This window comes from Carlito syrichta, unplaced genomic scaffold (assembly GCF_000164805.1).
Source record: "Carlito syrichta isolate Samal-C Ts95f unplaced genomic scaffold, Tarsius_syrichta-2.0.1 Scaffold82277, whole genome shotgun sequence".
Taxonomy (NCBI): Eukaryota; Metazoa; Chordata; class Mammalia; order Primates; family Tarsiidae; genus Carlito; species Carlito syrichta.
This window is the reverse complement of record NW_007026373.1, coordinates 677,071-746,733: the sequence shown is the minus strand read 5'-3', so window position 1 is coordinate 746,733 and position 69,663 is coordinate 677,071. Positions and strand designations below refer to the sequence as shown.

Genomic DNA, 69,663 nt, shown 5'->3' with positions numbered 1-69,663 from the left:
GCCTGGGCAGGCGAGACCCCATCTCTACAATAAAATCAAAAAATTAGCTGGGCGTGGTAGCGCGCGCAGGTAATTCCGGCTACTCGGAAGGCTGAGGCGGAAGGATCGCCGGAGCCCAGCAGGTCGAGGCTGCGGTGGCCGGGAGCAGCCACTGCACTCCACTCTGGGCGACCGAGTGAGACTCCAACTCCAAAAAAAAAAAAAAAGAAGCTTTTGGAACTGACACGGGTACCTGGGAGGCGGCAGAGAGAGGACTGGCTGGAGGACAGGCCAGTGAGATTGCCACTGCCTCACCCAAGTGTTGTCTTGGGATAATCACTGCCTACCCCTTCCCTTTAGAAATCATCAGCACAGCCAGGCCACATGATCAGTCTACCAGGAACACAAAAAGTCCTAATTAGGAGAAAAATAAAGTGCAGCTAGAGATTATCCCCCAGAGAGACCGCATCTTCCCGGTGCTGCTGCTTCCTATGAATTAAGGGCAAATCCCTAACTGGAGGATGAATCTCACCTAGAAAGGTTGTATTAGACCAGAGGGATCAAGAGGGATTCTGTGGATCCTGGGGTTCTGTGAGCTGGGGCTTACTAGCTCCTCTCTCCTTAAATTCAGTGAGAGGGACATAGACCAGAGCCTGGTCCTCAGCCCTTCCCTTAAAATGCTACCACTCAGAGTAGTTGATATCCCAGGGGAACAGGAGCTCACAAACCAAACTAATTAGCCACCTGAGGAGCACAACCACAGTAAAAGGAGGACAACAAACATCTACCATCTGAAGCAAAATGATCAAAATAGACCAACCAAGAAGATGCATGGTAAGTAAACTTAGAAAAATAAGGGATTAAAAAATATGAAGCAAGAACAAGCAATCATTTTTCACTTTAATTAAGGATAGTTAACATACAATAAAGTGTACACACTTAAAACATTCAACTTGATGTGTTTCGACATAAGTATACACCTGTCAAACTATCGCTATAATCAAGATAATGAACATCTCTGTCACCCCCAAATGTTCCTCATGCCCTTCTGTCTTAGTCTGTTCAGGCTATTTAACAGAATACCATAGACTGGGTGGCTTATAAACAACAGATATTTATTTCTCACGGTTGTGGAGGCTAAAAGTCCTTGATCACGGTGTCTGGTGAGGATCAGCTTCTTCACAGATGCTGTCTTCTAATTGTAACCTCAGTGGCAGAAGGGGCAAATGAGCTGTCTGGGTTCTTTTATAAAGGGCACTAATTCCACTCATGAGCTTTCTGCCCTCATGACTTAATTACCTCCCCAAGGCCCCCACCTCCTATTACTATCACCCTGAAGGTTAAGATTTCAATATATGGATTTTGGGGGACACAAACATTCAGACCATAGCACCTTTGTAATCATCCTGTCCTTTACCTCCATGCCAGATAACCACCGAATTTTTGTCACTAGAGGTTATTTTTATATATAGAATTGTGTATAAATATAATCATATAATATATATTCTTTATGTCTGATTTATTTCACTCAGCATAATAATTTTGAGGCTTGCCCATGTTATTGTACATATTGATAATTTTTCCTTTTTACTGCCAAGTAGTATTTCATTATATATACATACCTCAATTTGTTTATCCACTTATCTGTTAATAAACATTTGGGGGTGTTTCCAGTTTGGAGTTATTATAAATAAAACTGCTGTAGGTGTCTATGTACAAATATTTGTGTGGATGTATGTTTCTGGTTTTTTTTTTTTTAGGTAAAAAAAGCTAAGAATGAAATGACTGGGTCACATGGTAAGTACTTGTTAAACTTTAAGAAACTACCATATGTTTTTCCAAAGTGGTTGTACAAATTTGCATTCCCACCAACAGTGTACGAGATCTCCAGTTGAGTCACATCCTCGCTAGTACTTGGTGTGGTTAGTCTTTTTAAATTTTAGCCATTCTGTTGGGTGTATGGTAGGATCTCATGGGTTTTATTTGTGTTTCCCTGATAACTAGTGATGTTAAGCCTTTTCTTGTGTTCTTAGTCCTTCATATAACTTCTTTTGTGATATATCTGTTCAAGTGTTTGGCAACCTCCCCACCTCCTTTCTTATTTGAGTCAGGGTCACCCAGGCTGAAGTGCAGTGTCATGATCATGGCTCATTGCAGCCTCAGCCTCCTGGACTCAAGTGATCATTCTGCTTCAGCCTCCTAAGTAGCAGGGACTACAGGCACATGCTACCATACCTGGTTAATTCTTTTGATTTTTTGTAGAGATGAGGTATCACTATGTTGCCCAGGTTGGGCTCAAATGCCTGCCCTCAAGCAATCCTCCTTCCTCAGGCTCCTAAAATGCTGGGATTACAGGCATGAGCCACCATGCCCAGGCTTAGGTCTCTTTTTAAATCGAGCTGTCTTTATTTTTGACTTGTACAAATTTTGTTTTTTGAGTGGAGTCTCACTCTGTTGCCCAGACTGGAGTGCAGTGCAGTGGCCGCTCCCGGCCACTGCAGCCTCGACCTGCTGGGCTCTGGTGATCCTTCCGTCTCAGCCTTCCGAGTAGCCGGAATTACAGGCGCGCACTACCACGCCCGGCTGATTTTTTTGATTTATTGTAGAGATGAGGTCTCACCAAGTTGCTCAGGCGGGTCTCGAACCCGCAGGCTCAGACAATCCACTCACTTCAGCCTCCCAAAGCACGGGATTACAGGCTGAGCCACCGAGCCCATCTTATAAAAATTTTTTATATATTCTGAATACAAGTCTTTTGCCTGACATATGTGTTTTAAATATTTTTTCCCAGTCTGTGGATTGCCTTTTTATTTTTGTAATGGTTTCTTTCGAAAGACAAAAGATTTAATTTTGATACACACAAATTTAGCAATTTTCAAAAATAAAATGCGTGCATATATTGGTTAATTTTTTAAAATTCTAAATAACTTATGGGTAAAAAAATGGCATTCTCAAAGACCCTTAAAATTAAATGAGAATGAATATACTACATGTACAACTTTTATTTTATTTTCATTTTAGATTCAAGGGGTACACATGCGTATCTGTTACATGGACATATTGTGTCGTGGTGGGGATTCAGTCTCAGATGGCCCATTCCCCAGAGAGTGAACATTGTGTCCTGTAGGTAGTTTCTGAACCCTAACCTCCCTTCCTCCTATGCCCTTATCGGAGTCCCCAGTGTCTATTATTTCCATCCTTGTGACCATTTAGCGCCCACATTTGAGTGATAACATGCGGTGTTTGGTTTTCTGTTTACTTAAGATGATGATCTCCAGTTCCACCCATGTTGTGCAAAGGACACAACTTCACTCTTTTTTTATGGCTGTTAACTTTTTTCTTTTATGGTTTATGCTTTTTGTATTCTAGTTTTTAAATATTTGCCGACCCTGAGATTGCAAAGATTTTCTTCAATATCTCTTCTAGGAGTTTTATTGTTTTAAATTTTACACTTAGGTCTACAATTCATTTCTAGTTAGTTTTTGTGTGTGGTGTGAAGAAGTAAGAATTGATGTTCATCTTTTTCCAATTGAATATCCAGTGATTACAACACCATTTGTTAAAAAGACTTTCCTTTCCCTATGATTTGGCAACTTTGTCTGAAATCAGTTGATCAAGGAAAAAGGGAGAAGGGGAAGTTACGGCTTAAGGGGTACAAGGTTTCCTTTGGAGGTGATGAAGATTATTTGGAACTAAATAGAGGTGATGGTTGCAAAACACTGTGAATGTACCAGGTATTACTGAATCATATACTTTAAAATTGTTAATTTCATGTTATGTGAATTTTACCTCGATTAAAAAAAAAATCAACTGATCATGTATGTGTGGGTCTACACTGGATTACTTAGTCTACTGATCTTTCTATCTTTTTGCCAATACCAAGCTGTCTTTTTTACAGTGGCTTTATAGTATGTTTTGAATTCAAGTAGCGTAAATTCTTCAACTTTGTTCACTATTTCAAAAAGTGTGTTAGCAGCAAAATAAACATCAAGAAGAACCCTCAAAAATACACAAATACATGGAAATTAAACAACTTGCTCCTGAATGAATTTTGGGTAAACAATGATATCAAGGCAGAAATAAGACAATTTTTAGAAACAAATGAAAATGAAGACATGACATGCCAAAACCTCTGGGATGCCACAAAGCAGCACAGAAAGGAAAGTTTACAGCATTAAACAACCACAACAAGAAAATAGAAAGATCTCAAATAAGCAACCTAATGTCTCATCTAACAGAACTGGAAAAACAAGAACAAACCAAACAGAAGAAAGAAATAACCAAAGTCAGCACAAAAAAAAAATGTTATGAAGACCATTAAAAACCATACAAAGAATCAATGAATCAAAAAGCTAGTTCTTTGAAAGGATGAACAAAATTAACAAACCCCTGACCAGACTAACAAAAGAGAGAGAGAGAGAGAGAGAAAGAGAGAGAGACTCCAAATAAATACCATCAGAAACAAAAAAGGCAATGTTACAACTAGTTCTAAGGAAATACAAAAGATTATCAGAGATTATTATAAACATTTGTACATGTGTAAATTAGAAAATGTAGAGAAAAATAGATAAATTCCTGGAAGCACACAACCTCCCAAGATTGAAACAGGAAGAAACTGAAACCCTGATCAAACCAATAACAAACCATGACAAGCCGGACTCGGTGGCTCAGCCTGTAATTCCGCGCTTTGGGAGGCTGAGGTGAGTGGATTGCCTGAGCCTGCGGGTTCGAGACCCCCCTGGTGCAACTTGGCGAGACCTCATCTTTATAATAAATCAAAAATTAGCCAGGCGTGGTAGCACACGCCTGTAATTCCAGCTACTTGGAAGGCTGAGGCAGAGGGATCGCCAGAGAGCGACCACTACACTCCAGTGTGGGTGACAGAGTGAGACTCCAACTCAAAGCAAAACAAAACAAACAAACAAACAAAAAAACCCATGACATTGGATCACTAAAAAAAAAGCCCTGGACCAGACAGATTCACAGCCGAATTCTACCAGATGTACAAGGAAAAGTTGATACCAATTCTACTGAAAGTATTTCAAGTAATCAAAAAGGAAGAACTCCTCTCTAACTCTTTCTGCAAAGTCAATATCATCCTGATACCAAAAAATGGCAAACACACAACAATGAAAGAAAACTACAGGCCAATATCCTTGATGAACATAGTTGCAAAAATCTTCAAGCAAATACTAGCAAACCACATCTATCAGCACATCAAAAAGATAATTCATCATGATCAGGTGGACTTTATTTATAGGATGTAAGGCTGGTTCAACATATGCAAATTAATAAGTGTAATCCACCACATAAACAGAAGTAAAAACAAGAACCACGAGTTTATCTCAATAGATACCGAAAAAAAATTTTTATAAAAATCCAACATCCCTTTATGATAAAAACCCTCAATTATCTAGACATCGAAGGAAAATTCCTCAAAAAAATAATAAGAGCCATTTATGGCAAACCCACAACCAACATCATACTTAATAATGGACAGAAGTTGGAAGTATTTCCCCTAAGAACTGAAACAAAACAAGGATGTCCACTTTTACCATTCCTGTTTAACATAATACTGGAAGTCCTAGCCAGAGCAATCAGGCAAGAGAAAGAAATAAAAGGTATGCAAATAGGAAAGAAGTTAAATTATCTCTCTTCACAGATGACAGAATCCTATATCTAGAAAACCCTAAAGATTCCATCAAAAGACTCCTAGCACTGATAAACAACTTCAGTAAAATCTTGGGATACAAAATCAACACTCAAAAAACAGTTGCATTGCTATAGACTAATAATATTCAAGCTGAAAATCAAATCAAGAATACAATCCCATTCATAATAGCTACAAAAAATATCTTGAAATACATCTAACCAAAAAGGTGAAAGATCTCTACAATAACTACAAAACACTGCTGAAAGAAATCAAAGATGATACAGACAAATAGAAAAACACTGCATGTTCATGGACTGCAAGAATCAATATCATTAAAATGTCCACACTGCCTACAGCAATCTATAGATTCAACTCAATTGCTATCAAGCTACCAGTATTATTTTTCATAGATTAAAAAATAATAATTAAATTCATCTGGAAGCAAAAAAGAGCATGAATAGCCAAAGCAATTCTAAGCAAAAAGAACAAAGCCTAAGGAATCACATTGCCAGACTTTCAACTTCACTATAAGGCTTCAATAACCAAAACAGCATGGTACTGGGACAAAAATAGATACATAGACCAATGGAATACAATAGAGAATCCAGAAATAAAACTGCTGACCTACAACTGACTCATCTTTGACAGAGTTGACAAAAACAAACACTGGGAAAGGATACCCTATTTAACAAATGGTGCTGGGAAAACTGGCTAACCATATGCAGAAGAATGAAGAATGAAGCTGGACCCCTACTTCTCACAATATATTAAAATTACCTCAAGACAGATTAATGACTTAAACATAAAACCTCAAACTGTAAAAATCCTAGAAGAAAGTCTAGGAAACACTCTCCTGGACATTGACCTAAGCAACAAATTCATGAAAAACCAGAATTGATAAGTGGGACCTAATTGGACAAAAGAGCTTCTGCACAGTAAAAGACACCACCAACAGAGCAAATAGACAATCTAAAAAATGGGAGAAAACACTTGCAAACCATGGACCTGACAAAGGCCTAACATCCAGCATCCATAAGGAACTCAAATAAATAGACAGAAAAAAAAAAACCAAAAACAAATAACTCCATTAAAAAGTGGGCAAGGGCCAGGCTCGGTGGCTCAGTTTGTAATCCCAGCACTTTGGGAGGCTGAGGTGAGTGGATTGCCTGAGCCCGCAGGTTCAAGACCAGCCCAGGCAACTTTGCAAGACCTTGTTTCTACAATAAATAAAAAATTAGCTGAGTATGGTAGTGCATGCCTGTAGTTCCGGCTACTTGGAAGGTTGAGGCAGAAGGATCGCCAGGGGTTGATGCTGGGGTGGCCGTGAGCATGCCACTGCACTCCACTCTGGGTGACAGAGTGAGACTCCAACTCAAAAAAAAAAAGTGGGCAGAGTACATGAACAGACACTTCTCACTTGTAGGAGGACATACAAGTGTATGTGTTCTAGTTTTAAAATATTTACCGACCCTAAGGTTGCAAAGATTTTCTTCAATATCTCAAGTGTCCAACAAACATATTTTTTAAATGCCCAACATTACTAATTATCAGAGAAATGCAAGTCAAAGCCACAATAAGATACCATCTCACACCAGTCAGAATGACTATTATTAAAAAGTCAAAAACAATAGATGTTGGCAAGGTTGTAGAGAAAAGGGAAAGCTCATACACTGGTGGGAATGTAAGCTAGTTCAGTTCCTGGGGAAAGCAGTTTGGAGATTTCTCAAAGACCTAAAAATAGACTTTCCATTCAACCCAACAATCCCACTACTGGGTATATGCCCAAAGAAGTATAAATCAGTCTGCCAAAATGACATCTGCACTTGTATGTTTACTGCAGAACTATTCACAATAGCAAAATAAGGGAACCAACTTAGGTGCCCGTCGTGGTGAACTGAATAAAAAAAATGTGGTACATATACACCATGGAATTTGATACAGTCATAAAAAAGAATATAATTATGTTTTTTGTAGCAACATGCATGCAGCTGGAAGCCATCATTCTAGATAGATTATCACAGAAACAGAAAACTGAATACCACATGTTCTCACTTATAAGTAGAAGCAAAACAGGGCATATACACAGGCATAAGGATGTGATCAACAGACACTGGGAACTCCTAAAGTGAGGAGAGAGGAAGTGGGTAAGGTAGAAAAACCATCAATTGGGTACCATGCTCATAACCTGAATGACGGGCTCAAAAGATGTCCAAACTCACCATCACGCAGTATATCTATGTAACAAACCTGCACATGTGTACTCCCTGAATCTAAAACAAAATTTTAAAAACGTTTCAAATGTGTTGATTACTCTAGGCAATTTGTATAGCCATTTACATTTTAGAGTTACCTTGTTAATTTCTGCACAAAATAAAGCCTGCTGGAAACATGATTGGATTTATGCTATATATAGAGATACACTGGAGTAAATTTCCATCTTATCTAGAGATACATTTGGAGTGAATTTCTATCTTACCTATATCAAGGTTTTCAATTCATATTCACAGTATGTATATTTCTCCATTTATTTAGCTCTTCCTTAATTTTTCTCAGAAGTGTGTTATTGATAGTTTTCAATATAGTCTTTGATGTCTTTTGTTAGATTTATTCCTATGTATTTTATAGGGTTTGATGCTAATATAAATGAGACTTTAATTTTTTTTATTTTCTGAATATTTGCTGGTAGTACATAAAAATATAATTGATTTTTAAAAACATTAATCTTGGCTGGGCATGGTGGCTCCAAGCCTGTAATCCCAGCACTTTGGGAGGCCAAGGTGAGAGGAATGCCTGAGCCCACAGGTTCAAGACATGGTGAGACCTCGTCTCTACAATAAGTCAAAAAAATTAGCCAGGCGTGGTAGCACACACCTGTGGTTCCAGCTACTTGAAAGGCTGAGGCAGAAGGATAACAGGAGCCTAGCAGGTCAACGCTGGGGTGGCCGTGAGTGTGCCACTCTACTCCAGCCTGGGTGACGAAGTGAGAATCCAACTCAAAAAACAAAAAAATTAATCTTGCATTTTGTGACCTTGAAAAATTCCCTTATTAGTTCTAGAAATTATTTGTAGATTTCCTGGAATTTTCTACGTAATCATATTATCTGAAAGTAAGGACAATTTTACTTCTTCCTTTCTGATATTTATGCCTTCTATTTATTTTTCTTGTTTAATTGCAATGACTATGACTTCCAGTAAAATGTTAAACGAAAGTGGACATCCCTACCATGATCCCAACTTCAAGGGAAATAATTTAATCCTTCACCACTAATCATGACATTAAGTGTAAGTTTTCCATGGATGCCCTTTAACAGATTAAGGAGAGTCACTACTATTCTTAGTTTGCAGAGAGTTCTTATTATGAATGAGTGTTGAATTGTGTCAAAAATTTTTTCTGCATCTATTGAAATGATTATATGGTTTTTCTCATTTATTCTGTCAACATGATACATTAGATTGATTGATTATCACATATGAAAACAAGCTTGCATTTTTGGGATAACCCCCACTTGGTTATAATGTAGTACCTTTCTTACATACTGTTGGATTCAGTTTGCTAATAACTTGTGATGAACTTTCACATCTGTGTTCATGAGGGATATTGGTCTGGGGGCTGCTTCTTGTCTCTGTCAGATATTAAGATTATGTTGGTTTCATATGTTAGGCAGTAGTTCGTCTCTTCTATTTTCTGAAAAATGGAGACTTTAGTAATGAAAATATAATACCTGAAATAAGAACAAAATAAATAGCAGGCGGAATATAGCAGAATAAAATAGTGAAGTGGAAATATGATTGAGGAACTCACCCACAGAAAATAGAAAAGAAAATGCTAACATATTGAGGTGCCAAATCCAGATACCATATTTCATCTAAGATGTCAACAACTGTAAGACTCATCACTATTTTATGAGAAATAAAAAGTAGGCAAATAAATTACTGTCCTTAAATTCCACGATAATGCCTTCTTAGCACCTAGGATTTGCATTTTACACTTATCAAGAGTGTTCTTTTAGATTCAGTTGTATGCAACTTATATAATCCATAACTCTTGGGCACACATGAGAAAAAATATAAGTAAACCACATTGGTGAAGATATTCCTAACTTTTTTGCACATTTAGAGTCCAATTCTTTTTTAATGTGTTCTTTTCCATTCCTAACAGAAGAGGTAGTAAAACACAGTTTTTAGTCACCTGGAACATACAAGTATACATTTAGTCTTGCCCTAACGCTATGTTACCTGAGAACACACGAACTGTATGGTCACTAGGAAGAATATCACATGTACATTGATGATGTCATGATCATGAGTCCAATTCTTTTCAACCACTGTTAAAATCAACATTGTTGATGTCTGTACTTTTCCGCACAATGACTTCCTCTATATTATCAAGGGCACTGTTTATATAGCATTTCTTTTAAAAAATATTTTTATTTCTAATTTTTTTGAGTCAGAGTCTCACCGTCACCTAGGCTGGAGTGCAGTGGAATGCTCATGACCACACATCCTCCACCTTCAGCCTTCTGTTAGGCCCAGGCGATCCTTCTGCTTCAGCCTTCAAAGTAGCTGGAACTACAGGTGTGTGCCACCACACCCGGCTAACTTTTTTTGGTTTATTGTAGAGACAAGGTCTCACCAAGTTGCCCAGGCTGATCTTAAACCCCTGGGCTCAGGCAATCCTCTCACCTCAGCCTCCCAAAGTGCTGGGGTTCCAGGCATGAGCCACTGCACCCGGCCAGCATTTCTTTTTAAAAAGTATGAAAGAGTAAAATGCCCTTATTGCTGAGCTCTAAAGCTAACTTTGCAATTATATGTGATGCTAATTTTTTTGTTCATTTTAAAATTGTAGTAAAGTATGTAGAAGATAAAATTTGCCATTTTAACTGTTATTAAGTATACAAGCCAGGCACAGTGGCTCATGCCTGTAATCCCAGCACTTTGGGAGTCGGAGGCAAGACGATCGCTTGAACCCAGGGGTTTGAGACCAGCCTGGGCTACTTGGTAAGATCTCCTCTCTACAATAAATTAAAGAATTAGCTGGGCATAGTGGTATGCCTGTAGTCACAGCTACTCAGGAGGCTGAGGTGGAAGGATCACATGAGCCTAACAGATGGAGGCTGCAGTGGCTGTGAGCGTATCACTGCACTCCTGCCTGTGCGACTGAGTGAGATTCTGACTCAATAAATAAATAAATAAGTATATAATTCAAAGGTACTGATCACACTCACAATGTTGCACAACAATCACCATTATCTGTTTCCAAATTATTTCATCACCTCAAACAGAAACTGTGTACCATTAAGCAATAATTCCCCATTTCTTCCTCTTACCCCTTCAGCCCTGGTAACCTCTAATCTACTTTCCATCCCTAAGAATTTACCTATTCTAGATATTTCATAGAAGTAGAATCATACCATATTTGTCCTCTGGTGCCTGGGTTATCTTACCCAGCATGTTTTCAAGGTTTATCCATATTACAGCATGTATCGGGACTTCATTCCTTTTTAAGGCTGAATAATATTTTCTTGCATATATATATATATTATGTTTACTATGTTTTGTAATATATTCATCTGTTGACAAACACTTGGGTTGTTTCTTTCTTTCTTTCTTTCTTTCTCTCTCTCTCTCTCTCTCTCTCTCTCTCTCTCTTTCTTTCTTTCTTTCTTTCTTTCTTTTTTGTAGTTGGAGTCTCACTCTGTTGCCCAGGCTGGAGTGCAGGAGCATGCTCACAGCCACCACAGTCTCAATCTGCTGGGCTTAGGCAAGTCTTCCTCCTCAATCTTCCAAGTAACTGGCACACGCCACCACACCCAGCTAATTTTTTAATTTTTATTGTAGAGATGAGGTCTCACCAAGTTGCTCAGATTGGGCTCAGGCAATTCTCTCACCTCAACCTCCCAAAGTGCGGGAATTATAGGCGTGAGCCACTGTGCCTGGCCTCACTTGGGTTATTTCTACCTCTTGACTGCTGTGAATAATGCTGCTATACCCATTAGCATACAAGTATCTGTGAGTCTCCATTTTAAATTACTTTGGGTATAAGACTTGGAAGTGGAATTGTTGAGTCATATGGTAATTCTGTGTTTAACTTTTTGAGATGCCATTAGAATGCTTTTCATAGTAGCTGCACCATTTTGCATTCTCACCAGCAATGTACAAGATTTCCAATTTCTCCATATCTTGGTTGGCACTTTTTAGAAATTAATTTATTTTTATGACAGTCATAAGTGTAAAGTGATATCTTATGGTCATGATTTACATTCCTCTAATTATTAGTGATGTTGAGCATCTTTTCATATGTGTATTGGCCACTTGTCAAGTCCTTTGTTCATTTTTAATTGGGTTGTTTATTTTTATTTTATTTTTATTTTTTTGAGGCAAGGTCTCACTCTGTTGCCCAGGCTGGAGTGCAGTGGCACTATCATGGCTCACCGAAGCCTTGATCTTCTGGGCCCAGGTGATCCTCCTGCCTCAGCCTCCCAAGTAGCTGGGACTACAGGCATGCACACCACACCTGACTAATTTTTTTATTTTTTGTAGAGACAAGGTCTCACTATGTTGGCTAGGCTGGTCTCGAGCTCCTGGGCTCAAGCAATCCTCCCACCTCTGCCTCCTAATATGCTAGGATCATAGGCATAAGCCACCATGCCCAGCCAAGTGTTATCTTTTTGTTGTTGAATTGTAGAAGTTCTTTATATATTTTGCATATTAAACCCTTATCAGACATATGATTTGCAAATATTTTCTCACATTCTGTGGATTGTCTTTTCACTCCTTGGATAGTGGTATTTGATGCACAAAAGATTTTAATTTTAATGAAGTTCAATTTATCTATTTTTTTCTTTTATTGACTTTTTTTGATGTCATATGTTAAAAGACCATCCAGTCCAAGGTCATGCTGATTTACCTGTTTCCTTCTGAATCTATAGTTTTAGTCCTTAAATGTAGATCTTTTATCTATTTTGAGTTAATTTTTGTATGTGATGTAAGGAAAGAGCCCAACTACATTATTTTGCATGTGGATGTCCACTTTTCCAGTTTCCCAGGATTACTTGTTGAAGAGATTGTTATTTCCCCCATTAAATGGTCTTGGTTCCTTTGTCAAAAATCAATTAAACACAGATGTGAGGGTTTATATCTGGGCTTTCAATTCCATTCCATTGCTCTATATGTCCATCCCTATGCCAGTACCACACTGTTTTGATTGCTGTACATTTGCAGTAAGTTTTGAAGTCAGGAGTGTAAGTACAACCTTGTTCTTCTTTTTCAAGATTGTTTTGCTTAGTCTAGGTCCTTGAAATCCTATATGAATTTTAGGATGGAATTTTTTGATTTCTGCAGAAATCACCACTGGGATTTTGACAGGGATTGCACTGACTCTATAGATTTTTAAATCGTATTGTCATTTTAACAATGTTGTCTTCCAATCATGAACATGTATGTTTTCATTTATTTAGGTCTTCTTTCATTCCTTTCAGCAATGTTTTGTAGTTACCTGTATATGAGTCTTATGCCTCATTGGTTAAATTTATTCCTAAGTATATTATTCTTTTTGATGCTATTGTAAATGGAATTATTTTCTTTTTCTTTTTTTTGAGTTGGAGTCACACTCTGTCACCCAGACTGGAGTGCAGTGGCCGCTCCTGGCCACTACAGCCTCAACCTGCTGGGCTCCGGCGATCCTTCTGCCTCAGCCTTCCAAGTAGCCGGAATTACAGGCATGCACTACCACGCCCGGCTGATTTTTTGATTTATTGTAGAGATGAAGTCTTGCTGCCCAGGCGGGTCTCGAACTCGCGGGCTCAGGCAATCCACTCACCTCAGCCTCCCAAAGGCGCGGGATTACAGGCTGAGCCACCAAGCCCAGCGGAATTGTTTTCTAAATTTCCTTTTCAAATTGGTCATTGCTAGTGTATATAAATACAACTGACTTTTGTGTGATTTTTGTACTCTGTAACTGCTGAATTTATTATTAGCTCTAATAGTTTTTTCTTTAATTTACTAGTGTTTTCAAGATATATTCTTCAGTTCTAACTTGAATGCCTTTTATTTCTTTTTCTTGCCTTATTGCCCTGGCTAGAACTTTCAGTATTGTGTTGAATAAAGCATCATAACATCCTTGTCTTATTCTTGGTCTTAGGGGAAAGCTTTCAGTCTTTCACCATTGAACTTCATGTTAGTTAGTTGCAAGTTTTTCCTAAATGCCCTGTATCATGTTTAGGAAGTTCCTTTTTATTCCTAGCTTATTGATTTTTTAAATTATGAAAAGGTGTTAGATTTTGTCAAATGCCTTTTCTGTGGCAATCGAGATGATTGTGTGGCTTTTTTCCTTTATTTATTAATCTAACATATTACATTGATTGAATGTTGAGCCACACAAAAAAGTTAGATTAAAATCTGTATCTTTGGAAACAAATAAATTACAAAATGACACTTGGGTTAAAAGGAAATGAAGAAATATCTATAATTGAATGATAATAAAAATACAACAGGTTAAAACAAAAACATGAAAACAACTGCTGCCCATCAAAACTGGACTGGATTTTTTTAAATGCAGGACATATACATGATAGAATATTATGCAACCATAAAGAAGAACAAAATTATGAACTTCACAGCAACTTGGATGGATTTAGAGTCTATAACACTCAGTGATTTATCACAGAAACAAAGAACTGAGTACCACATGTTCTCACTCATAAGTGGATCCTGAACTAACACTTACCATAATACTATAAGAGAGGGATTGGCAGTAGCCAGAAACTGCCGGGAGTGGGGGCAGTGCATGACATCAATAAGGGTACCTGATCTCAAACCAGGTGAAGTGGGGACCAAGGGAGGCCCAAACTTTACCTGTAATGATGACTACTTGCATATCCAATCCTGAATTGTACCCCACATCTATAAAATTAAAAAAATAAATAAAAAGTCACAGCTAAAGCAATGTTTAAACCAACAAAACAAACTCAAAGAAACAAGAAAGAATGAAATGCTGAGAGAAAATAAACTTACAATAGAGAATATTAACAAGCTCCAAAGCAGGTTCATTGAAAAGATTAAGATAGACCATTACCAAAACTGATCAAGAAAAAAATAGGGAAGCTACCAAAATACTAAAATTTAAAACAATAATAGAGAAATAATTGTAGGCAGGAGCTAAACTAAGGATCTGCACAGGCTTATAGAATGGTATAATGGACACTGGAGACACTGAAGGGGGAAAGTAGCAGGGGTGGAGGGATGAAATATCACCCATCGGGAACAATGTGCCCGGCTAGGGGTGGTGAGCACACTTAAAGCCCAGACTTCTTCGCCACTATTCGATGCATCTATGTAACCAAAAACTGGTTTGTATCCCCTAAAGCTATTGAAATCAAAAGTGAAAAAAAAAAAAGATAATAAGAGTTAGAAAAGGTAATGTGCTGTTAAATTTGAAAACAGATGAAATGGATAGAAAAGCACAAAAAGTCAAACGTTGCTGTAGAACAAACATCTGATAAAGTACTACATGAATTGGTGATGATAAATCTCTTTGCAAGCTAGAAGTGGAAGAGAACTTCCTTAACTCAAGTCCAGTGCACACACGAGAGCTGGGGAAGTAAGCTCCCCTTCTTAAAGGCAGGAACACCAAAGAACGTGTCCACCTGTTTTTAAACCACTACAGATAACCGCCTGGAGACAAGCAATTTACAGAAGACAAACCTTCACATCCCAATGAAAGAGAGAAAAACGAAACAACACTGAGAAACTGCTTTACACCTGTTACACTGGCAACGCATAAAAAAAGAAAACCCGATAACAAGTGTTGAGAGGGTTGTGCGAATATGGAAACCCCCACTCCCTGCTGATGGCAGACCCTTTCTGGGGTACTCTGGCAATATTTGATCATAGAAAGCCTTCTCTTACAAGGGACACGCGTGGTCTCATAGCAGTGTCTAGGCAGGGAGTCGGAGAGACCCCCGGCGCCCCCTCTTGTAGGTGGGTGCCTGGAGAGACCTCTCTTCCGGTGGGTGGGTGGGCGCCTGGAGAGACACCCCCCCCCGCGCGCGCCCCCCCCTCCAGGAAGGAACCGAGGCTGGAGGGGGTGCCCAGAGAAACAAGTCTCAGAAGCATGGCGAAGGCGGCCGAGCCTCGAGGCTTCCTCCCTCTGCTCCCCTCCCCCGCCCCGGGCATCGGTGGAGGTGGCCTGGAGGAGCAGGACGGGGCCCGCGGGAGGCGGCCGCAAGAGACCCAGCCCCCGGGGAAAAGAGAGATTGGACCGGAGCTGTCCCCACAATTCTGTTCCGGAAGGTCCTCGTTCCCAAGGGGCGCCTGCCCCTCCTACCCGGACCCCACCTACCAACCTAGTGATCTCATCCAGGAAGACGTGGTGGCGCGCAAATCCCCACCAAGGCTTGAGTGAATCGCCCTTACGGGGTGGCCGCGTGATGGGTGAGAAAACCTCTGACTTTCAGGTTTCGGCAGACAAACCTGTTTGCTATGGGCTCTGTCACGAACTAGCTAGCCTCTTAGCCTCAGACAGGTTTTCCTCTCTAAGCCTCTGCTCTCCAAATGTTAATAGGGGTAAAGCATTCGATGACTTCTAGAAAGACTGACATACACTTGGTGCACAATGTGAATAAGTCTGCTACTACATTTTATTTTATTTTATTTTAGGTCCATAAGTAATGTATGTGCAGGTGAAGTCTGGGCCTCCAACTGGCCCTCACTCCCCTGGTTTTGGACCAGGTACCCTTTGTATTGTTCCGAACCCCCCTCTCCCCACCGCAGTGTCCGGTGACTGCTGATCCCTTCTTTGTGCTCTTGTGATTAACGTTCAGGTCCCACTTATGAGTGAGAATATGTTTTTTGTTTCTGTGATATATCTCTAAGAATGATTGTCTCCAACTCCATCCAATTTGCTGAGAAGTTCATGATTTTTAGACAAGTCAGTGCTGAAGTGTGTCTAGGGACACAGCCTTCCTTTTTCTTGCTACCCTGTGGGACTGCTCTTAGCACTCTTTCTTACACTAAATCAGAATCTACTTTCCCCATGACTTAAGAAAAAGTATTTAAATATTGTCAAAATAAAATTATATAGAGCTTGGAAAGCAAAATAGTTCCACACTCTGAATATACCTAGATTGAAATGATACACTTATAATAAAGATCAGCACCTCTATCCTTTCTCACCAACAAGAGAGCCATTTTTAGCTGGTTCAGCAGACCCCCACCCCCACATATTTAACTTTATGTACATTCTAAACAATATGCTTGTGCTGTGATCTCCAATTTCCTTCCTAGGTATTTCTGTTTTAACGCAGGAGGATTTAGCCCTGCTGCATGACCTGTACTTTGAGCATAGTTATCACTTCTTCATACACATCTGCCTTTAACTTCCAAACATCTGTGGTAGTCTTAACATCTGATGTCTCCTCCAAACATTATTTATTCTTTCCTTTAATATCATTTTAGTGAAATCTAGAGAAGAGCAGAAGACAAAGGTAAGATTAAGTTGCCATCTTTAACCAGAAACTCCGCCAGATAGCTTAAAACAAAATGTGGGGATAAACTCATTTATATCGTTTTGATGAGTAGTTAACTCTGAGTCTCCAACCTGATATGTATACTCATGTGAGTTAGGAGTCTCCAGTCTCTTTAGCCTCAAAACTAAAAATTAGAATTGGGTTGCTGATGAAGAACTTTATTTTCATCTTAAAAAAAAAAACTAATATTGAACTGAATATCCCTTTCATATTGCTTGATCATAAACAGTTCTAAACTTCTCTGAAAGCACTGATGTTCAGGTTTGCATTTTTGTTAACTGATTAAGTTTATTATCACTTCTATTTCATCGGAATTTAAGATTTTTAGTTTAAAATAGTATTAGCCCTATAGTGCTTGAACAATAAGCAATGGGTAGAAATACTAGGACCCAAGGAACTACAGACCAATCAAAGGGTTTTCTGCTGCCTTTTCTATTCTACCCAAATCAGTATTTTACAAAAGTCAAATATTACTTTTTTTAGTTTTGACCCTCTGAGAAAGGTCTTGTTTTGTTTTTGAAAAAACCATGTTCTAGACCTTTCACCAAGTTGGAGGAAAAAGTTGATTTTGCTTACAATCTGCTTCAAAATGAAGGAAGATAGCCCATCCCTTCTTATAATATCTCCCGAGGCAGGAATGAAATTCCAATAATTATTCTTTTACTTCATTTCAGACAGGTTAGATAGGCAAGTCTTTCTCTGCTATTTAGTAGCAACCATAAACAATAAGCAGATATAATTTTGGGACTAAAATTTCTCACAGAAACTTTGCAATACAACATGGCCTATCTGTTGTAATAATATAAAATTTATCTTTCTGAAAAGGGTACAGATATATATATTTATAGTTTGACTTGAGAATGATCACATGTATGCCCTGGCCCATCTCTTTTCTGAGAAACAGAAAAATCATTTTTAAATATGTGCTGGGTGTCAGGACATATTATTTTATCTTTTTCTTTCTTCTTCTTCTTTTTTTTTTTAAGAGATGAGCTCTTGCTATGTTGCCCAGGCTGGTCTCGAACTCCTGAGCTCAAGCAATTGTCCTGCCTCAGCCTCTCAACGTGCTGGGATTACAGACATGAGCCACCACACTCAGTCGACTCATAGAAATATTTCTTTTTAGAATACTATTCACGGAAAGTGATAGTTTCCTTTTAAAATAAATTCACACAAAAAAACAGTTATTTTTTTTAAAAAAGGATGTAGAAATGATACAAATTGTATGGTGGTATTTGAACAACAGACGTTTTGAAAACACTGTTCATTCATTCATCCACAAATATCTGTTGAGCTGTTTATGTTTCCGACAACCTGCTAATAAGCACAGGGAATGCAGTGATGTGTGAAAAGTCGTTCAAAAGCTCCAAATTATAGAGTTCATAGAATGTTGTATCTGGACAGACCCTTAATAACCACCAACTCCAACTCTCCCCTCTTTCTTACCCTGTCGCCCAGGCTGGAGTGCTGTGGCACACTCATGGCCACCCCAGCGTCGACCTGCTGGGCTCTGGCGGTCCTTCCACCTACCTCAACTGAAACTACAGGCATGCGCTCCCACACCTGGCTAATTTTTTTTTTTTAGTTGTAGAGATGAGGGCTCGCCAAGTTGCCTGGGCTGGTCTCGAACCCAGGGGCTCAGGCAATCCATTCGCCTCAGCCTCCCAAAGTGCTGGGATTACAGGTTGAGCCACCGAACCTGGCCTCTCCTCTCTTTTTAATGACAGGGAAGCTGAGGCTGAGAGAGCAGACATGAATGGCCCAGGTCACACATTTTACTTGAGAAAGCAAAATGCAGAATGCTGCCAGTTCCCCAAGAAGAGCCTTGCTGTGTCTCATTCCTCTGAATTCTTTTGTCTGGAGTCTATTGCCGGGATGGGCATCTCCAAGACTTGTGTGAAGAGGGTTCTGCTCTGGAGGCAGCACATGGGAGAAGTCTCCCTCAGGAGAAGGGCCGCCTTGTGTTCTTATCTCAGATTTCCAATCCTGTGGTAAACAGTAACCAACCAACCAACCAGTGTCTACTGCCAGAAATGGCAGCCCTGGCTTCACTTTGAAGAGGCTACACCAGCATCTGTTAAAGGGAAGAATGAATGCCTCTTTAACTACATTTATGGTGAGCTGTTCTTTCATTTGGGGTATGATATCTCTTCATCCATGAAGTTAGAATGTCCCTAATCTTTTTTTTTTTTTTTTGCTATGGATTTTGTTTGAAGTCATATGTTTCACTTTTTTAATCCTACAAATCATATAGTTCTATATGATTAAACAAAAATAAATCAACAAGGATGCCCACTGTACCTTTCTCTCAATTTTGCTGTGAACCTAAAACTGCTCTTTAAAAAAAAAGGATGCCTGGGTCTGCAGAGAGGAGATTGCCAGAGATACACTCATGCTCCATAGAGATCACGGGACTCTAGTAATAGCCGTGTCTTTTTTAATCATTGATCTCTACCAAATCTCACCCGTTACTGGAATTATTCACCACGGAGAAGTCAAAGCACTGTATTGTTTGTTGTATTGCTTGTACTACCTGCCTGCTGGTAGCATCTCCATCATAAGAGCATTAACAGCGCTCCACTATTGATAGGAATGGGTTTCCTTTGCACACAGGTGATGTGCCATGTGAGATTCCTAAGACCTGTTGGCTCAGGGATGTTCAATTCACTGAGCCAAGATAGGAAACATCAGCCACATCACCAAGGCTTGAAATCAGAAACCAAGTTCCTATGGATCCTCCTTCAGCCTTTACTGGGTGCATTTCACCTCTTTTGGGGGGATTTACAAGAATATTCTACAATTTATACAAAGCATGGGGAAGTGTAAATCTCTAGGCGTTCAGACCGTGGTGATCTACAAAACCAGCTACGGCAAATTTCTGGAAAGAACCCTGCAGTATTACATGATCGAAGGGCCTGCAAAGGTGATCCCATGGCCCACCCCACCTACTTTGTCATTTCTGCTGGCACATCTCCTTGAAGAAAGGTGATATTGGCAAGATGACTATAGCCAGGGGACAGATCTCAATTACTGCATCTATGGAAACATGCACAGGGGCTGGCTTGAGCTGCTGAACGTCCATGAGATCATGCTACAGGTCAGGCACTGGGACTGGAGGCCATGGTGGGGGAGTTCAGGCAGTTTCAAAACTTTGTCTTCCCCAATACTACTGATACATAAATCCCACATTTTACTGATCTCTGTGGAAGCATCTCCCTGGGTATCGGGGGAAGGGTGGGGAGGTGGCGGGGTGTGTGTGTGTGTGTGTGTGCTGCAGCCTGTTTCCAAAAAGCAAGACCAGTTTAAGTTATTGAAATCAAAGAAAATGTTGCATGAGACAAAGAAAGTTGTTCAAATTTCAGTGCACAATGTTTTGCTCCTCTTATAACGTGCCTCCAAATGTCACTTTATTTTACCACTGCAGAAAACGCTTTTTGTGAGACAAAACAACAGGGTAGCATAGCAAATCCTTAATTTAAAAATATGAACCTTGGCCAGGTACAGTGGCTCACGCCTGCATTCCCAGCACTTTGGGAGACAGAGGCGGGAGGATTGCTCAAGCCCAGGAGTTCAAGACCAGCCCAGGCAACATAGCAAAACCTCGTCTCTACAAAAAAAAAACAAACAAAAAATTAGCCAGGTGTGGTGGTGCATGCCTGTAGTCCCAGCTACTAGAGATGCCGAGGTAGAAAGATCACCTGAACTGAAGGTCAGGCTGCTGGAAGCCATGATCACTGTGATCAATGCCACTGCACTCCATCCTGGGTGAAGAGTGAAACCCTGATTTAAAAAAAAAAAAGGTGGAACTTGTGCTAAGTAAATTATACTCAACAAGAACAACAAAGGAGAGAGAATTCTGAATTAACTTTCTCAGGAGACCCAAAGTCAGATCCAGATGCTTCAAAGACCAACTGGTTCAAATCACTTAATACAACCAAACCAAACTCAACATGCAGTGATTGTCAAGTGGAAAACTCCCTGAAGAGCACAAAAAGTCAGCAATTTAAGCAGTTACCCAACAGAAACTTTTGAATATGTAAGAAAGAGATTATCCTGGGCCCTAACAGTTCCTTGGAGAGACAGAGACAGAGACAGAGAGAGAGAGAGAGAGAGAGAGAGAGAGAGAGAGAGAGAGAGAGAGAGAGAGTTGTGTACACATATTTATCTATAAATATTTTAAGGATACTCATTTTTCTGAAGACATTTAATTAAAAGTGTTTCATATTTTTCCTTTCCTTTGTCTTTGGAATACTTTTTGAAAACAGAAAAGAAAAACCTTATACTTGAGACTGAATAAGATCATTAAATATGTCTACAGAAAAAATTTCTATATTCAAAAGTCTTCTCAAAATTACTATCAAAATTCTTTAGTGCTCAAGACATTAGATGTTTGCAAGCAGATAAGTGATGCCTATTTGAGAACTGATTGAATTTTTGAAGGGTTAATTTTTCTTGTATAAGGGATTTCACAGTATTACTTGAAGTGGGCAAAACTGGCATTCTTTGTTCTTTGTTTTGCTGGAATAGCTCATGCATTTCAGGAAGCTTAGCATCACTAGCCCCAAGGCACAGACAGTCTAAGAACCTAGTCCTAGGATAACCACCTGCAGATCCTGCAGTATTGAGAGCCTCTGACCCAGGCATTGTTTCAGATACTTGGGGCACAGAAGTCATAAAGAAAAACATAGTCTCTGCCCTCAAGGAACTTATAGTCTCATGTTTAATACAGACACTAAACAATTATTTTCAATAGTGTGCTCTGGCAAAATATGACTGAATGAGCTCATTTACTCGAGGGGTCAGGAAAGTTGTCTTGTGAAGGATGGGTAGGGGTAGCTACCACAAGGCATGGGGAGAAAAGAATGTCCCATATAAAAGGCTCTACTTAGTCATTAAGAAAATAAAAGGGAAAAGGTTGGATGTATTTTTTTATCTCTAACAAAATGCCTTTACATTTTTTTAATTCCTTTTTTTAAAAAAAGCCATCATAGCAAATATCATTTCAAGTTGATTTTTTTTGCAGGAGATTGGATGGTAGACAGATGTTTGGACAGCAGCAGAGATTTAGTTGAAGTTGCATACACCAGCCTGGACTCAGCTTTGCAGGTTTAGAAACTTTACCAGTTGGTTCAGAGTAGATTAGATTCTAAGATAGGTGATGATAAATCTAGATTTTCCCTAAATCCAAATTCCCTACCAAAGAGTTGATGATGAGCACAGTATTTGAGCAAAAGAAATTCAGAGCTATTTTATCCAGGCAGCTGGTACCATGTGAACACTGAGCTATCTTGTCATCCAGACACAATGCCTCTTTGTCTTAGTTAGTGCTGGCTCCATTCAGACCTACCATGTCCCCTTTCTAGATGGATTCCATAGTGGATTCCAGTATACTTTGGATAACCTGGAGAGGCTCAATTGCTGTCTCCTGGGCTACACATTTACAAGCTATCTTTTAGAATGAGTAGACTCTTCTAGAGATTTCTTGCTTTCATCTTTTCAGTTACAAGAGTTGGCACCTTTACATTACATAGTTCAAAAGATGATTTTCACCTCCATTTTACAGATGAGGAAACCAAAGCTGTGAGAAGTGAAGTGATTTAACCCACATCACACAATTAATAACAGGCCAGGACTGGTACTCACCAGTCAACACTAGCGCTCAACACCAGTGCTTCTCGTGCTTAAATATTTAGGGTGATGGATATACTAATTATTCTGATTTGATCATTACACATGGTATACATGTATGGAAATATCACCATGTATCCCATAAATATGTACAATTATTACATGCTAACTGAAAGGAAAAGGAAAAAATACAGTTGTGAAAAGAAAAAAAGAAAGAAACGTAGAATCTTGGGCCCTCTCCTGACCTACAGAATCCAAATTTAAGTTTTAGTGATACCCTCATGTAATGATCAAATCAGAATAATTAGTATATCCATCACCTTAAATATTTATCATTTGTGTTGTGAACATTCAAAATCCTCTCTTCTAGCTTTCTGAAAATATAGAATAAATTATCATTAACCATAATCACCCTACAGTGCTGCAGAACCAGTGCTAATTCCACCTGTTGAGCTCTAATTTTGTATCTGTTAATCCATGAACCAATCTCTCCCCACTACCCTTCCCAGGCAGAATTCTACTCTTTATTTCCATGAACTAAAAAAAAAAAAAAAATTAAGCTCTCACATATGAGTAAGAACATGTGGTACTTTTTTGTGTGTGCCTGACTTATTTTGTTTAACATAGGTTCTCCAGTCTCATCCATGTTCCCAAGAATGACAGGATTTCATTCTTTTTATGACTGAGTAGTATTCCATTGTGCATATATACCACATTTTCTTCATCCATTCATCTGTTAATGGGCACTTAGGATTATTTCCTCAGCTATTGTGAATAGTACTGCAATAAATCTGGGGGTGCAGGTATACTTATCACTTTGATATACTTATTTCCTTTCCTTGGATAAATATCCAGTAGTGCGACTGATGGGTCATATAGTAGTCCTATTTTTAGTTTTCTGAGAAACCTCTGCACTGTTTTCCATAGTAGCTATCTAATTTACATCCCTACCAGTAATGTATAAGAGTTCCTTTTTCTCAGCATCCTTGTCAGCAATTATTTTTCATCTTTTTGATAATAGCCAAGGTAACTGGGGTGAGATGATATCTCAATGTGGTTTTGATTTGCATTTCACTGATGCATAGTAATGTTGAGCATTTAAAAAATATATTTGTTGGCCATTTATATGTCTTCTTTGAGAAAGGTCTGTTCCGATCTTTTGTTCACTTTTTAATAGAATTGTTTGTTTTTGCCGCTGTTGTTTTGCCATTGAGTTGTTTTAGTTCCTGTGTATCTAGAAATTAGTATCTTGTTGGATGAATAGTTTGAAAATATTTTCTCCCATTCTACGGGTTGGCTCTTCACTCTGCTGATTGTCCTTTTGCTGTACAGAAGTTTCCTAGTTTAAATATCATCCCATTTGTTTATTTTTTGTTTTATTGCTTGTGCTTTTAAAGTTTTAGCCATAAAATCTTTGCTTAGATGAATGTCCTGAAGGGTTTCCCCTTTAGTAACCAAGACAGCATGGTATTGGCATAAAAACAGGCACATACAGCAGCGGGACCAAAAAGAGAGCCTGGAAATAAATTCATGTATTTACAGCCAACTGATTTTCAACAGAGGCCACCAAAAACATATGTTGGGGGAGGGACAACTTCTTCAATGACTGGTGTTGGAAAAACTGGATATTCACATGGAGAAGAATGAAAATAGACCTCTATCTTCACCATAAACAAAAATCAACTGAAGATGGATTAAAGTGTAAACCAACGTAAGACCCAAAACCTTAAAACTATAAGATTCTGCATTTCTAACAGGTTCTCAAAGTGATACTGATGCTGCTGATTTAGGTATCACACATGGAATGTCAAGACTAGACACAATATGCTGCCTCTTTTAGGATGATTTTTTTTTTAAATCTCTTTACTGTAAATTAAAACAAATATAGAAAACCATGCAGGCCAGGCTCGGTGGCTCAGCCTATTATAATCCCAGCACTTTGGGAGGCCGAGGTGAGTGGATTGCCTGAGCCCATGGGTTCGAGACCTGCCTAGGCAACTTGGCGAGACCTCATCTCTTCAATAAATCAAAAATTAGCCGGGTGTGGTTGCGCGCGCCTGTAGTTCCAGCTACTTGGAAGGCTGAGGCGGAAGGATCGCTGGAGCCCAGCAGGTCGAGGCTGCAGTGGCCGGGAGCGGCCACTGCACTCCAGTCTGGGTGACAGAGTGAGACTCCAACGCCAAAAAAAAAAAAGAAAAGAAAAGAAAAGAAAACCATACACACACAAATCAAGCATATGGCTTAATGAATGATTATAAGGTGACACCACCCAGTTCAAGAAGTAGAACCTTATGAGCCAAAAGTCCTTCCGCTTGCACCACCCTAATTACAGCCCCTTCCCTGTGCTATAAGTAACCACTATCCTGACTTGGACATAATCACTTCTGTCCTGTTTTCTTTTTATAATTTAATCATCCAGATATGTATCGCTAGACCCAACAATCTTGCCTTTTTCAAAAGTCATGTCTCCTAGGATGGAAGGGAATACCAAAAACAAAACAAATTTAAAAGCCATGTCTTTTAAGTCCCTTTTGATCTATAGATTCCTCCTCCATTTTCATTTCCTTACAAGGTATCTGCCGAAAAACCTCAGCCATTTAGCCTGCAATTTCTTGCAGTCAGGATTTTGCTGATGGCATATTCTCATTGCAGTTCAACATATTTCTCTGTCCTTGGCATTTCCTTCAAATGAGCAGCTGGATTTAGAGGAAGTTCAGACTCAGATCTGGTCCCTCTGGCAAGAGTACTGAGGGTATTTGGCATGACTATAAGAGACACATTATGTCTAATTGTCTCTTGGTGATCTTAGTAGCAAGTAAATAGATCTTGGTGTCTATCTATTTACCCTGTAGAGTTGCAAACTGGTTATATTCTTTTTTCCATTTACAGTCGGAATACTTTTATTAAGAGACACTTCCCCTCATCTACTATTTGGTTGCCCAAATAATTTAAAGTTCAATGATCTTAACAGAATTTTTTGGTGTTGGTCACTTTGGATCTATATTCTCATGGTATACTTTCAATATGTAGTTTTAAACTTTCCTCATTTCAGAAGTTTTCTTAAGTTATATCTTTTGGCATTCCTCGCTTGTTTTAGTTTTCTTCTTCAGGAGCTCCTATTACTTGTATGTTTCATCTTCTTTGTCTGCCTTTAATATTTGCCAATTTCCCTCAAATCTTATTTATCTCTTCATTTCCTCTTTATTTAAGCATATTTTTTCTTTTTCACCATCTTTTCTCACTTAAGACATTATCTGTCATATCTAGCTCTTATGCTCTTTCTGGTTTAGTCTTCATTTATAAAATAATTTCTAATCCTTTCTTGAATTTTCCTCATTTTTGAGTTTTTCTTATTCTGACTTATATTGTTCTTTCATGTCTTATGCTGCTTCCTTGATGCATTTTAATTTGCTTTTAAATAAGTTATAATCTTGAACTGTTCTATGATGTCTCCCTGGGTGCTTTTATTGTCTGTAAGGATATTATTCTGTGCTCCCTCTTAGCCCTCTTTTTCTTTTAAGGACTTTGTATGGAATTTGGCCTTGATGGTTTTCTATTGTTTATTTTTATGTAAAATTAGGTTTCCTGACTTTGGAATGAGGGTATGTTCAGGAAAGGTTTTTGACCTTCGCAGAGCCCCCCCTTCTGTTGTTTTTGTATAGAGTTCAAAAATATGGCAACTTTCTGGGTATTTCCTACTTCTGTCCTTATCCTTATCCTTGAGTCTGGGTCATCTCTTTCCTCTCTCCTCTCCCTGTCCTGCTCCCAGTTTTCCCTAGCCTGGGGCCCTTTCCTAGAAGAGAGAAGGTCAGTCTTGGAAAGGCTACCATGCTCCAGCCCTTCCAAATGTTCTTACCATGGGCTGTCACACTCACTCACTGTTGGTGAGGATAGAACGTTTTCAGATTGGCTACCCAACTCTTTAGTGATCACCTGTTGCCTATTTTGGGTTATCCTCTTCTCAGGCTCATCAGGTACTATTCCTGTCCCTTCCTTTCTTTTCCTCTTACACAAATGTCCCTGTGGCAGCAGGTAGTTGGCCCCAGCAGTAGTTGATTTCTATTTGGGGGCTCATGGGGTTACCCTGTCACCTACTTTTGGTGTAAGTATTGTCTAGGCTCTTGGTTTTGTGCTTTAGTTTGTTTTTGTTTTTTTTTTTTTTGAGTTGGAGTCTCACTCGGTCGCCCAGACTGGAGTGTAGTGGCCGCTCCCGGCCACCGCAGCCTCGGCCTGCTGGGCTCCGGCGATCCTTCCGCCTCAGCCTTCCGAGTAGCCGGAATTACAGGCATGCGCCATCACGCCCAGCTGATTTTTTTGATTTATTGTAGAGATGAGATCTCGCTACCCAAGCAGGTCTCGAACCCGCGGGCTCAGGCAATTCACTCACCTCAGCCTCCCAAAGGCGTGGGATTACAGGCTGAGCCACCGAGCCCGGCTTTTAGTTTGTTTTTATGTGGGGATTTGGAGAGACTGAAAAATTATGCTGCTGCCAACACCAACCTGCTCCTTTAGTGTTGAATTTTAGTTATTCAGTAACTTTGTCTCCAAATTCTGGGGTAGTGGCTTATATGTTCTTGTATTGACTATAAAGACTCCCATGAATGATACAGGCCCACCAATCACACATCTAGGTTTGTTAGCAGCCTAGAACTAGCTAACAGAGTTTAGCAATGTACAGGATGTCTGTATCTAGAATCCTACTATTAGCTTAGAAACTTTATGGAGAGCTGGGGTTACTTCCTCTATGAAACCTTGGCTATCACTCATAAGTAGAACTTCTCCCTTCTTTGTGCTTCCTTCATTAAACCTGTTGGGTTCTGTGGGTGTGCTATTCCAGAGAACCATGAGCTCCCAGACAGGGACCACACAAAATTTATCTTCCTCGGCTCTAGCACAATGCCTGATACAGAGATAAATATCTCAAAAGAGGAAATTTCAGCTAAAAGGAATTTTGAGCTAAATTTGAACTAAAAGGAGTTTTAGCTGTCTTATCAAACTAAAAAAATTAAATATTCTTAAAAATACTTTAAGCTTACTTTAGTAAACTTAGAAAACACAAAACAGCAAATAGAAAATATTTACCTATCTCATCCTTAAGAAATAACCACTATTACCCTTTGGGCATATGTAATTTCACTTTTTCCTTATGTACTTTTAAGCTGTTTAATTTGAATCATGCTATATGCCATTTTTTTTTTTTTTTTTTTTTTTTTTTTGAGTTGGGAGTCTCCACTCTGTCACCCAGACGGAGTGCAGTGGCTTACTCCCAGTCACTGCAGCCTCAACCTGCTGGGATCAGGCAATTCTTTCACCTCAGTCTTCCAAGTAACTAGAACTATAGGGCCGTACGCCACCACACCTGACTAATTTTCTTGATTTATTGTAGAGATGAGGTCTCGCTAAGTTGCCCAGGCTGGGCTTGAACCCCTAGGCTCAGGCAATCCTCTTGCCTCGGCCTCCCAAGTGCCGGGAATACAGGCATGAGGCACCGCTCCCAGCTGTATCCATTTTTGATCCTTTTTTTCACTTATGTTTTAGCATTTCTCTATGTGATTATCCTTTAGTGGCATTACTTTATAGCGGTGTATTGTTCTAGTACATGATAAAAGCAATTCCAACACAAAATTAAAGATATTTCTAAAACAGTAAGAACAAGTTTATTTACTCAGACTGCCTGCTTATGTCTTTATGTGATGTGCTGATATGCCCTTGGATACCTGGATTTAAGGAGAAGGCAGATTCAATATTAGAACACATTCAGAATGGGCTTTAACCTTAAGTCCAAGAAAGCCCTTGGTATAATTAACTCTTTGCACTCGGAGACATCTTGTGGATCACCTACCAGCAACTTGGCCATGCTTTTCTACAAAATAGTGAAAAACGAATCATTCATATTAAATAGTACAGCACTGGAACCATTTATTTTATTGTAATCATATATTTGGCTTATAATGGAATGTTGGACATTGTGGAACCTATTTATGACAAAAAATCAAAATTGTATGAAACAGTCACCGACATGCATTGTGGGTTCATTGATACATGTTGTGCAATAGTAATTTGACACCTTCCATCTGGTGTTTTTCTATTCGAGCAGACAATGCAGTCTCGTTTTCCTCCCCCCACATTAATAATATGTAATTTATTGTCCAGTCTGTGCACCATGGTGAAAGTACTTCACACATTATCTTTATATGTAACACCAGCAGATTTTTTTTTTACATTTATCTCATTATATTCCATCTCTTTGCTTTTTCGTGCAATTTAAATGGAAAACATCAAGGAAACATACCTTTAAAAAATTGCGCTGGCATAAGTTTGTCTTGTATAATCGCCAGCAATCTCTATGTTTCCTGAGAGGGGACATCCGAGTGCAAAGGGTTAATGTATTCAACAACAATGGCATCCGATTCCGAAGTATTACCAGCTGCAACTCCCTGGAGCTCCACTGGATGGCAGAAGAGGTCAGATAATGGCAGTGGTTCGCAACCTTAGTGGCCATCATTATCACCTGTGGGGGACCCAGCTGCAAAGTTTGATTCACTAGATCTGAAGCAGCGATCGATAATTTGCATTTCTAATAACTTTCCAGGTGAAGCTGACGTGCTGGAAGGAAATCACACTTTGAGATCACTGAATTACAGGAAGCCAAGGTAGATCAACCCAGGGCCCATTCACCTTGACATCTACCCATCTGTTCCTCCAGCGCGTTTACTTAGTACCTGTTCTAGGCGATATAGGTTCAGAGAAGAATAAGACACAATCGTTCCTGTCCTCAAGACACAATAGTCTCAAGACAAAGATAAACGAATATCAGTAACTTCATCCAATTACTTCTACCTCTCCATTTCTTCTGACACAGATTTCCTAAGCGTTAATTTTGTTTTTCTGATTCCCACTCAGAGTTCAAGCCTTATGTCCTTAAAGCTTGAATGATCAACCAGCTCAAAAGTCGCCTTACATGGCTAAATCTGCTGAACTAACAAACTCAGGAATGTTTGCTATCCTGTGGAAACTTTCAGATGGAAAATCTCCTCTCTGAACTTACAGACCCTTGAAACACACCTGACAACCCCCTCCCTGAATCTGCATAACCAGTAATAATAAAACACCAGGATTACTACATTCTTGGAATCTGTACTTGGTTGCTTCCTGAGCTCCTTATTTTAAACTTTAAAACATATTATAGTTAACTTTGGGGGGGAAAACCTTCTGACTCTTAAATGCCCATATTTTCATTTCTTTTCTTTCTTTTTTTTTTTTGGCCCAGGCTGGAGTGCAGTGGCATGCTGCTCACGGTTGCCACAGTCTCAACCTGCTGGGCTCAGGAGATCCTTCTACCTGTCTTCCAAATAGATGGAACTACAGGCATGTGCCACAATACCTGGTTAATTTTTTTGATTTATTGTAGAGATGAGATCTCGCCAAGTTGCCCAAGCTGGTCTCAAGCCTGTGGGCTCAGGCAATCCTCTCACCTCATCCTTCCAAAGTGCTGGGGTTACAGGCATGAGCCACCGCACTCGGTCGCATATTTTCCTTTAAATAGTATTGTTGACTAGCTCTATTCTTTAGTATTGAGTTTAACTTGACCTACTGTGACAATGCATAATTTGTGATGCATCACATTAATCAATGGTATGTTAACAGCAATAGTTTACAGGTTTACTTGACACAAATCCTTTTTATGTAGTAAAAGAACACTTTAACACATATCTTGGGTTGAACTATTATCTCTAAATCAGTGACAACCAGATTAGTGAAATTTTATTTATGACCATAATTCATCTCAACCAATGTTTTCACAAGTATCTGAAATGTAATAAAAATAAATGGGTAAAAGATACAAACAGAAATAAAAATACAAATAAGCACACATAAAAATGCCTTCACATGTTAAAAATATTTCAATTAAAACAGCCTTGAGATACCTTTTTTTTTTTTTTTTTTAAATCAGAGTCTCACTCTGTCACCCAGGCTGGAGTGCAGTGACATGCTCACTGCCACTGCAGCCCCAATCTGCTGGGCTCAAGCGATCCTTCTGCCTCAGCCTTCCAAGTAGCTGGAACCACAAGTGTGCACCACCACACCTAGTTATTTTTTTGATTTATTGTGGAGACAAGGCATTGCCAAGTGCCTAGGCTGTAGCGAATCCCTGGGCTCAGGCATTACTCTCGCCTTCACTTCCCAAAGTGCTAGGATCAAAGGCATGAGCCACCACACCCAGCCAAGATACCCTTCTTTGTATCTATTAAATTATCAAACACGTTTAGAAATATTCTTTCTTAACTTGGGCAGTGGCTAGACATGTGCTCACTTTATAACTATTCAATAAAACTTCATGTGTTTTTTGTCCTCTCCTGAGTTTGTAACAGAAAATATTAAGAACAATTCCCTTTGCTTTTACCAGTAAATCTTCTGTTGGGAACTTGTTCCAAGGAAATATGCACAAAGAAGTTCTGTAGTATTACCTAAAAGCAAAACTGGAAACTACCTAATTACCCACCAAAACGGGAATGGTTTAGAAAATTATAGTAATAAAGGAAAATTACAAAATATTATAGTAGTTGTAGAGACTTAAAGCACATTTCTGACAACACACTATGAAACAATGATTTGCAGTCACTTAAACCTATACACATGTGCATAAGGATTAGAAGAGAATATTAAAAGTCATAATGGTCAAGAAGTTCTGGGTAATTTTCCCCCTAAGTTCTTATTATTTTTGGATCATCTTTACTACAAAGAGCACAGAACACGTGATTAAAATGCAAAGGACAGGAACATCCTACTGGTAAGGACAACTTATGTCTAATCACAGTGTGATGATCATCTATTCTTTCCAAATGTACTCAGAACACTTTGTTTATCGGATACAGCAGAACAAGGACGTCTAAGAGAGAAAGAATTGTGTGGAATTAGTCTTTCATTTTGTTTCCGATATTTGATTCTAATTTCAATGCACTGATAGTCTCATGTTTTTTCTGTTTACATAGGATAGTCTCATGTTTTTTCTCTCAGTTTACATAGCCCTTAAGATAATCCAAGGAATTTATACAATTTCAAGAATTTATCGAGCATTGAGTTCTTACTCTCAATCTCTTTTTTTTTAAACCCAATCTGATCTCTGTGACCAGCAGATTGACTACTCAAGGGTATCTACTCTCAATCTTACAATGTTGCTGGGGAGACAAGATAGTCATCTGACTTTTGGAAAACGTATAGACTAAGAGTGAAAGTTAAAAGCTTGTCCACTGCAAAAGGCACTACATGATTTATTGCCAAATGAATTGCACAACTATTAACAGAGCATAAAACATGCTTGGTGAGGCTGAGTGGGGGACGGTGGTCTGCAAAGGAGAGGCTGTAAGGCTAGTGGGAGGTCAATGGGATCCTAAAGACTGGACCTAGGGCTGCTGGAAAGGAATGTGAAGGACTTACCATGAGGATGGGAAAGTCAGACCAAGTGCAAAGGCAAGAGCAGAAGAGCAAGAACCATTTGCTCAGAGAGATGAGCTGGGTCTCCATTAAGGAATCTAGACACTCTCTGTTAGTAACAGTGAGTTAGCCAAGTGCTCAAAGGAGTGGCTGGGGAGACCCCCTGGAAGTGGAGCCCAAGAGGGGCTGAAAGGTACATACAGGTGGTAAAGGGAGAAGGCAGCAGTTGAGGTTTGAACTGGAGAACTGAAATAGGGAGAGAGTAGAAAAGGAAACAAAGAAAGGTAGGGGGAAAAAAACCTGGTCCATGGACACTACACATCAGGGCTTCAACCTCACCACTTACCACTTCTATACACAATTAATCACTTTTCCAAACCTCAGCTTTCTCTTCTGTAAGACAGGAATGACAACCTGCAATGGTGGTGTCAGGGGCCAAAGGTGCGGGGTCATGTCACGCTAGTGATGAGGAGCCCTACATGTTTAAATGAAGAAGAATGAACCTGTGAGAGGATGCAAAGGTGCTGGACAGAGGAGGGCAAAAGACAACGACAGTGCTAAGATCTGGAACCTGCAAAGTGGGACTTTTACCCTCTCATTTGTGTCTAGTCATGAAGGTCACCAGAATTCTTCCCTCTCATTTTACTTTTAAATTTATTCTTTGTCCTCTTGGGTCTCCTTCAGAAATTGTTACACTGCTGAGCTTACGTTCTAGAGCATGCATAAACAGTAAAAGAACAGAAACACTTTAGACCATTCCAGGGGCAATTCCATTTCTAAAAACACATTCTAAAACACACTCACTTTTGAAAAGCCCCTGAATTGATTGGGGGAAACAATGTCTGAATTGGTAGGGGGAAAAAAGCAAGAAAAAGTCTTAACTACAGAATATATTTTTAAAGAAATGCAGCTTTATTACTTTCAAGTACAAACAATAACTTGGGCTAAGCTAACCGAGGTTGCCTAATTGAAGGAATCTGCTTTAATGTATAGATATAAATGATTTGTAGTTAGCACAACCACTCATGGGTAAAACTTTTGTGATGCAAGAAAATAACTCTCACCATAGGGAGACATCTTGTTCCACAATCACTCCATTTGCCTAAGCAATCCCTTCTTCCCCCCCGCCCCATAGAGCTCAAACATAAACTTTACCTCCCTCTAGGTAACCACATACATTAAATTAGTGAAATATGAGTTGGAGACTTTTACCACCTTGCTACAGATGCTGGATTGGTGAGAGATCTGCCTTTTTCAACCTGAGCATTCTCATCAAGAGTACTAAGTCTAAATTAGTGAAATATGTCTCTTCACAATGTGAGTACAAAAACACCAAAAAATTACGACCTTTTATTACCTGAATTAGTAATTTGCCAAGACTGAATATGTAAAAACACTTATTTGGGCTTATTCATGAAGAGATGGATTTTTTAGGCTGCAATAAGTAAGTGATCTTACACTGAACAGGACTGAATTACTAACTTCAAATAACTGAATGTTCTACAAAAGACTGGAAATACTGAGACAACTTGACAACAAAACACTTTTTTGCACTGAGCACAACCCTTCAGGCTTATTACGCTGATGGGAATGGTGCAAAGACTACCAGGTAATTCATTTGAGGGTTTATGCTGAAAAAAATTTTACTTCCCTAGAATAGGCACAGGAAGCCTCTGGTCAGAGAGACATTGCCAAAGATGGCTGGTGGGCATTTTATCAAGAATGCTAGCTTGTTCTTTTCATCAGACACTCTCCCTGGGGACTGCATAATTCTCAAGTGCTTCAGTTGTCTTTAACATACTGGCAGGCCGGGCGCGGTGGCTCATACCTATAATCCCAGTACTTTGGGGGGCTGGGGTGAGAGGATAGCCTGACCAGCCTGGGCAACTTAGCGAGACCTTTGGGAGGCTGGGGTGAGAGGATAGTTCAAGACCAGCCTGGGCAACTTAGCAAGACCTCATCTCCACAGTAAATCAAAAAATTAGCCGGGCATGGTGGCGTGTGCCTGTAGTTCCAGCTACTTGGAAGGCTGAGGTGGAAGAATCACCTCAGCCCAGTAGGTCGAGGCTACAGTGGCCATAAACATGCCACTGTACTCCAGCCTGGGCGACAGTGAGACTCCAACTTAAAAAAAAAAAAAAAATCTTGGCAAAAGCACCAGCATAACCAAGTAGAAAGTCTATGTCAAGCCTTTTAGGACAGACTTAAAGGGCTTCTGCCCTATCCTGACAACTGCATCCCTACAGGCAAAGGTGACAGCGTGCCCTGCCCCAGCCTGCATCCATGAGTAGCGACCCGATTCTGCTCATTTCCCCATGAGAAAGGCAAGCGATTCACACACCAAAGCCCAGAGAAGGAGGCACAGAAAGCTGTAAGAATGATGGTAGGAAGATTCACCTCTAGGCTCCAGGGAAGCAGGACACACAACGACAACTTCAAGTTGCAGGCTGGGTTTGGTCCAAGCAATGTGTAAAGCCAAGTTCCACCATCCTTAGTTGCTTCTGTTGGGTCGAAATCCCTACCCTATCAGAAACAATTTTTTCATGTCTAAAATAAGCTAGCATTCTTGATAAAGCTTCCAGAGGTGTTTCTTTTCTCCTGTTTCATAAATACACAGCAGTAATCATTCTCCTGTGAATAAATACTAGATTATATAATCCTTATTCAAACTCACCAAGTGTTTTCTATGGCCAAAACAGAGTAATTTTTAAACTATGAAAAATGAAGTGCAAACCTTAAAATTTAACAGCAATATTCTCCACGTTCCACTTTTGCAAAGCTATCCAAATATGTGTACCTTCCTGTGGAGCTTCTTCAAAGTCTAGCCCTTCCACTGGAGAGTCTTTCTTATTTATCTGATAAGTCTAAAATGTCAGGTTAGGCAGGCACAGTGGTTCAAGCTTGGAATCCTAGTACTTGAGGAGGCTGAGGTGAGAGGATTGCTTGAGACCAGGAGTTTGAGATCACCCTGGGCAACATAGTGAGACCTCATCTCTACAAAAAGAAATAAAAAAAATTAGTCAGGCGTGGCAGTGCACCTGTAGTCCCAGGTGCTACTTGGGAGGCTGAGGCAGAAGGATCGCCTGAGCCCAGGAGGTCAAGGCTTTAGTGAGCCGCGATCATACCACTGCAGTCCAGCCTGGGTGAGAGAGTGAGATTCCACTCAAAAAAAAAGAGCTAAGACTCAAGACTATACTTTCAGGGATCATTTCAATAGTTTGTTACTAGAGAAGTTTCTCTGAATGTGTACAGCACTGTAAAAAAATAAAAATAAAAATAAATGCCAGGCTAGAGTCAGATTTGACAACACTTAGTACTTCCAATAATGAAGGTGGAGAAAACTACATTCCTCTGGAATGGGAACAAAGTCTACTAAAAATCTGATGCACCCACTCAGTCCTCCTGGATCCTGAAGTTGTTACGGTGCTCTTTAAGAACCTGAGAGGAAAGAAGCCCTTGCTTCCACCACACCACCGGGTCACACAAGAAATCCAATCCTCATAAAAAACAATGGGGTCTATCTGCTCATGACTTAGAATTTCTCAGAAATGAGAATATTCACAAAAGAGGGAAAGATAATTCTGTCACCTCTGTGCTAAGGAAGCCAAAGTCAGCATGTGCCAAGACAGTCCTCTAACTCAATGGAAGGAGCGTAAGGAATGACAACTTAGTTATCCCCTACCCACTCCTCTCTCTGACTCCTTGCTTCACCTTATTTTGTAAAAAGAATGAGCTAGTTTCCCATGTTTTATAAATGCTAGCAAGAGGATGAATCAATCCAACATCTGTAAAGTAGTTTAATAAAATGCTCAGGTGAAATGAGAGCCTCTGTGAAGAGAAACCCAAGACTCCAAATACTGCCTCTCAAGTACTGCTGACAAATCCAAATGCCCCAAACACCACCTTTGATGATGATTTAAGTATTTACCACTAAAAACTAAAATGGGACATACCATACAAGTTTTAAGTTAGTCATTTTTAATACAACTTTTCCCACAAATGACTGTAATCGCTTTTCCTTTGAAGCTACTGGATATACCCAAAAGTGAGGTGGGGGAGATGGGGGTGGCCATTAGATCAGTAATCCCAGTTATTTGGTCAGGATGGATAAAAAGGAAAAAGTCATTTACCCTCATCAGTGCCCAAAGTCTCCTGGAACTCCTGCAAAATCGACTCAGCAGCAATTGTTTCCATTTCTAGGAGGATTAAGCAGACTTTAAGCACAGAACTCAATGTGAGATGGATTAAACCCAGATTTGGTGGGATGGAGGAATATATTGTTCTTTCACCAAATCCTCTTGGAGTTTCAACATGGATATTAATGACACCTGTCCTTAAAACTAACTTTTGATTTTCTACTAACTTCACAGCATTCAGAGGTCCACTGTCAGGCTCTGATAATGCAGATTCTGGAAGAGCTGGAGGTCACTCTAGAGTTCACATCATTCTCAGCTCTGTCAGCAACTTTTTCCCACTGATATTTTATATTAGAGTCAACAAGAAAGAATAACTCATATTCCCAAGCAGAGGCTTTCAGTGAGGTTCCAATTCTAATGTTCATCTTCAAACTCCTTCCCTGTTGGTCTGTGAATGAAATATGCCCCCCACCTTGTAACACAAGGGGAAACAGGTGAAGAGTAGCGGAGCTGCTTCTACTGCTTGCTTTCTCTACTTTCTCCCTAATATTTGTGACACTTGTGTTAAAATATTTCCACCAATGAACCACAGAATGATCTAACTTTAGAGTGAGAGGGTGGAGGACACAAGTTGGCAGTCCATAGACATGTTTTGTTTCACCTTATTTTTAAATTATCTTCAATCAGCTGTAACATTTTTAAAATCAGGTATTCCAAAAATCTGGATTTCTAGCTGCTCCTGAATAAAAGTCTGAAGACTTGTCAACATTGGACTTGTTTCTGCTAATAATAAAACAGCTGAGTTACTGCCCTGTAGATAAACGTTCCAGGGGTCACCACAAACCTCCCTAGCATGTTTTACTCACCTATGTTACCCAAATGCATCTCTCAGGCGTTTGAATTTGTGAACCCTAATCTAGGGAAATTTCTTCACTTTTAAAGATAAAGACAATGATGGTCTTGGAAGGGAAAGTTAACCTGCCTGAGGCCACAGATCATGCTAGAGGCAGAGGAGGAAGCTGAGTCAGTTTCAGGTTTCTAATACAGCACACTGCATCCCTACCGAACCATGACTCCTATTCAGCATTTCTTCCACCAATTACTTAAATTGCCTACATAGAATCAGTTCTAATTTCCACACTCCCCTTTTATCCATCCTTTTCATATAACTGATATCCTTACAGATGATTAACAACTTTGTATCAGTAATTTCATTTAAATATTATCTCCAACCTGAAAGAAACAATAAATGAGGGATAGACAAAACTGCAATATCAACTTTTGCACATTTCAGTAGATGAAGGACTAGAAGAAGTCTTAGAAATCACTTAGTTTAATACCCGGCTGTACAGATGAAGGATTCTGGGGGGAGACTGCAGAGTTCCTAGGTAACAGAGCCAGTTTCCAATCTTCCAGGTCACTGTTCTTTTTGCTATCCCATGGCACTTCTGTGCAAATGTTCAGGCTATGGGGGACCAGCTTCCTCCACATGAAAAAAAAAAAAAAACTATAGAACTCTCTCACATCTTAAACATGGCCAGCCTTGACTCTGCCAACAACTAGGGCTTAGAGAATGAATTGCTAACAATCAGTTTATAGAATTGGATCCACACTGGAAGACAGATTTTCTTCAGAACGGGTATTTGGTGGAAAGTTTATGAATGTCACAGAACTAGGTGGTCTTTGTCACACTGGCTCTTATAAAAGCTAAGGTCCGTGTGAGAGAAGTTGCTGTAACATCATAGCACCTTTGCTTCAATTTCAAAAGAAAAAAAGGCTATGGTAAAAAGCTTTAACAACAAACTGAATGTGATTTTGCAGGCAACCAATTAGCAGAATAATGAACCATTTAACTTTCTTTACTTAAAACCAATATTCCACTCAAGAAAGATGAACCCCAAATGCATCCTGTTATACCAACCAATGTAACTAAGTACAAATGAACTCAATGGTGTACCCCATTAGCATGCTGCATTGTATGTCAATAAAACAAGCCCCACCCTCCCCCCCCGCCCCGAACCCTGGCCCCCTGGCAAACATAGATAAATGATTGTGCACTGCGTGATGATACCATTAGGTGAGAACTTTGGTTCATGCAGTCGGCTGCCATAGAGGTTGCACTCAAAACCCGCAGCCCCGGCACCCAAAGTCAGTCAGCGGTGGTGGCTCGTGGCATCAGCCGTGCTCCTTCCACAACACCAGGTGAATACTGTGGTCAGGCATGCTGGTGGCAAAGACCAAGCCTGTGTCATTGTGCCCATCCAGTCCATTCAGCCAAGATGCTTCGCCTGCCAGGAAGCTTGAGCCTCTCTTTGATTTCCTGTACTCTGGCAGAGGCCAGCGACTAATCAGGCTCTCTGTCCGCAAGTCCATGATGTACAGGTAGCGGTTGTCAAACAGCAGGGCAAAGATATCTCCAAAGCCAAGCAAGGCCAAGTTTGCTATCTCAGGAATCTTGATGACCCTACAAGGATGAGAGTTAGGGACCATGAACCAGAAAGCAACTTTGCTTTTGTTTATGTACTATAATCTTTTCTGGAGATATTTATAACCAATATAAAATTCAAGAAAATTTAGAGTTAAATTAAGTTTTTGATAAAAGGAAAATATGAGGACAAAAAAGTTCAGCCCACTTACAAAAAGGATGGGGAGAATCCTTCAGTCTGATAATATCACCGTGCAAGAGAAAGGTGGAATTTGAGGAAAGCTTATAAAAACACAAAACATCCATTCAGGCTAGAAAGGACCTGACAGACAATTTAACTTAACATTCTCATTTTTAAGATGTGAAAACTGAAGCCCAAGCAAATACTAAGGATTCAAGAGCTGTCAGTAACCAGTTAGAACTAGAAGGCAAGAGTCAACTCTTACCACTAGGTAAAAAGACTAACTCGTCAAATCCTAGAATACTGAAACATCCTGAAGCCCAGAACAAATCTGAAAGTCAAGTGACTACCATGCTACGCTACTCAGCAGACAGCAAGAAATGGGTTGGGTTTCTCTCTAAAAATAGTAGAGGATGAAAAATATTTAAAGTTCCCAAAATAACTCAGAAACATTTAACAATAGATTCATAAGAAGTTGTCATAGCAAACTGGGGTAATTGGGTAGACAGCCCTCATCTTCTCAGGAGTAGTTTCCAAGATATCAATGACAAAGGTTAGGAGAGACCAGGGTACATGGCAACACAAATGAAAAAAAAACAAAAAACAAAAAAAACCAAATAGAATGCCTGTTGTTTGCATCCTTAGTGAAGCAAAAGGTTAATAAGAAAAGTTGACATCCTCTTTAGAGGCACTAGGAAAAAAGCTACAAGACAGACGGTATACATGCTTCATGACAACATGGCCAGGCTCCTGTGGGAGAGAGCACAGTCTAGGACTTAACAAGGACACTATCAAACCAGTGGAGGCCAAAGAGAGCCAACAGAATGGGAGGGCCTGGAAACTAAGACAAGTAAGGAACAGCTGAAGGATATCAGCTAAGAGGAAGGAAGAGAACTGGCATGGACAGGTAAACTATGAATGAGCATTACTTCTAAATAGTGAAGCATGTGTAAGAGACAGGCTAGACGTCAGAAGCTCTAGGAAACAGAACTAGGAGGAGAGGCAAAGAGTTACAAAGACATTAGCAAGGGAGGGGACATTTATTTTTTATGAAGCATTCCATGTGTCAGGCACTGGACTTCATAATTAACATGTTATCTCAATTCTCATGACACAGTGAGGTAGAGATAGTATCTCCACTATATGAATTAAAAAACTAAGGCTGAGCATAAAATATTTTGCCATGTCACATAGCTAATACGATGCAGATCTAGCAGAGGAGCCCAGATCTGGCTGACTCCAGAACCTATGCTCTTTCTTCTTTTTCTTCTTTGAGTTGGAGTCTCACTCTGTCACCCAGGCTGTAGTGCAGTGGCACACTCACGGTCACCACAGCCTCGACCTGCTGGGCTCCAGCAATCCTTCAGTCTCAGCCTTCCAAGTAGCTGGAACCACAGGCATGCACTTCCACGCCTGGCTAATTTTTTAATTTATTGTAGAGACGAGATCTTGCCAAGTTGCCCAGGCTGGTCTCGAACCCGTGAGCTTAGGCAATCCTCTAGCTTTGGCCTCCCAAAGTGCTGGGATTACAGGTCTGAGCCACTGTGTCTGGCTCGCTCTTTTCTCTTTCAACTGCTTCCTGTGAGACAGGCAGTGAACACCTCTAGCTGAGGTCACAAACGAACAGATTTCAACCGACAAATGTTTGCTCAGTGTCATACATGCTGAGTGCTGGTTGGGCCCCTGGAAAGAGATAAGCAAGACAGTCTCTGCCCCTTAGAACAGGAGGGCACTACATGTACCTGTGAGAGTATGTGAGAACATGCTGAGCACAAACACTCTGATGGACACAATGGGAGTATCAAAGACTAAGCAAATCATTCTACCTTTTGTCAGGTAGACCAGAAAAATATTTTTTCTCTTTCTTAAAAGAAGAAATGCAACTGAACATTTCAAATAGAGAGAATACTAACGGCCTCTATAAATTTTTACAAGTTCTCTAACATGGGCATGTGTTTCTCTTATAATTGACAATCTCTGAAAAAATAATTGGTGATACTAAGAATATCAATAAGGCATCAATTCCATGAAACTAAGAAAACAGTTAACAAGTGCTGGTCCCCTGCTTGAAAAGCAGATCCAAGAATGAACTGACCTTCCTCGATTGAAAATGGAAGGTACTTCTATTAAAAGAGGTAACCATTTAGATGGATGTGTCCGAGAACAGCACTCATTCAAAATCAGTCACTGAACACTCCCTATGATGTGAGCTTTTATAAACAGGTTCTCAAGACAGAAGAGCCTGATCCCAGGGAAAGTAATATGTTGGGATTAACCTCAGGTAGAGAGGAAACAGAGGTCTCAATCTGTGTGCTCCAAATAAGTTATAATCAGTAACTCATTCATCATCTTCCACTTGGATGACACATGTTCATTCACTCAACAAGTATTTATTGAGATCTCAAAGTGAGTTAGCTACTGCTGGTACCAAGGATTTAGTCACAAACAAGACACAGTTCCTCACACTCAACTATCCAAAACTGAATTTATTAGTCAACCCTGTTTCTCTATTTCTTCACTTGCTCATTCACCCAGTTGCTCAAGCTAGGAAACATGGTAGTCATCCAGATCTCCGGCTCCTTACTCAAATCATAAATTCAATCACCAGCAAGCACTATTGACTTTACCTCCTAAATTTTCCTCTAATCTATTCACTATTATCTACATTACCATTCTTGGTCTGCACTACTACCAACAGCTTTCTACTGATTTTCCCTCATCTACTCTTGGCCTCTTTCAATCAGTTAACCTCACACTAAAATCTGATCCTGTTACTGTCTTATTTAAACTTTTAAATTCCCTGACAGCTCCCTGTCACCCTGCTGTGCAGTCTGGGCCCCTGAACCTAAGTAACCTTACATGCTATACTGAGATAATCTAGCTCAAGAGATCACATAATATCTCAGACTTGACCAACATGCTGTCCATTTGTGCTTTGCTTCCTTTCAATTAGCTTCCAAGCTTAAGTAGCCCACCTAGTCCTAGCAACTAAGGTCATTGCATTAATCTAGGGTTTCAAAAGAGGCTGGTTTGTCTGTGTTTGGAGAGAAAAACCGAGAAACAAAAAACAGTCCCTTTTCAAAGAAAAATATGAACCCAGCAAACAATCTTACAGGTTTATTAAAGCTAATATACCTGAACATTAAAAACTAAAAGAACTTTTATCTATGACTCTAGAGTCTATATGCCATTCTGAGTCAGAGCATACAAGAGAAAGGTAGACATAGGATCAAATCAAAACCTTTAGAGACTCATTAAAACTATGATAATACCTATATCCCACCTTAACCTTTGCAAACTCCCTTCTCTAAATTTTAATTCAAAATAAAAACAGTATTAAACTGTAAAAGATATGATTTTCCCATGGTGAGTACTTAAATTTTTTTCTTTGCAAAATATCAAGTTCTTTTTTTTTTTTGAGTTGGAGTCTCACTCTGTCACCCAGACTGGAGTGCAGTGTCCGCTCCCAGCCACCGCAGCCTCGACCTGCTGGGCTCCGGCGATCCTTCCGCCTCAGCCTTCCAAGTAACCGGAATTACAGGCATGCGCTACCATGCCCGGCTGATTTTTTGATTTATTGTAGAGATGAGGTCTCGCTGTCCAGGCGGGTCTCGAACCTGCGGGCTCAGGCAATCCACTCACCTCAGCCTCCCAAAGGCGCGGGACTACAGGCTGAGCCACCAAGCCCGGCAATATCAAGTTCTTTCAAAAGATTCTTTTCTTGTTTTTTGGTGCCCCTGCTTTCCTAGTACCTTAAATGTATGCCTACTGGATAAACCCAGCTATGGATGGATGAATGCTGAACTAGAGCGAGATATGAGTGTGCCTGTCTTGGCTTCAGTTTTCCCATTTATATAATGAAAAGTTTAGACTGCTGTTTTCTAGGATCTGTTTCAGTCTTTTTTCTCAAAGTATAATCATCAATAATTTCTATGACTGATTTTGACAGCTTTGAAACCTAACTGGTTAGAAATGTCAGTCTGACTCCAGGAGGACATAAATAGTGTAATTCCGTGACCAGAGAGATGAAGCCAACCAAAGTTCTGTTAGCTAGTATGATCAGATCCCATACAAGCTGACCTCAAACAGTCATGCGTTAAAAACAATAAAGAGAATGGTCCATATTCAGTACTACCCCAATTTCCTGAACCCTGCTGTGGAACACTAACTTTGTGAGCTGTCAATAGGTGTGTGCACAATAGGTGTGAAGTATAGTAGGTTAAATAAATTCAAACAGGTTTCTTTACAAAAGGCCTCTCAGAGTTATTAGTAATAAACATCTGCCAGGTCCTATACTAGGTTCTCATCACAAGCATTTCATTTAATACTCATTTTATAAATGAGGAAATTAAAGTACAGCAAGGTTAAGAAAGTGACACAAAATTACAAAGCCCATAAGAGATGGCACCAGGTATTAAAACAACGTTTATCTACCATCAAAGCTCACTTAATTATCACACAGCACTGGCTTCCCACCAATCTCTAAGAGAGGTCTAGGGTATACAGTGAATCACAAAATTATTTGTACATGGACCTCTTATTTACTTCTTTGGAGGTTAACCCTGTAAGATGCATTTTTCTTTAAGTACCACTGTCTGCTAGTCAATAAAAGGCCACCTGATCCCTAGACCCCACTAAAGTTGATCGGACTCATAAAACAACGCAGAATTTCAACTATGAAGTAGAACTTAAAATACTAGAACTGGGAGAGATCTGGAAGATCCCTTCATCCAAGACTCTCATTTTCCAGAAAAGCACACTACATCTGAAAGAGGAAGTAGCTCATGACTCAGAGTCAGGGGAGGTTCCAGTACCTATTTCTGTTTCATCTGTTCCCACTGCCTCTAAAATATTTTTCCTATGTGAGATTTTCAGTATATATATAAAACTCTGTTTATAAGTGATGTAGTAAACATTTCCTAAAAGCAAGTTACTGACTGGTACATCCAAATATTTAGTCGTTTTTACTCCTGAACTGCAGCAGATTTTCAAATGTGAAGTGTGAGGTCCATTACCTGAGAATATCATAACTGGCAAAGTCCCACTGGTAGAGACCTAGTGCTGAACTACAAACAATGTATTTGCCATCAAAATGAAGTCTTGGCTGTAGGCAGATACTTCTATCCTCAGAGACAGACAATGTCTTTAAGCACTTGCAGTTGATTTCTCTCCCAATTGGCCAAATCTACAGAAAAAAAAATCAGGAAAGATGACAGATCACATCACTACAGAAAAGCTATTCCCTATATTGCATATGCTGAAGTTGGATAGAAAGTGAAGTATACTAGAAAGACCAGGGGTTTTATAGCCAAGGATCACAGGTTCAAGTCCTAATTCTTCTGTGCAATCTTAAGAAAAATATTTAACCTCTCTGAATCTCAGTTTCTGCAATGTCTACAACACGGGACTGTTTAAAAGATGCAATAAGAATACACATAAGAGTGTTTTGTAAATGTTTTGCAAATTGAATACTTATGTTTTCATAGTTTAGATCTAAAAATTGAGGAGGAGAATGGAGATATGGGTCTTAAGACAGTGGTAACAATGAGCTGAAAATAAACTTACATGGATTATTCAGTTACAAATCAGAGTTAAGAAGCTCTACATAGAGGCAGCCCCTCTGGGTCCCCTCCCACTGTGGGAGCTTTTCTGTCCTCTCAATAAATCCTGCTTTCTCACTTTAAAAAAAAAAAGAAGCTGCATAGGACATAGAGCTAGTGAATCATCTTCTCTTCCAATAGGTTTAAGATGCTTTTACTAAGACACTCCCACTCCCCCATTGAAATATTCCACTTTACCATACCACTTTTTCTTTTTTCTTTTCTTTTTGAGTCAGGGGTCTTCTCACTCTGTCACCCAGACTCTGGAGTGCAGTGGCATAACCACAGCTCACCACAGCCTCAACCTTCTGAGCTCTGCTGATTCTTCTGCCTCAGCTTTCCAAGTAGCTAGGACTAGAGGTATGTACCACCACACCTGGCTAATTTTTTTTTATTTTTTATAGAGACAGCATTTTATTGACTATGTTGCCTGGGTTTGGTCTCAAACTCCTAGACTCAAGCAATCTTCTCACCTAATCCTCCCCAAGTGCTGGGATTACAGGTATGAACCAACACACCCAGCACAATTTTCTTATACTGGCCAGTCAAATTAGTGGAGGAAAAAACTTACCTTGATCTCATACTTGTCCGCGCTTAAGAGGATGTAGTCTCCAGGGCTGTGCAAGAGAGACTTGACTTTGCACTTCTGCAAAACGACCTGCAAACATAAACAACCATGTTACAGAAAGATCCTTCTAATGCTATTCCTATACTGATTTTATTTTATTTTTTAAATCAAAATATGAAAAGGAACTTGAAATGACATGGTATGTTAGAATAGCCAAGTTAACCTCTACTAAGAGTTTTACTACATTATTCTGTTATTAGCAGTATCTAAAAGTGTCCAATGTTGGGGGCATTTAATCTTAACTTTTGTCTGGAAGCAAGCATTAGGACTGCTTTCAAAAATTATAGATTGTGACTTAATACAAAATAAAAGGAACAGAAAAGAAAAAGTCCACAGACACTGAAGTAGATTCAAATGACCTCCTTTCATAAGTATGTGAATTATAAAGGAAAAAGCACTGGACCTGAGACCAGTAATGCTGTATACTGACTTTGCAATCCTGGGCAAAATCATCTAAACTCTTTGTCAGTTTCCTCACTTTTAAAGGAGACAAGGCACCTATTATCTCATATAACTACAGTGAAGATAAAATAAAAATAATGTAAACAATAACAATAATAATAAAAGCTAATATTCCATTAGCACGTGGGATAATCTGTAAATACTAGGTTCTTATTTTTATAATAAATCAGCATAAGGTGAGAGAGGAGACTGGGTTCACTCATTCAGAAGCCTGAACTGCAGATTCAACCAAAACTGACAGAACTGCTACTAAGTATCAGGCACCTTGCTAGATGCTACCACAATATCTCATTTAATATTCACAGGAACATTTAGCAGATGACACAACTCAGGTCCTAAAGGGAAGAGTAAGGTGTCCGAGACATCACAGTCCCAGCCCTACATCTACTGTGTTTTCCATAACATCAAATTGTCTTATAATATACAGCTTTTTTGTTTAAAAACTTCATGTGCCCAATATATAATCATTAATCATCTCATAAATTGCTCTCCCTTTAGCTCCACCAATATAAAAAAAAAAAAATCATCCACCCAATCTAATACCCACCCATCATCTCTGTTCTTACTTCTTTGTTTCCCACAATGAATCAGGAAGCTTAGGTGCCTTTATCTTAAAGACATTTCCTTCATAGGTGCTCTACTCTTTATTGCCACCCAAATCCAAGTCATGGGTATCTTTTGCTTCGACTACTACCAAAGCCTAACTGGTCACTCTGTATCCACCTGTGCCTCACTCTAAGCCATTCCTCACTCTAATCCATTCCTTACTCAGCAGTTATTTTCTTAAAACATAAATCATACGAAACCCTTCCTCAGAACTTGTCAACTGCTTCCTAGTACACTTATGATATTCACCATCCTTACTGGGGCCTAGTAAATCATACATGATGACCACCTCTCTACCAACTACAGCATGGCTCCCCTGGCCTTCTTCCAGGTCATCAAATGTTTCAAGTTCTTTATCATCCCTGGGCCTTTACATATACTGCACCCCCTGAAATACTTTCTCTGCTACTCTTTCCATAGTCACCTCTTATTCATTCTTCACGTATTGCCCTTCTCAAAAAGCTTTCCTTGAACTAATTTAAATACCTTCTTAGACTTTCTCACAGAACTATACTTTTCCGTCACAAAACAACACAATTTGTAATTATATATTTATTTGTGAAATTACCGTTCAATAACTGTTTCTCCTACTAGACTACCATCCATAAGGGTAAGGCCTGGATCTATTTGCTCACGCCTGTATCCTCAGCCCCTCACAGAACAGCATGGTAAAATCAAGGTAAGTGCTTCTGCATGGCACATGCATTATTAATATTGCATTTGATCCTCACAACAATCATGTTTTAAAAACCAGAAAACATCACAATATTTTATTAAAGGTTCTGCATATTTTTCTTTGTCCTACTTCTTGCAATCATTATTTTTTAAAAATGAAAATTGCTTCTCTGATTTAAAAACATGCTCATTCTAAATGAAAAAAAAGCATTCATGATCCCACCAGAAATAATCACCTTTAAAATTTTTTTTGTATAAGCACACCCAGAAACTTGCATTATTCTCTGCATCCTTTTTTTCTATGTCTCCTCTTTTTATTTGTCTCCTCTACCCACCTAATATGCTGCAGGCATCTTTCCATGTACATGTCATTCATCTGTTAAATTATTTACTAAGTACCATCTAGGCACTGGCCACGTTTTGTAGTTACATCTGATCCATCTATGACTCACCTACCATGTATAAGGCAGTGTCCACCACTCTCCACCCCTCCTCCCCTGAAAAGCCTGACATCAAGGAGATTTATTCTAAGTCTTCCTACCTTGGTGACCCATTCCGTGTGCCCGGTGAGTGTGTTCAGGCATGTCCCAGCAGATAAAGCCCATACTTTCACAGTGAAGTCTGCAGAGCCACTCACCAAGATATCCAGATCATCATTGTAGTCCACACTAAACACTAGTGCATATAACATACACAAAGTTAAAACATGTCTCTGTCAGTCAGTCTTTTCTAATAGAGTTCAATAACGTTTATTTTCCCTAGGTACTCTATATCAATCTCCAACCAAAGACACTGTAAGAATGGTGCTATTCAATCAGCAATTTTTTTTTTTTTTTTTTTGAGTTGGAGTCTCACTCGGTCGCCCAGACTGGAGTGCAGTGGCCACTTCCGGCCACCGCAGCCTTGCCTGCTGGGCTCCGGCGATCCTTCCGCCTCAGCCTTCCAAGTAGCCGGAATTACAGGTATGCATTACCACGCCCGGCTGATTTTTTTATTTATTGTAGAGATGAGGTCTCGCTGCCCAGGCGGGTCTCGAACCCACGGGCTCAGGCAATCCACTCACCTCAGCCTCCCAAAGGCATGAGATTACAGGCTGAGCCACTGAGCCCGGCTCAATCAGCAATTTTATGTTTAAAAAAAATTTTCAAAATTTGTATTATTATAAGGTTGAAAAGTCCCACGAACAATACAATCTCTCATATACAATATTTGTATTAGCTTCAGAGTGAGAGGCAAAACCAGTGTTGAAGACAATGGTATTCCTTTTTTGAATGCCTGCCAGATACCACACAAAACTTTACACAGGAAAACAGAACATACATGACCCTGCTTAGATATGCACTAATAGTAAGATAACATTTAAAGAATGTAAACTACAAAACAGCACCTAGACTCAAGAAAAGCCAATGTAAAGAGAAAAACAAAGATCTCAAAGGCCGGACTAAGTCATTCATTCAAAACAGTGTCTGGATTTCTTCACAGCTGTTATCTCCAGCACCTAAAAAGTGCCTGCAGTATAGTGAGTACTCAAATATTTGTTTCTAAGTATGCCAAGCTCTAGATGAATATCAGAGATCCAGAGATGAAGACATTAATCCTTTCTTTAAGGAACTCAGTCTAAGTAGGAAATGGAGAAGGAAGTCCAGAAAAATAAATGTATACCTCTTGCTAGGGAAACACCAAGAAGAATGACTAACTCTGCCCAGGGGTATCAGAGAGGACTTCAGGGAAGAGGCAATATTGGAGATAGGCCCTGAAGGATGAGTAGAGTTTCAAGAAAAGAACAGGAATATTGCAGGCAGAGGGAACAGCAAAGGCATAACGCTAAGAAAAACCACAGCAATGTCCAGGGAACAAGTAGAAAATTGTTTAGAGCAGGGCTCTCAAAGTTAATAAGGAATAAAATCACCTGAAAGTCACGGTACATCTTGAATTGTGAAATATTACACTCAGTTCAATATATAAGTTCTGTACTAAATAACGCACCTTCAAATGCTTTTTTTTTTTTTTTTTTTGAGTCATGGGTCTCACTCTGTCACCCAGGCTGGAGTACAGTGGAATGATCACAGCTCACCACAGCCTTGAACTTCTAGGCTCAGGTGATCCTTTCGCCCCAGCCTCCCAAGTAGCTGGAGCTACAGCATGTACCACCATGCCCAGATAATTCTGTAGAGATGAGATCTTGGTATGTTGCCCAGGCTGGTCTCGAACTCCTCAGTTCAAGCAATCCTCCTGCCTCAGCCTCTCAAAGTGCTAGGATTACAGGCATAAGTCATTGTGTCCAGCCCAAATATTAATTTCTAAAACTAACAAGTGGTAGCAAATAGCAAAAACAGAAGACTATATAAAAGGACAAACAAAGCAAAGCAAAGTATTTGTTTTTATTAGTAAAGCAATTGGGTTTACTTCAAAGAATTACTAAGCACCAGGTACAGTGCAAGAAACTCAAGACATAAGGGTAGACAAGATAGGCAGGGTCACTGTCCTTACGGAGCTTACAGTCTGGTGGGAGATTACCATACCTACTTGTATATAACAAGTGATACGACAGTAATTCAGGTTATTGGGAAACCTACAGCTGAGGGACGCAAGCTGTTTAGGGAGTCCTGGAAGGCTGCTCATAAATGTGATGTTTAACAGCACAGACTGACTTCCAGAGGCTAAAGCAGTGAGTAAATGGGGGGAAAGCTACTGACCGCAAAAGAAGCTGGGAAACAGCTCAATATAATTTCTATACAAAGCTCAAAAAAAATAATGCAACAGAGGAAGAAGCTGTCTCAAAGCTATCCTCAAATGATCCATTTCTACAAAATAAGGCTACTGTACATTTATTAGGAAATATTCAGGTATCTGTTTTTTCCCCCTTATCTCTAGGTGGTAGCTTGTTTTAATCAACTGTCAACCAAGCTCCCACTGGATGTAATCAGTGTAACCACACAATCTGAGAATCAATATCACACCAAAAGAACTTTCAGCCCTAATTCTACAAATAAAATAGACCAAATTTACAAATATAAAACTTACTCATTTTGGAGCATGGAATCTGATAAAAGCAAAGGGGACTACTCAACAGAATACAAATGAAATAGTGAAGAGAGAGAGAGAGAGAACTATCCCTCCTAGCATAAGGGTACACTGAAAGATTTTTTTTAAATGAGCCAAGAAAAAAGCAAACTTGGAGAAAACATTTCAAATAAGAATAATTAAAATAAAAGGAAAAAACCGCAATGACTAAGAAAGGGAGGATAAAAGCATGTTAAATTTTTAAAAAAAAGGTTTCTTGGCGTCTAGTATTAAAGGACTGGGATAAAGAAACTGCAAAAACCCTTGAAAAAGGGTAACCCACCCGCCCCTGTGTGCCCCCGAAAGTGCTGGGTCCTAGCTCCGGAACTCCATTCCCAGCAGGCCACAGTGTTGTCAAAGGAGCCTGTCACAAGCTTCTGTTCATCAAACTTCACCGCTGCACAAGTGTGGGTCTGGATACCATAAATGCACTGCCCTGTGCTCACATCCCACAGCTTTGCAGACAAGTCATCTGACCCTTCAAGAGAAAAACAGGAAGATTAATAAGAAAACAGACATGTTCAAGAGGGAAAGGCAATCCCCAAACCACGGTATTCTCAAAGAACCTAAATGTCCCCCTCCTTTAGCACTCCCTCTTTATGGCCGAGGAAACCAAAGCATGCAGAGAGTAATACAACTTGCTCAGTCACCAAAATAGTGTCAAAAGCACTGAGATGGAATTCAAGTTTTTTGGTTTAGTCCTTTCCCCTTAACTTTCCAGGCTATAGAAGCATATTAGACTAAAGCATCCCTTGATGGTTCCACTTCACTTGAAAAATTTAATAAATCCTTGGCTATCATGAGCTCTGATCTGAGCTTGAAATGGATGGCTATTACCCATAACTGCATGTTTACATTTGGATGTTTGTCCATTACCCAACAGCTCTGAACAAATAAGGACTGCTGACTAGTAAAGCTCTCTGCTGAAATATATTCCACTCTAAAGCAAATCAAAGATAAGCCTCAGATCATGGGCAAACTTCTATAAAACCTAACTGCTAAATGCTCAAGTCGTCTTGAAAAACATGAAGGCATTTCAAAGAAAACCGGGGTTAATTATCCCCAGACATAAAACAACAATTCAACAAAGAACTTGTAAAAAGTCTCTTAAGATTCTGTAGGAAATAGGTTTTATTTCTGCCGTTGATGAAAATTCTATACTACTCATGGTGATAATTCAAAATTTAGTTCTAAGTTTAAAATCCTAATGATTAATTCATATCTTACAATATACCTTTAATAAGTCATGATAAAGAAAAAGACATTTTTGAGAAGACACTAAATATAGTCACTAAGATAAAGGACACAGTATTCTAGCAAAGCACCAAATGACCAGTTTTCAAAAAGCTGAAATGACTAAGTAAATAAAGCCAGTCCACAATTCCACCTGTAGTCAAGAGCCACTGTATAAGGCAATAGAAAAAGAGCCATCTCTTACGAAAGAGAGCATGAATTTTAACCTGGGAAAACTCTATGAGAGCATACTGAAATGAAGATTCTACTAGCTATTCGGGACTCAGTTTCCTTCTGTATAAAAAGAGGAGTAAGACTTGTCTGGTGGTTCTCAATTGTCATGTGAGACATCAGAATAATCTGGAGACCTTTATCAAAACACATAAGCAGGGTCCTATTTTCAGAGATTCCGATTTAGAATATTTTAGGTGGAGTAAAGTTTGCCAGATGATTCTTACTCATTAGCAAACCAGTGGTCCAGAACAGTGCTATCTAACAGAAATATAATACAAACCACGTATATAATTTAAAACATCCTCAAAGTTACATTTAAAAAGCAAAAAGAAATGTGAAAACACTTTAATGTGTTTTATTTAATTCAGTATATCAAAAATATCATTTCAACTGTAATCAATATAAAAATTAATGAGATATTTTATATTCTTTGACATTCTAAATCAGGGGTCTCCAACCCCCAGGTCATGGACCAGTACCAGTCCCTGGCCTGTTAGGAACCGGGCCCCACAGCAGGAGGTGAGCAAAAGGTGAATGAAGCTCCACCTCCTGTCAGATCAGCAGCGGCAATAGATTCTCACAGGAGAATGAACCTTATTGTAAACTACGTATGTGAGGGATCTAGGTTGCTTGCTCCTTATGAAAATTTAATGCCTGATGATTCCCTCCTTCCCCGTCCATGGAAAAACTATCTTCCAAGAAATCAGTCCCTGATGCCAAAAAGACTGGGAACCGCTGTCTAGATCTTTGAAATCCGGTATTTCACATTTCACATCTCCATTTGGACTAGGCATAGCTCAAGTACTCAAAAGCCATATGGGGCTAGTTGGCTACTGTATTGGATAGCAACGGTCTACACAGTCTTTAACGTTCTTCAGCTTAGACATGTTGTGGCTGTACTCCTACAGAGTTAGAGTAGGAGATGAAATTATTTTAGGTCCTGTATGAACTTGGTTCTGATTTATTACCAGTGTTCAACTGGGATCTCATTGAGTCATTCATTCAACAAATGTGGAGGCTCATGCCCTAATCTCAGTACTTTGGGAGGCTAAGACAGGAGGATCACTTGAGCCCAAGAATAGAAAAACAAAATACATGTATTCACAGATCTTCTGTGTTACGCAGGGCTCCTGCTCTCATGATACACAGTCTACTTGGGAAGACAAAGAGGCTAAACAAGCAGTAATTCAGGACAGTACATGGCAGGCAACAGAAAAGCGCATAGCAAATACAAGGAGGGGATAAAAAAATATCTCAGGTGAGCTGGGCTCGGTGGCTCAGTCTGTAATCCCGCGCCTTTGGGAGGCTGAGGTGAGTGGATTGCCTGAGCCCACGGGTTCGAGACCCACCTGGGCAACTTGGCGAGACCTCATCTCTACAATAAATCAAAATGAGTTGGGCATGGTAGCGCACGCCTGTAGTTCCAGCTTCTTGGAAGGCTGAGGCAGAAGGATCGCTGGAGCCCAGCAGGTCGAGGCTGCGGTGGCCGGGAGCGGCCACTGCACTCCAGTCTGGGCAACAGAGTGAGACTCCAACTCAAAAAAAAAAAAAAAAATCTCAGGTGAAGCTCCACTGAATTTACAATTGTCCCACTCAACATGTAGGTTTTCTACAACTATGCCTTAGGAGTAAAAGAGTAAAGTATGCCTTATACTTGCTCCTCAAATATATTTCTCTCTTACTTTCTTTTTAAGCCAGGCTTTGGCATGGGATTGTTCGAAGAAGGAATTTCATAGCTTTAAAAAGCCCTTTAAGTTTTAGCTAGTTGAAATCTAAAGGGTGAATAAGTTAACCAGGCTAAAAAAAACACAAAACAAAACAGGAATAGTATATACCAGAGGGCAACAAAACTTTTTCTATAAAAGACGGGTAGTAAATATTTCATGTTTTGTGAGCCATCCAATTTCTGTTGCAATTACTCTTTTCTGCTGGACTTGGCCCACAGACCATAGTTTGCCAATCCTTGGGTATACTTATTAAAATAACTTATTAAGTATTTATATATTACATAAAAATATGTGAATAGGGCTGGGCTTGGTGGCTCAGCCTGTAATCCCAACACTTTGGGAGGATGAGGTGAGTAGACTGCCTGAGCCTGTGCGTTCGCGACCAGCCTGGGCAACTTGGCAAGACCTCATCTCTACAATAAATCAAAAATTAGTTGCACATGGTAGCGCGCACCTGTGGTTCCGGCTACTTGGAAGGCTGAGGTGGAAGGATCACCAGAAGCCAGCAGGTTGAAGCTGGGGTGGCCGTGAGCATGCCACTGCTCTCCAGTCTGGGTGATGGAGTAAGACTCCGACTCAAAAATAAATAAATAAAAATGTGAATAGGAACCCGGCCCACTTAATAAAGAACTATTTTTGCCTGAACCCGCGGGTTCAAGACCCGCCTGGGCAACTTGGTGAGACCTCATCTCTACAATCAAAAAATTAGCCGGGCGTGGTAGCGCGCACCTGTAGTTCCAGCTACTTGGAAGGTTGAGGCAGAAGGATCACTGGAGCCCAGCAGGTCGAGGCTGCAGTGGCCGGGAGTGGCCACTGCACTCCAGTCTGGGCGACAGAGTGAGACTCCAACTCCAAAAAAAAATAAATAAATAAAGAACTATTTGGAACCAGTCTAAAAACTTATAATGCTTGTTGAAATGTATTGCCTATAAAACATGAACAATGATTATAAAAACAGTTCAGTCTGACTGGGAAATAGTGGTAACATTCAGCTGGAGAACTGGGTCAGGAGAATGTTTATAACCTTAACTGCATTTCTGTAAGATCACTATGCTATATCATGGAAAAATGCATTGAAGGCAGGCAAAACTAGAAGCAAGAAGTGCAGCTAAAAACTAGGAGAGCAGATAGATAAAATGTGGTATATACAATGGAATATTATTCAGTCTTGAAAAGGAATAAAATTCTGGCATGTAACAACACAGAGGAATCTTGAAAGCATTACATTATGCTAAGTGAAGTAAGCTACTCACACAAAAAAAATACTCTATGATGATTCACTTATATGAGAGTCCTAGAGTAGTCAAATCCGTAGGCAGAAGGTAGAATAGTGGCTACCACAGGCTGAGGCAGGGAAGGGGCAATGGACAGTTACTGTTTAACCAATATAGTTTCAGTTTGGGAAGATGCAAAAGGTTCTAGAGATGGATGGTGACAGTTACATAACAATGCGAATATATACTTAATGGCACTGAACTGTATGCTTTAAAATGTTACAATGAGCCGGAGTGTGGAGAGGATTGCCTGAGACCAGCCTGGACAACTTGGCAAGACCTAGTCTTTACCAAGTGGTTCCAGCTACTAGAAGGCTAAGGCAGAAAGATTGCCTGATTCTAGCAGGTTGAGGTTGTGGTGGCTGTGAGTGTGCCACCGCACTCCAGCCTGGGCAACAGAGTGCTAAAATGGTAAATTTTATGTTATGTATGTTTTACCAAAATTTGAAGGAAAAAAAACTAGAGATTATCTAAACTATTCATTTAAACTAGTTTATATAGAAAAAAGTTGTGCTATTGTTTTATACCCTAAATAAATAGCAAGGGCAGGCATGGTGACTCATGTCTACATAACAGTACTTTGAGAGGTCAAAGCAGGAGGATTGTTCAAGCCCAGGAAGTGGAGGCAGCAGTGAGCCATGATTACGGCACTGCTGTGTGACAGAATGATACCCCTTTATTTTAATTAAAAAAAATTTTTTTTTTTTTAGAGAAAAGCTTTCACTATGTTGCCCAGGCTGGTCTCAGGCTCCTGGGTTCAAGCAATCCTCACACCTTAGTCTCCCAAAGTGCTGGGATTACACGTGTGAGCCACCACGCCCAGACTAGCAAAAAGGACTCTTAAAATTTTTTAATAAATTATTTTTTGAGACAGGTTTTCACTCTGCCACCCAGGCTAGAGTGCAATGGCACAATCACAGCTCGCTGTGGCCTCAAACTCCTGGGCTCAAGCAATTCTCCCACCTCAGTCTAGTCTTCCAAGTAGCTGGGACTATAGGTGCATGCTACTATGCCTGGCTAAATTTTTTTGTATTTTTTGCAGAGACAAGGGTCTTGCTTTGTTGTCCAGACTGGTCTTAAACTCCTGGGCTCCAACAATCCTCCTGCCTTGGCCTCCCAAAGTGCTGGAGACCTCGTCTTAAATAAATAAATAAATAAGGTTAAGTTCTGTTTTATAGTGGTACAAGTCTACTCCTCACTGCTAATCCTTTAGGAGCCATGTTCTCCACTCTTTCTGGCTTTATGTCAGCTTTCCTCTGGGCTCCCATTTGCTGCGCTGCCTAACTAATGTGTTTTCAAATAGGTCATCAATGATGCATTCTAGAGTTGAAAGATGACTAAATAAATGTGGACTCTCATATTTCATGAAAAAAAAATTCCTCCATTCAGAAAAACAGGATAAAAATATTACTTTGATATCTTAAAATGTCAGGAATGGGTATGCAACAAAGATAGGCAGAAAAATGAGCTGTAACCCCAATGCAGTAAACTAGCTTATCAAGTTAAGTTTAAATATTTAGCTGGTAGAATCAGATCTCAGCTCTCTACCACCCCTGAGGCATTTGATTCTGTTGACCAACTGAATATGCATCCACCAATGCCTCTTTAAAACAGGCTATCATAGTCTTCCAACTAGCTGGAACTACAGGTGTGAACTGCCACACCCGACTAATTTTTTGATTTACTGTAGAGACAGGGTCTTGCCATGTTGCCCAGGCAGGTCATGAACCTGTGGGCTCAGGCAATAAAAAAAAAAAAACAAGTTATCATTTTCCTTCATGAAACTCTTAATCACTGTTCTATTTCTTTTACCTCTCCTTTCTCTAAGTATAGTCTTCAAGGATTTACCCTAAGTTTTATTCTTTTTCCTCTCTAAATTTCCTTTTAAAATTTCACTGCTCTAGTCATAGCTGTAATGTGACTAACTCTTAAATCTTTCTCTCTAGCCCTGAGTACTCTCCAAAGCATTGGTTCTGTATTTCCAAATGCTGTGGAAGCCTCCACTTATATACAATAACCAGTTGAATTCAGTTCATCCAAATTTAACTTCATCAATCCTCTCAAATTTATTCCCTCATTTTCTACTCTTGTTATTAGTACCCAGGCATAGAAAGCTAGAATTTCCCAGGCATAGAAAGCTAGAAACCTCATCTGTTTCTGAAATCTCTCTTCTCCTTGCCACATACTGAATTCACTGCCAAATCTTATCAATTCTTTAATGGCTGCTCTTTTTAAAAAAATCTACACATTCATGCCGGGCGTGGTGGCTCACGCCTGTAATCCCAGCAATTTGGGAAGCCAAGATGGGCATACCATTTAAGCACAGGAGCTTGAGACTAGCCTGGGCAACATAGTAAAACCTCGTCTCTACAGAAAAAAAAAAAAAAAAAAATTAGCCAGGTGTGGAGGTGTGTGTCTGTAGTCCAAGCTACTGCAGATGCTGCAGTGGAAGGATCACCTGAGCTCAGGAGGTTGAGGCTGCCATGAGCCGTGATTGTTGTGATCATGCCACTGCACTTTAGCCAGGGCAACAGTGAGACCCGGACTCAAAATAAATAAATAAAGTAAGCTCTATATTCAGAATCAGAGTTCTTACCATTATACCATGGAACCGCAGTCTTTTTTAAAAATTTCTACTCTTTCTATCCTAAGTTTAGACCTATTTATCGTGACTTAACTATAACAAGCTAATACTTTAATATGCAAGCTCTAATTTGTCTGTGACAGGTCTCAGTAGCAGTAAGATCATCTCCTAAAGGAATATTTTTAAATGTGTGGGGGTGGTTTCAATTGTCACAATGATGGGGGTGGGGAACATTATTGGCATCTATTGGGCAGAAGGCCAGAAATGCTAGATATCTTGCAATATTTAGAACAGTGCATAAAAAGAATTCTCTTGTATTCTGCATGACATTCTTGAAAGTACTACCAAAATTCATAAGTGAAAACCTTATTTTTTGCTATCTGCACCTAGAGCCTGTTTTACAAAGCATATTTGTGGTTTAACTATATACTGAATTTCCTGTAAATTGAAGAAAGATGTATTTTGCTTTTTAGGGAACTTTGTGAAAAGTTTTTGACCAACTGAGAAGATCACAGAACTAATGTTAAGTATGACATAAACAGAATGTGTACTCATAGCTGTCACATTCACAATGACAGCACAAACAGGTACAAACATTTGGTTTACTTTGTTGCCTTCTAGTACAGTCATGCTCAAGTATTAATGCTTAAATATGTTATTATTTTAAATTACAACCCTCTTATTTCTCTTCTGGATTACAGTTTAGGCATTATACTGATTTTTAAAACATGTATGTGTAGATAAGTTATTTCTATGAATTCAAGACAAGATGGTATGCCAAGTGCAGTGGCTCACACTTGTAATCCCAGCACTTTGGGAGGCCTAGGTGAGAGGATTGCCTGAGCCCAGCAATGGACAAAACCAGCCTGGGCAACTTGGCGAGACATCATCTCTACAATAAATAAAAAAACTAGCCGGGCATGGTGGCACATACCTGTGATATCAGCACCTTGGCAGGCTGAGACAAGAGGATTGCTAGAGTCCAGGGGTTCGAGACCAGCCTGGGCAACTTGGCAAGACCTTGTCTCTACAATCAATCAAAAAATTAGCTGGTCTATGGTTCCAGCTACTTGGAAGGTTAAGGTAGAAGGATCACCTGAGTCCAGTGCGTCAAGTCTGCGGTTGGCGTTACATGTACCACTACACTCCAGCCTAGGTGACAGAGTGAGACTCTGACTCAAAAACAAAACAAAACAAAGACAAGGTGATATAGTAAAATATGTTATACAAAAGGGGACTAAGTCTAACATAAATGAGTGGGAAACTGTTGGGGGGGGGACACCTGCATAATGGTACCTGCATAATGAACACTTGTATACCTAACCCTGAATTGTACCCCACATATTTAAAATAATTAATAAGAAGACGACGAAACACTGGTCTACCTGAAGCAGAAAGCTCTAACCTGACCTCTTTTCTGCTCATAAATCTCATGGCTCGCTCGCTCTCTTTCTTTTTTTTAAAAAGAGACAAGGTCTCACTCTGCCACCGGTCTGAGGTACAATGGCACAATCATGGCTCACTGCAGCTTCAAATTCCTGGGCTTAAGTAATCCTCCCGCTTCAGCCTTCCAAGTAGCTAGGATTACACCGCCACACTCAGTTAATTTTATTTTAATTGTCTTCTATGTTGTCCAGACTGGTCTCAAACTCCTGGTCTCAAGCATTCCTCCTGCTTCAGCCTCCCAAAGTTCTGGGACTACAAGCATAAGCCACCAGGTCCAGGTTTTCATAAACTGTTCAAACTTGTGTTGTCAGCATTCAAGGTTCTTAACATAGCCCAAGCCTATTTCTTCTGAGTCCCTACTTACACTGTAAGAATCTAACTAAAATGAATTTTATTTTCCTCACACATGCTCCATGGTTAGCTTTTTCCAAGACTTTGTTAATGTTGATCTTCCTATTGGAAAGCCCTTACTCTGTATCTCATTTCTCTAAAACCTACCAATTCTTCAAGTTCCAACATAAACACTAATCAATTTTTCCAAATGGAAATCACTCCTTCCTCAACATCTATTGTTTTTCTCCTCATACAAATCAACAGTATTTTTTTTAGCTCTTTTATAGCTCTTGCTTTCTTCTTCAGCTGTAAGCTGAAGCTCACAGGTTGAATATAACCAAACCATAATATTTTTAAAAGCTGAATAACACTTCAAAAAAAAAATCAGGCCAGGCTCGGTGGCTCAGCCTGTTTAATCCCAGCACTTTGGGAGGCTGAGGTGAGTGGACTGCCTGAGCCCATGGGTTCGAGACTAGCCCAGGCAACCTGGTGAGATCTCGTCTCTATAATAAATAATAAATTAGCCGGGCAGGGCAGCGAGCACCTGTAGTTCCGGCTACTTGGAAGGCTGAGGCGGAAGGATGGCTGGAGCCCAGCAGGTCAATGCTGGGTGGCTGTGAGTGAGCCACTGCACTTCAGCCTGGGTGACAGAATGAGACTCCAACTCAAAAAAAAAAAATCAGACTATTTCACAGAAACCTAGATTTGAAGCTTTTCTTGAAAAGTGAGATCTGGCAACTCTGAGCCTGAATTCCACATGGCAATAATTTACAATGAAGCAGCAGTTAAGTGTACAATGATTTGCCATAGCCCACAATGTGACTTTTACCTAAGTCAGGTCACCTCCTGACACTAGTGTGTATGTTCTCTGAGAAAATAAGTGCTCTAATTCATCCATGTATGCCCCACACTGCTTTTCAAATGGCAGGCATTTCATTAATAAATTTCTATTGAACAATACAAAGCATAGTATGTTCCTTTCTTATTTCAGAAGTAAGCTGCAGAACAGAAGAATAACTGCAACAATCTATACCATGTCAATTTTTAGCATAAGCTGTCAATCTCTTTGGTAATACTGTCTTATTGCTTATTCTAGGTGCTAACGTGAGAGTCACTGTAAGTTTATTACCAAATTCAGTGATTTCCCAATTCAACCACAGTGGAAATTCAAGTAATAAGATGACACTGACACAAGTATAATTCTGTAACAAATACTTCTCTCACTAGTAATAGCCCTAAGGATGCTGCTGTTCGAAAAATTAATGCTTCGGATAATTTTCAATAGCCACAGCAAAGCATACTTTTCAATACGCAAACCTGAGGAACTTAGAATAAAAATCATATAACATATAGACCCACCCAGAGAATAATCTTAAAATGCAGGATCGGGTTCACTTATTAGAGATATTAACTTTTCAAGTAGTTAGAGAATTCAGTGAATAGTTCCCATTTACTTCTGTTCCAAGTAATTGAGGTTTTATTGCGTTTCAAAAGTAAAGTCTGATGAGAGAAAAAAATAATCTTAAGCTAGAGGTGGTTGTGAAAACAATGATTCAACTGCCAGTATTTACACATGTAGGAAAGCACTCCAAGCTCCAAGACAATACTGGATCTTAATCTTTAAAAAGTACCTGCCATAGATCATAAGGCAAAAAGGACAGGCTGTGGAAAAGCCATCACCACAACTGGGAAAGTACACCAAAGTACAGAACTGATTCTTCCAACAGTCAGGCTTAAAGACAGAAAAATTCATGTAAGCACGAAGTAACTTCAGGATGACAAACCAAACCATTAAATGTCTTAAACCAAATGTTTATTTTCTAAAACTAGCAAAATGTCTAGCATTTCAGAGACTATATAACCACATGAGAAAATAACACCCTGAATAAATAAAGTCATGCAATTTTAAACAATCTTGAGAAATAAAACATCTTTTAACATTAAAAATATTAAAACTGAGTCTGGTGAGACTCTCAGAAAGAAATAAGTTACTTAAGACTATTGTGGGCATGGTATCAATTTCAATCTATCTGGAAAGGATATTAAGAAGAAAATCATTCCTACTTCTGAATCTGGCGATTCTACTTTTAGGCTTCTATCCCAAATGAATAATTCAAGGGGAAAAAAGTAATGTAAACAAAGACATTCATATTAGGCAACAATTTTTCCACTTTTTTTACTCCAAAAAATAGTTGCTGATAGAAAAAGAAACACAATGAACAGCATGGAGGACACACATAGAAAAAGTAATCTACAGCTTTCTTATTCACATGATGTTTAAAAGGATGTCTGAAGCTTTTTTCCTCATAAAACATTATAAAAATAATCATTTGTCTTCTCTAGAGTGAAAAAAGAGGATGGGGGAATTCACTCAGGGATGGAGGAAAAAATGCCATTATAGGTATCTCTCATAATCAACACTTGTCATTTTCAAATCTGAGAAGCAATGTTTGTTAAGATTTCATCCTACGAAATACAAAAAACAAAACCACCAAAAAAAAAACCAGTTTCAATGTCTCTTACCTGTACAAAGAAGTCCATCTTTGTAGTAAAGTGCATACACTCTGGCACTGTGTCCAATTAATGATGAGGTCTCAAAGGCTTCATGGTCCTCCAGTTGCTTCATTCTTAAAATAGCCTTCAAATAAACCTTCTTCCAGTGCAAAGCGTCCTGAACAGAATCATCTATCTGCCAGCCCAAATTTTTACACGCAGTCTGCCACACCTCTGTACAGGCACTTATCACCTTATTCCACTGTTTAGAGACGAGGCAGCACGTGAGTAAAGTCTGAGGATCGAGCCACTTTAACAAATAAAAACTGAGCTCCAGGGGAAGGAGTTTGAGGAAGTCCCGCTTGAGGAGAGTCTCTAGGTTATTGGAGAGATGCCTGAGCTGGACTGCCCCACTCAGACTAATCAGGTGATCCAGAGTTTCATTTTTCTGCAAGTCCGTCAGAGAAAGAAATGTAACAGAAATGTTATCAAGCCATGTCTCAAAGTCCTTTCTCTCCATAAGGTTATGGAAAAATTTACCTGTGGCACATCAAAATATTGTATTAGTTCTGCTCAAAAAGACCATTCAAGCAAGACTGCTAACAAATGAAGTATTATTAAAAATTAGTGTAAAAAACTTGACATTATATTACTTTATGCTTAGTTACATTACAATTTTACAGTTAATACACTATATTTATCTGAAAACTTTCCATGCACACAAAATAAAATACATTTGAGAAAACATACTTTAACAAATCGTGATCTCCAAAACATAAGTCAATGAAACAGGCTGGTGTGCATGACTTTTCTTTTTCAAGTCTAGCACATGCTACATGCATCTTCACAGTATAAAAGATTTACAAAGTATTCATTCATTATAAAACAGTGCACTTTATAATACACCCCCTCTCCATCAAAGCCATTATAAAACTACTGCCTTAATACACTATTTGGGCACTAAAATCACAAAATAAGCACCAGGATGTGACAACCAGAAAGCAAGTTTCCAGAATAACCTGAGACATTAGTTATCATGCTAGGCACAACTTGACCTGTCACCAAAATCACAGAATTGACTACTTGCTTTTGCAAAGGATGTTCAGGTAAAATGGTTTAAGGAAGAAAAGTAAGCAGATGTCATAAGTTATTTGCCTCAGGAATTCTGGTTCTTCTACCTCCTTTATGGCACTTCCTGGTTAGAACATAAATTACCAAAGACCTAATTTGGTCTTACACAGTCTATTCTTAAAATCCCCATGTGAGCTAGTGATAACTCTTAACCATGTGCCCCATAGAGCCATGAGGGTCCTGGAAGCCTGCACAAATAAGGCAAATTAATAATCTCGGTGCTTACAAAATAATAGAAAACAAATTTGCAAAGGAGGAGGTCAGAGAAGATAACTGATTTGCCTACAGTCACAGAGCTATTAAATAGCAGAATAGACTGAAAGCCAATGCTCTCAAGATCAGAACACCAACTTCTCTCTCTGAAGTCAGTGGCAACCAGGAGAATCACAACCTTGTGATAAGATCTAAGGATACTATGTCTGTCTGATTAGACCATTTTCCCCTTTAGGAGAATGACAAATTGTACCAGAACTATGACTAAAAAAAATTTTTTTTAAGTATTCTGTATTACTGTCAACAGGTGTCAACTCACTCTTAATAATGTGAACTAAAGAAAGATAACAAAAAATAAATCCAACTAGTAAAAACTATCTTTCTCAAGATTGGCTACATGTTGATAAATGTTAATTTGGGAGATGGGTACACAAAGGTTTATTATTTTCTTTATTTTCATATATTTAAACAAATCCACGACTAAAAAAAAAAAAAAGAATCTTTCCTTCTAATCTAATTACTTAGTTTCTCACAAGACTATCATACTAATTTTAAAAACTTATGCTCAGATGTGGAAAAGGAAAATTAATCTTTTTTCAGATATTAGGTCTACACAAAAAGCAAGATCTTATCTTCCAACTTTGTTAATGGGACTAAAAATCATAAGTTTCCAATATGAAATTTGGCAACAACATTCTTGGACAAAAGGCAGTCTGGTTTATTAGTACAAGCAACCAAACCTTTCAATCACATCATCTACTGTCTAATAGTTTTGGTCTCTGGAACTGTGAATGGACTTCAAAATATTCTTGAAGTCAAAGAGCTTGGGCTAGAGAGGATTTATTAATTCATATTAAGAATTTACTTGGCTGTAAAAAAAAAAATCAGTTTACTAGAAGTTTTATCAACTTATAACATGATAACAAACTCCCTCCTTCCTCTGAATCCTAACAGTATCCTATCTATGACATTTCTAAAAAATCTCTACTTTTAAAAATCATCATTCACAACAAAATAACCCTTTTCTGTGGGCACCTGCACACTGCCACAACAACTAATTAATTAATACAGAATGATTAAAAACACACACCAAGCCAGGCTCGGTGGCTCAGCCTGTAATCCCACGCTTTTGGGAGGCTGAGGTGAGTGGATTGCCTGAGCCCGCGGGTTCAAGACCCACCCGGGCAACTTGGTGAGACCTCATCTCTACAATAAATCAAAAATCACGTGGTAGCGCGTGCCTGTAATTCCGACTACTCGGAAGGTTGAGGCAGAAGGATCGCCAGAGCCCAGTGGGTCAAGGCTGCGGTGGCCAGGAACACTCCAGTCTGGGCAACAGAGTGAGACTCCAACTCAAAAAAATAAAATAAAATAAAATATAAACACATACCTGCTCTGGAACCATTTTTTAGAGTGAAAAGCGTGGGAGGCTTCCTCCATCTACACATCTACACACACACACACACACACACACACACACACACACACACACACACGATACACATGTTGCAGAAATGCTTATATTTATGTGAGCTGAAATGTTACTTAAACGCCCACAAGGCAAATTTAAAATATCTATTAAAACATCATCAGGTTCCCATCATTCACAAATATCTAAGAGAATCCTACAACAGGCCAAATTAATGTGCCCATGACATTACTGAAGATTATGGGACAAGCTTTCCAGTGAGCAATTTTTAAAAGCCCAGTTATTTCTTAAATTTGTATATCCTCTTAACTCCAAATAAGAGTCTTTTTCCAGCTCTTACATTAGAGATTGTCCTCTAAGTTGACCACTTCTCATGGGAAGTTTTTTTCAGTTTTTCATTTCTAATTGTTATGAAAAAGGCAGCTTTTTTAAAAATAAAGCTGGTCCCATTAACTCTGCAGAACACACTATTAAAAAACACCAATTTTTACTTTCCTAAAAGAATCAAGTGACTTTGGAGGGGACTTTCTTAAGGTCATAGATCTAAGCAGAACTCTCTTAGAGAGTCTCTAGGAATATCATGTACTAGTACCACAAAATTCCCAAAGGGAAACCTCAGGAAGTGGGATTTCAATTCAACAGGAGAAGTTTTTAAATCTCAGAGCTCTCCAACAACGGAACAGTTGCCTCCAGAGTAGTGAGCTTCCCATAACTGTGAACAGTCAAGGGCAGGTGGACACAGGCAGAACAGGATAAATGAAAATGCTTTGGAGGTCAGTCAAAACTTTTGTTGATTCAGTCATTTCCTATGTATCATCGGCATGGTCCAGTTTTGTCATCTGTAAAATGGAAACTATCACCCACCTTAAGGATCTGTGAGACTCAGAAATAAAGCAGGGACATGCTTAGCACAGTGCCCAGTCTAGGGTAACTCAAATAGTTCTTTCTGTTAGTTTTATTACTATAAATATCTGACAGGAAAAGACTTCTGTGGCACCGAGGCTGGAAGGGACATGACCACTAACATCTCTTTCAACTCGATGGTTTTACCACAAAGTTTCTCTTAAAAATATCTGGAAGAAAAATTCAAGGGTTCAAACTTACTGGGGGTTTATTTTATTTTATAATTGAGGGTTGTTACTGACTTCAAGCTATTATTACTCACTAGGTGCCTTTTTTCTCTACCTACCCACATCTGCTGTCTTGCCCTTTTTTTTGTTGTTCCCACTTCAGAGTTAACATTAAACTTGCTCTCCTGCCCTCAATAGTAACAATCACAAACTTCTGAAGAAATAGGTTGTGTGATGGAAAGATTCTTAAGTTGGGGGATGAGAAAATGGATTTGGTCTCAAAGTTCTGCCATTAACTTCCTATATTCCTTTAGGTAACTCTCATATTTATACTGGTTTTAAAGACTAAAGTACTATTCATACTCTTAGTACTTAAAGACTAAAGTACTATTCATATTCATAAAGATTACCTCTTATGATCCTCATAACCTCACGGAAGGTATCAGTAATACTACCCTTAACTAACAAATGAGGAAACTCATGGCTCAAAAAGTCAAGGGGCTTTCCCAGAGTGGCATAAGAAGCAACAAGTTCAACATCTTGCCCAGTTCACACACTTTCAAAACAAAACCTTTGTTCCAAGGTCTTAGAAACAGGACATTCTGGATAAAACAATGTGAATGTGTTTTCCTCTCTGACTCCATCAAAGCCAGTGTCTAGTCTAGAAAGACATTTGCTAGGAAGAAGGCTTCATTCCCCGCTCTTTTATCAAATATAACCAGTTAAAGAATACACAGGTTTTTAAAATGTATACATCTATAAACCTACATATACATAAAATATATTCTGAATATTCAAGAAACTGATAACATCAGTTGATTCCAGAGAACTGGAGAGCTGAGGAATAGGAGTGTGTGAGAGTACTACACTATTTTTTTAAAGCCTTTAATTTTAAGGCAAATTTTTTAAAAGCTTTAAAAGAATAAAAATAATGTATATAAAATGGGTTCTGCATCTCCACTTGTTGCTAGGTGACCTTGGGCAGATCACTTCACCTTTCTCAAACCCAGTTTCCTCACTTGTAAAATGTAGCCACGAACAGCATTACTGACAAGGGTTTTTCTGAGGATTAAACAAGATAATGCACGTGAAACATTTAGCACAGTACCAGGCACACCGTAAGTCTGCAAAACATGTCAGTTATCATTATAATTTAGCATTAATGCTGTTGTTATCTCTGCTTTATTTCAAGCAGCAGCCCATATACACACCTGTTTCCGTGGCATACCCACAATTATGGCGCAGTCCCTCACATTTGCTTTGTACTTCATAAACCACCCCACCACACTTCACCATCTTTCAAACGCATGGTAACCCTGGGACATCATTGTTAACTCATTTCGTATCTAAAGAAACTGAGGCACTAGGAGGTAGTCACTCCAAGGCCCTCTTTTCCCGTCTCTAAAATGAACTCCAGATCTCTGCAACCCGTTCTTCACTCCCGGGTCCCTCGCGCCCGGAGCCGTGTTCCGCGCGGCACTGACCTGAGCGAGCGCCCCGGGGCCCGGGACCTCGCGCCGGGTTCACACCGACTAGGCGCGCTCGGGCCGCCAGAGACTCGCAGCGGCCGGGTCCGCTCCGCAGCCATGGCGCCTGCAAGAAGAAAAAGACAAACAGCCCGAGGCGCGGCAGGTCAACAGAGGAAGGGGCGCCCGACAGCCCCCCTTCCCGGCCAGCCCCGCCTCGCAGACAGACCTGGACCTGCGGCCGCCGCTCCCGGTCCGCAGCCTCACCGGGGAGCGGCTTCCGGTGCTGCTTGCGTCATCTCCGCGCGTCCCTCCACCCAAGGCGCCCAGCGGAAGCGACTGCAGATCCGGCCCCCGCTCTGCGGGGCGGCGGGAGGCCGAGGGAAGAACGTAGTGGGAGGCGGAGCACGCGCAGTACGGCCCTCTGGACTCGGCCCTGCGGGATCCTTGGCCGACGGACGTTTCGTTTCACACCGTCTGTGCCGATTTGCCCAGCTGATTTATATCCCTCATCCAATATGATCTTGCAGTCTGCGGCAGTTTTTACTATTATCCTTACTTTACAGAGGAGAGGGAGCTATGGCTCAGAGAAGTTAATAGACTTGTCCAAATTCGTGCAACCCACTGAGCACCTATTATATCCCAATCACTGTTCTAGGGGATAGGATTAGTGAACAAAACCCACAAAATCCCTGGGCGCCTGAGGCTTATGTCTGTTGGGAGGGCAGATAAATAACTAAGCAGGGCATGGTGCAAGCCTTAGCAAGTGCTAAAGAGAAAAACAAAGCAAGGTAAGTGAGGGTGAAGCAGGTTATTCAGTACAGGTTAGACGTAGATAAATTTCTTATAAGCAGATTAAATTAAAACAGGACAAGTGTTCAGACGTCTTTCTTACCAGTACACGACCTTCTCCCAACCGGCCAGACACAGCAGGCCTGACCACTTTGTGGGCTGGAATGTGGATCTACTAGTGCGGTAAATCACAGAAACAATAAATAGGGAATTACCCCAAACACGGAATGATGTTCTAAGAAAAGCCCAAATCTAGTTAGGCAATAACTTTAATCATTGAGAAGGTACTTATGACCTTAGAAGGTTGAGAGATGCTACCTGCAGCCCATTGCTCTTAGCCACAGTTGTAAAAGCATAAATGCTTCTTGTTAACAAGCCTGTGTCCTTTTTCTTAAGGCACCCACACCTGTTGAGCATGTCTCTTTCTTCCTGATAAATTGTCTTGCAGAGCATGGTGGCTCACGCCTGTAATCTCACCACTTTAGGATGCTGAGGAAGTAGGATTGCTTGAGACCAGGAATTTGACACCAACCTGAGCAGCATAGCAAGACCCCATCTCTCAAAAAAAAAAAAAAAATCAAAAAATTATGGTGGCGCGTGTCTGTAGTCCCAGCTACTCAAGGACTGAGGTGAAAGGACCGCTTGAATCCAGGAGGTAAGGGCTGCAGTGAGCCCGGAAGTTGCCACTCACTGCACTCTAGCCTGGGCAGCAAAGTGAGACCTGACAAATACATAAATATGTAAATAAATAGATGATGATGCTGCTGAAGATAGAATAGATAGATATGTAAATTCTGTCTTAACTATACCCGGGACTTGCTGTAAATTGCTTTTCTGTGACGAAGTCAAAAAACCCAAGGAGCAACATACGACACCTCTCAACCTCAGCTACTTTTTTTAAAAATTATTTTTGTGAGCCGGGCTCGGTGGCTCAGCCTGTAATCCCGTGCCTTTGGGAGGCTGAGGTGAGTGGATTGCCTGAGCCCGCGGGCTCAAGATCCACCTGGGCAGGTGAGACCTCATCTCTACAGTTAAAAAAAAAAAAAGCCGGAAGTGGTAGTGCATGCCTATAGCTCCAGCTACTTGGGAGGCTGAGGAGGAAGGATCACCTGAACCCAGCAGCTCGAGGCTGCGGTGGCCGGGAGTGGCCACTGCACTCCAGTCTGGGAGACAGAGTGAGACTCCAACTCAAAAAAAAAAAAAAATTATTTTTGTGGGGACATCTCACTATGTTGTCCAAGCTAGTCTTAAACTCCTGAGCTCAAGCTGTCATCTCACCTCAGTCTCCCAAAGTACTGGGATAACAGGTGTGAGCCACCGAGCCCAGCCACAAGACCTATGTAATTGTTAAATTTAATGTATATAAATTCTCTTTCACTGAAAAAGATGAAGTAGAGCCTGGCATGAGAACAGAATGCTCAGTATAACTGCTTATGTGACTATGCTGAATGCTATTTCTTTTCTTGAAATAAACTTGCTGGTAGAAATGGTGTTTAGGATAATTCCTATATATATACATGCTCCAGGAAAACAGCAAACATCAAATGCTTAGTTTCTTCAATTCAGGCTAAAACGAACTACATGTTTTTCATTCTGAGATATATTTGCCTGGGGGAAGTAGTTTGGATGATTTACAATTGATTTATTAAAGTTCTTGGATAGTCTATACCAGGAATTCTGAATCCTTCCCAATGAGATATATGAGGAGGGGACCCCATATGTCTCCTCCAGAATTATCTTTTTTATTTTGGAGTGCAGGTCGCTTATAGTACAGGCTTCCCCCAGCTAGTTAAGTGTTCTAGGAACCCATTGGCATCAGAGTACCAGCTGGTACACTGTTGTTGTGAGAAGCTGCGTTTGGCTTCAGTGAATTTAGGGGGAGATTCTTTCATCGTGTTTGTCCATTTCATGAAGAGTACACCTGTCCACACCGCGCTGAGTGTTCAAATGGCATGACCCCCATGCCCTACCCTCCCTATTCACCCAATCTCACCCTGAGTGACATTTTTTGTTTGTTTTCCCAGATGAAAAAAGTCCTTAGAGGGAAATATCTTGCCGATGTGGAAGAGGTGAAACAAAAAACTGTAGAAGCACTAGAAGACATCAAAACGGATGGGTTCAAAAACTGTTTTGAGCAGTGGAAAAAGCATCTCGATAGGTGTATTACATCAAACAGAAGTACTTTGAAGGTGACTGAAGTTTAAACATGTAAGAATAAATACATAATTTTTAATAAATAAAT

At 39.7% G+C, this 69,663-nt stretch overlaps 1 protein-coding gene across 4 annotated transcripts; it reads right to left on the bottom strand.

The window, feature by feature from the left end:
• Window positions 1-38,134: 38,134 nt before the first annotated feature.
• On the bottom strand, window positions 38,135-66,973 carry FBXW2 (F-box and WD repeat domain containing 2). Of its 4 annotated transcripts, none has more exons than XM_021711217.1 (8): window positions 66,865-66,973; window positions 66,648-66,756; window positions 61,351-61,860; window positions 50,280-50,474; window positions 47,475-47,608; window positions 45,134-45,220; window positions 43,978-44,147; window positions 38,135-38,820 (listed from the first exon to the last, which is right to left on the bottom strand). In XM_021711217.1, the coding sequence occupies exons 3-8, from the start codon at window positions 61,838-61,840 to the stop codon at window positions 38,532-38,534; spliced, it is 1,365 nt and encodes a 454-aa protein (XP_021566892.1). In that variant the 5' UTR covers window positions 61,841-61,860; window positions 66,648-66,756; window positions 66,865-66,973; the 3' UTR covers window positions 38,135-38,531. The 4 variants fall into 4 exon arrangements, with proteins under 4 accessions (XP_021566892.1, XP_021566887.1, XP_021566885.1 ...); XM_021711212.1 differs by having other exon boundaries at window positions 66,859-66,932; XM_021711210.1 differs by having other exon boundaries at window positions 66,375-66,756; window positions 66,865-66,896.
• Between the last annotated feature and the right edge of the window lie 2,690 nt (window positions 66,974-69,663).

What these genes read in the sequence shown, in the direction of transcription:
- FBXW2 (XM_021711210.1), bottom strand. Translation starts at nt 66,459, where the DNA reads ATGGTGAAGTGTGGTGGGGTGGTTTATGAAGTACAAAGCAAATGTGAG. An exon ending in TGGGTATGCCACGGAAACAG is followed by an intron (nt 61,861 to 66,374) that starts GTGTGTATATGG and finishes GATGTGCCACAG; the next exon opens with GTAAATTTTTCCATAACCTT. An exon ending in AGATGGACTTCTTTGTACAG is followed by an intron (nt 50,475 to 61,350) that starts GTAAGAGACATT and finishes TTTCTCTTGAAG; the next exon opens with GGTCAGATGACTTGTCTGCA.